Raw genomic sequence first — 72,089 nt, 5'->3', positions numbered from 1 at the left:
ATTGCAGAGATTACTACGGCCAGGCCAACCATGTGGTAAATACCGCAAAAGATACCGGAACGAGGGAAAGAATAAAGCGTGGAGTTCCCTGCCAAACGCTTCATATATGTTTTCAAAAATAAAATGCAATGTAAACGTATAAATCTGTAAAAAGGTTGGATCTCACCAAATCAGTTTTCATCTAGAGGATACATATTTCACAGATCCGGATCCGTGCGGCTTTAGTTGGCAGGAGCAGGGCCGGTGGTTTTTTGGCACTGGGTATTTTGGCAACCCAAACTTTTGAAGCCTCTTCTGACATATTTCCGTTGTTTAAAATATTCACGGGATTTTCCCAGCGCACTTCACAACAATATTCACTTAAATGTATTCGATGATCTATTAATCATTTTTATTCTATTTTCTTGCTTCTGGAAAAAAGTTTCACGAAGCACAAGTTTTGACGCCCTTACAAGGCAACGCCTGCTTGAACTCCCGTTGAAAAACCCCTACATTTAGGTACATTTACCCCCTAGAACTCAATTCAACCTTAAGACGGAAATTTTACTATTTTTTCTCAATTCATTCAAAAAATGCTATTTTGATTCTTGCGACGAATATTACTAAGTGGAATATATTTCGCAGAACAAGTTAAGCTGCGAGAGTTATCATCAATGAGTACTAAGAAACGATTTGGATAGATCGATATTAATTCCGTTTTGAAGAACGTTAAAAAATTTATGTTAAATATTTTTTTACCTTGGAAAATTAGTATTTAAAACCATGAGAAGATGAGGGGGGGGGGGTAAATATCAGCGTTACTTAATTTTCATAGGGGGGTACGTCGAAGCGCTACGATTTGTGACATACGGGGGGGAGGGGGTAAAAAAAGTGCAATATTTGCGTTACGTAATTTATGGATGCCGCCTAAGGCAAATATGATTTTAAAGGTCTTTACACCTCCAGCTTAGATTTTTTAGGAGTTTCAAATTTTCCATTTTTGCAGAGAAATTAGTTTCTTGCTATTAGGATATATTGACAGTTCTACACGAACACCACCAGAAGGCCTCAGCCCTAACCTCAAACCATGGGAGAACAGAATCGATTTTTGAGAAGGGCGCACAATAAACGCGATTTTCCGGTACTAAAATCGACAAATTCGCCCTGTGGAAAAGTGATACACAGATGTTCGTGTTTTGATTTTTTTGGGTGTTCAGGGCTGCCAAGTGCATTGATATTTGGAAAACGTTGATAATGCAATTAAAAGCATTGTTATTGAAAAACCTTTTCATGAGTACTGAGAATTTGCAACTTTCCCGGTAGATTTATATTCGAATGTGAAATTGAACGCATCATTTATCTGAACGAAAGAACAACTTACTGTATCGCACACTTAAGCGAAGAAGCGAATTATGTGGATTTGTTTTAAACAGTCAGAGCATGCAGGCGATTATTTTGGAATTCAACACAGACGGGGCTTTTACTTAAGCTTGTTTGTAACAATGAATGATTTTGCTTTCGTTTAGAAGTTAGAAACAACTCTTTTTTAATCTACCGAGCAGTACATGAAAATATCTTTCAGATGTTTTTAAATCACCTTGAACATTCATGAGCAAAAGATAGCTTATCTTCATCCATTTATGGAGGCCCTGTAATGAATTCAAACGTTTAGCTGTTGATAGTTCAAAAATTCAATCAATTCAGAAATATTATAATTAGTTTAAAACAAGCAAATACTGATTTTAGTAACGCACCTAGCATCACTGGTGAGGCCGCCAGCAAATCAAAATTTGAGGTTATGGCTGAGGCCAATTTTTCGTCAATACTATCGTCCGTATATACCCTTATATATTCTTAAAAGACTGAAATTTCATGGTTACAAGCTTTTGTCATAGACTGTACCTCAAACTTGAACGAATCAATAGCTAATATTTGCTGACACTTATCAGTGCCATCTCAAGATTCCAGGTTTGAAGATTTTATGAGGTTATGTTTGCGAGAAATTTCCGTAAACAATCTTAACTTTCTGTGGAGTCTACAGCTGATAAAAACGTTATCAGTTGTTTGAATTTTTGCTTTCGCCGTTGCACATTGATTGTGTACCTAACAACTGCATCAGTCAAATCTCAACTATGTGCTTTAAAGTGGGGAAGGTCTTAGATATAGTGAATGCTATCCACTTTTATATTTGAATATCTTCTGTTGAGTCTGTTATGAGATTTATGGCATCGAGAGTAATTTAATTCCGAATACATTCCAAGGTGATTCTTAAGGATGCGTCATAACAATAAAGTATCGATGGAATTATGCAAAAAAAAACAAAATTAATTTTCAAATAGTTCGAATTTTTTAAATGCGGTTGGAAATTAAATCAAAAATTTAAAAAATATATACATATATCTAAGGTTATCAATGTTTATTGAATTCTTGTAGCATTAAACTTGTGTGAAATCTTTTACAGCCTACTGAAAGAAAATGGAATAAATATGACAAAAAGATCGAGGACATACACAGATTTATTTATTTATTTCGTTTTTTCGTTTTTATTCAGATGAATGAGTGTTTTCAAGTTCATTTGTTTAGGCGGTGAATCGTAATCGCAAACACAAGGTAGGTATGTAGTTCTTAGTTTGCTTGTTGACTTTTGATCTTTTAATCATTTTCGCTTCTATTTAACAGTTTTCAATCCTCCCCCTGAAGCTGGGAAACGATTGAGCTCTTCCGGTATCTCATTTTCTCTTTCAACCCCTATCAACAGGCTGTACCCATATAGGTTAACTAAGCAGCTGAGTTCCTTTCTCTTTGCTGTTTTTTTTTTCAAGAACGTGTTTGTTACTATTGCTGAAATCGCTCTGTTCAGTTACATTTCCATCGATGTTATGCTTTATTTCGTACTCGTCGAAAAGTTTTTTTTTCTTAGGGAAAGATCTAGTTTTTCAACAGAGTGTTCGAATAAAAATTGAAATCACGATTTTCACGCTATTCGACCACGAATCTTTCACAGTTTTTCATTTTCATTTAAAATTTAAAAAATCCATCAATTAATATACAAAATTTAACATTTCTCGATGCCGTAAAAAACTTAACCAAGTATGACGGATTGACTAAGTGATATCACTTACAAACTTTTGACTGGTCTAATGATCCGGAAGGGTGATACGGTCAAAATTTGGTCAATATCAACTTTACGTATTTCTTTCAATTTTGCATTTAAAAAACCTGAACATCCCTTATTTTGAAGGTGTGTGTGAGTAGAATGTTGCTTCTATTTTGATTTTGGAATTCACTCTTCAGTTGTCAAAATGCGGTCCAAGGAAGAAGAGCAGCGTATCAAAATTTTGCTCGCACATCGCGAAAATCCGAGCTACTCGCACGCAAGGCTGGCAAAATCGCTAAAAGTTACCAAATCGACCGTTACAAATGTAATTCAAGTGTTTGGGGAACGTTTATCGACAGCCAGGAAGTCTGGATCGGGGGAATATCGAAAACCGGAAGCCGCTGAGACGACAAAGAGAGTGGCCGGTAGTTTCAAGCGAAATCCTAACCTCTCTCTCCGAGATGCCGCAAATAAGCTGGGTGTATCGTCTACAACCGTGCATCGAGCCAAAAAACGAACCGGACTATCGACTTACAAGAAGGTAGGGACTCCAAATCGCGATGATAAACAAAATACCACGGCCAAAGCGCGATCCCGGAGGCTATACACGACGATGCTGACGAAGTTTGACTGCGTGGTAATGGACGACGAAACCTACGTCAAAGCCGACTTCAAGCAGGACAGGAGTTTTATACGGCAAAAGGAAGGGGAAAGGTAGCAGATATTTTCAAGCACATGAAACTGTCAAAGTTCGCGAAGAAATATCTGGTTTGGCAAGCCATCTGTACCTGTGGCTTGAAAAGCAGCATTTTCATAGCTTCCGGGACTGTCAACCAAGAAATTTACGTGAATAGTGTTTGAATAAACGTCCGCTGTCTTTCTTGAAGAAACACGGTTTTTTTTTTTTTTTGTAGCGGCCCACCACACTCCCCCACACCAAGAGGCTCAATTGAGCCCCCTGGTAATGGACGCTACTGTTCTCAGCACGTCTGGCAGCAAAACAAAGAAATTTCAACGCGAACAAAATTTTAATCATGCTGAGAACACAAAAGTTTATTATTTACTGCGAGGAAATGTATGCTATAATTAAACAATATTACGATAAGGATCTCAATGGAAGAAAATTTCCTTTAAAGAGATCCATTTCTTTTTTTTTTTTTTTAATAATGTTAACTAATCAAATATTATGCTACATTTACTTAAGTTTACTTATTAATAGTTAAAAGTACGACAAAAGAAAACTACGATGCTACAAAAACAAACAAAATTTGATTTAAAAAAACTGGTTGTTGATCGACTTTTTTAACGATTCAATTTTTCTTTTAATAACTGTACTACTTTGACTTTAAACATGGAACGGTTGTTGATGGTCTTTATTTCAGTAGGTAAAGCGTTGTATATTGTAGGTCCTATAAAAGATATTCTTTTTTGCCCTAAAGATGTCATGGATCGGCATCGTTGCAAGTAATTATTTTGACGGGTATTGTGGGTTCTTAATCCCGTAGTAAAATTAAGGTTTTGGTTATTGCTACTCGAGTGTATATTATCATGAACATATATAACGGTTTGCAAATTACAGAGTTCGGTTATTGGAAGAATGTTGTGCGTTCCCAGAGAGTATAGCTGTTGGGTAGGAAAAAGCAGGGGTAGTCTGAAGATGTTTTTCAAACATCTATTCTGTAGGGTCTGAAGTTTTTGTAGATGTGACAAGGAGGCTCTTCCCCATATCAAAATAAGATAGTTTAGATGAGACTGAATAAATGCATAGTAAAACTTTAAAAGAACATGTTGGGGTACTAAGTTTCTTAATTTCCACAAAACACCGCAAAGAGGAGAAATTTTTTTTACTAGGTTCTCTGTGTGACAACTCCAAGAAAGTGTTTCATCCAAGAAAATTCCTAGGTACTTGAAGTAATGAACTCTCTCAATAACAATTCCATCCATAATTGGGTCATTATTTGACAGTATTTTTTTATGTGAAGAACGAAACAACATATATTTGGTTTTTGTATAGTTTAGAGAAAGCAAGTTGCATTTAAAATATTTCGATAGTAACTTCAAATCATTTTCAATTTGTTGAGTTATAACATTCGTTGATGCAGCTGAATAAAAAATAGCTGTATCATCAGCAAATAATCGAGCTGTGCCTTTCAGTGGTAAATTACAAAGATCGTTTACATACAAAAGAAAAAGTAACGGACCAATGTTGCTTCCTTGGGGTACACCAATATCAATGTTTCTCAAATCGCTTCTAGTATTTTCGATCGCTACGAATTGTTTCCTTTCCGATAAATAACTGCGAAGGATGTTGTTAGCAGCACCTCTTATTCCGTATTCATTCAATTTGGACAATAATATGTCGTGGTTTAGTGTGTCAAAGGCTTTTTTAAGATCCAAGAACAAAGCACCAACGATATTCTTTGAATCAATTTTTGAAATAATAGAATCAACTAACTCTGTGATAGCAATTAGCGTACTCGATCCAGGTCTGAAACCGTACTGCAATTTGTACAGTATATTTTCCTGATTTAAAAAATTTTCAATTCTATTCATTAGAAGTTTTTCAAAAACTTTACTAAAAACACTTAAGGTTGAAATTGGACGGTAATTATTTACGTCATGTGGATCACCTGCCTTAAAAATGGGAATAACTTTTGCAACTTTAAGACAATCCGGATAAACTCCTGTCTCTAACATGTGATTAAAATATTGCATGAGTATACCAGAGAAAATTTCGTTGTTATTTTTTAACGCATCTACAGGAAATCCATCAGGTCCACGACTCTTTTTATTTTTAAGAGATAGAATAACTAGTCGAACCTCGTTGACACTAGCTGGACGTAAAAATATTGTATTTTGTACACTATTAATATGCGACAAAGGATCACTGCCGGGATCAGATGGGATTTCATTAGCTAGTTTTTTCCCAATCGTAGAAAAATGTTTGTTAAATTTTTCACAAATCTCAGAATTGTTTGTTGTTACGCCTTCTTCATCAGAAAGATTTATTGGAGCGGTGATTTTATTTTTACCAAGGAGTGTATTTATGTTTCTCCAAAGCTTGGAATGTGGAGTGTTGTTTAACAATCGCTCGTAATATTGTTTTTTGCATTCTTGTTTTTTAAAGTTTAACTTTTTGTTTATATGATTCAACATTTCTTTGAGTTGGACATTATCGGGATGTCGTTTACAACGTTTCAAATGGTTATTTTTGATTCTAATCAGTGTCCAAAGGTCTAGAGACATCCATGGACAATAATTGCCTTTTAGTTTTACCTTTTTATTGAGTGTTTTAGTAGACATTGAGAGAAAACGGTTGTAAGTTGTTGTAATGTGCTGTAGGCCATCATTAACATTTTCTGGTAGTTGAATATTATTTAAATAATTTCGAAACAAATCGTTAAGTTTGGAATGATCAATAATTTCTTTCTTCAGAATTGTTTCCCTGTTATCACATAACAATTTTAGGGATGTAACAATTTGTAAATGGTCACTTACATCTGTAAAAATAGTATCGTTTTTAAGTCGGTCGATGTCAATCTGCTTCGAAATAACGTGGTCAAGGATATTTTTTGTTTTTGGTCTTGTTGGAAAAGTATTTGTGCAAGCATAACCGAAAGATTCTAAAATTGACTTATATTTCATCACAGTGTTTAAATTAACTAAATTCACGGGTATATTAAAGTCACCAACAATAAGACTCGAATGGTTAACAGGAACAGATGCTAATAAGGATTCAATTTCATCACAAAACAGGTTAAACGAGAACGCTGGTGGTCTATAAATACCATGAACACTGAAAATTTGACCACTCAGACATATTTCAACACTTATTCTGTGAAAACCCTCAACAACTTTGTTTTCAATTTCTTTAAATTTCAAATTCGTTTTAATATACATCACTAAGCCTCCATATGGTTGATCACGACATGAAAATATTGAGGTGTATCCTGGAATGTTATAAATATTACAATTATCTTTGACGAGCCAAGTTTCACAAATGACAATAACATCAAGACAATTATTTAATTGATGAATAGTTTGTAGCACAGAATCAAATTTACATAAACTATTCATACTGCAAATATTCCACTGCAAAATTCTTAAATTACCCAAATCATTAGCACAAGTACTTAAATTAAATTCATCTATATTTTCATAGTATTTATTAATTAAACTATCCATTAAATTATCTATTGATTTCGTCTTTGGTTAGATAACCGTACAGACTTTGACTTAAAACTAAGGAAAACTACTTAACACTAATTTAAATCTACGCTTACACATATCAAAATTAAAAACATGGTACACTGAATTAAAAAGTTCACAACATTTATCGATGGGATGGTTTCGGCCATATGCAGTACGGTGAAAAGGTATCCAAAGGAATTGACGTTGTCGAAGTGTCCTGGAGGATATGTAAATGTTGACACGTTCTAATATGTAAGGGGAGTCGATACGATTTGTTAAGACATCAAAAATAAAAACTTGTTGTAGTTCAGTCCGACGTTTTTCTAGTGAAGCCATATTTATCAAGGCACACCTTTGCTCGTAAGGCGGGAGTCGAAGTGGTTCGTTCCAAGGAAGGCGCCGTAGAGCGTACCTTACGAAGCTTCGCTGGACACGTTCAAGGCGGTAGCAGAGTGTGCTCTGTGAGGGAGCCCACACCTGGGCGGCGTATTCCATTATGCTACGAACAGAGGAGCAGTAAACCGCTTTGAGCGCATAAACGTCGTCGAAGTCCTTGGTGTTGCGACGCAAAAATTATCTTTATACTAAGGTTAAACACTTACAATTTTATTTTTGAATTTTATTTACTTGATCCTGAATCAGCATTGTTCCTTTTACGTTTTGGTGACGGAGTTTCTTTTGGAAGTGTGGAACTGCTCTTTCCCTGTTGAATAACGTGTTTGCTCATGAAACGACTCAAGTCTAGTTTTGTTTTTATAATCTCAGGTTTAGAAATGTCTGTTTGTTTAATAAGAATGGCACCACCCCTACCAGGCCAAATATATTTAACTCCCAGTAAATCTTGGTACTCGCGTAGTTCATTTAAGATTTCCATAGATAAAGGCGTAAGCTCATCTCTAACTGTGACGTTTAAAGGTTTTCCGTTTACTAAAAATGATGGATCCACTAAGGTAGAAGCAAGTTTTCCAAAACTTCGTTTCTTGCTAAAAATTTCTTCCTTAATAAGTGTATCTTTTAGAAATACTTTGATTGGTGGGAAATAATCGTTTGATTTATTAGAAGAAAACAATCTGACAGCGTTTTCAATGTGCTCAATTTTTAATTCATAGCCGAAAGACCCACAAATTTTACGGACCAAATCTAGGGTGTTCTCACAACTTTTAAAAGGCACCCCAAAAATCATCATGTTTTTCGAAATAGCTTCTTTGTTAAAACGGTCCAGGTTAATTTCTAACTTTTGAACTTGATCCGTAAGTTTAGAATGTTTAGATTTGAGACCAGATACTTCTGTTTCTAGAGCATCATTACGGGATTTTAAATCTTCGAAGCCTGTCTGAATTTCGTCAAATTTCGAAGATAAAAACTCCTGTGACGCCTCTATTGCAGACGTAACTGATCTCATATCCGTTTTAATAGAATTCATCTCATTGGAAACAACATTGTGAACAGTCTGCTCTATTTTCATGTTTATGCTTTCTATAATTGTTTCATGATCTTTACGCAACGATATTATTTTGGCATAAATGCACGCGCAATTCGAATCGCAAAAGTATTGTTGTGCCTTCATTTTTCGAGCGGCACTGCCAATCAAATTTTTACAACGCAAATGGACACTTTTAAAACAGTACGGTTGTTCCGTACTGTTTTGGCTGGATTTGGCATCTTGCCATTACGGTAAAAAGGCCATGGAGTGGTACGCCGCCAACAACGTGCAGGTGGTTCCCAAGGACAAGAACCCTCCCAACACGCCAGAGCTCCGCCCAATTGAGAAATACTGGGCTATTGTCAAGCGGAACCTAAAGAAGACCAAAAAAACTGCTAAGGACGAGCAGCAGTTCAAGGCAAACTGGCTTTCTGCGGCGAAGAAGGTGGACAAGGTGGCTGTGCAAAATTTGATGGCTGGGGTTAAGCGAAAGGCCCGCCAATTCGGATTTGGAAAAGCGGAAGCCTAACTGAATATTTTTCCTGAATTTGATACTAATTAAACTTGAAATAGAAATTTAAATTTTTTTTTAAATAAACGATTTTACCGATTTACACGCGTTTTCCCTTGACCAAATTTTGACTGTATCACCTTTTATTCCAACACTGTTGGTGTAAAAATATTTTTCGAACAATCACCAATTTTTTTCAAATAGGTAAATATTTTTATAATACAGTTACCTGCCTGGGGTAAGATGCTACAAAATGAAAATTAAAGGGACACCTTGTAAATTTCGTTTCCATATGCTCGAATTTGATTGTTTTGCATCACCCATTTGTCAACATTGAAATTTCATTCATCTTTATTTTTATGATTTCAGCTAGTAGCATTTTTTTTACCCCTAAATGTATGCAATATCCTTTTGTTCAGAATGTTCAGAAAAGTGTAAAAGTTAGTTTCAAAAGAACCAGAAATTACTCCAATTGATGTTTTGTTGCGTAATGGCTTTAATGGCAACAACAATTTATCAAAAACTATACATTTTCAAACGTTTTCATTTGAATCAAAGTTTGTTGCAAGTTACACCTTTTTCTAAATATAGTGAAAATCGCATGTTTTATTTTTTTTTAAACGAACTGAAGAAAACAATAATTTTTCCGGCTACGACAGTTTGATGTCCCACTAGCCTTAAAACTTTTGATGCATAAAGGATATGATTATCTGTGGAGGTGAACTTTATAGAAGCCATTAAAGTTGAATAGTTGTGCATGTTGCCCCAGATGACGGTACCTCTTTTTTTTAATATGTTTTTATTCGTACCAATTGTTCATTACATTTATATTACGTTACTAGCTGATCCCATACGAACTCCGTTTCGCTTTCAACTTGGGATATGTCATAAACAGTTTGTATGAAAGCCAATTGCCAAGCATTTTCCAGATGCACTTCTGAATTCATTGTTAAGTAATAATTGCAAAAATATTGGTCGATCACTTTGTCTGTCGTCTGCTACTAAATTTGAAATCAGAAATCCTTTGATCGTGCCAAAAAACCACGTGTATAAATTTTGATTCGACCATTGCATAACAACGCAATTATTGCCAAAAAGCTAAACCCTTTTCGGGGGCTCTTATACAATCTTTGATATCTGAAATCGATTGCCCTTCCCTCAAAACTCCCGTGTACAAATTTTCAAAGCAATCCATTGTATAATAACGTCAATATTGCTAAAAACAGTGAAGAATTAATTTATATGGACGACCCCTTTCGTCGACCCCTGGCAAAACATTTGACATCTGAAATCGGTTGCTCGTCCCTGAAAACTACCGTGTGCAAATTTTCATCCCAATCCGATATAAAATAACGACGATATTGCCAAAATATTGAAATGGACGACTATGATTATATGGACGACCCCCTTTGCCGGCCCTTACACTGCATTTTATACCTGAAATCCATTGCTCATCTCTCAAAACTCTCGTGTACCAATTTTCGTCTGAGTCCAATGTATAATAACGACAATATCGCATCAACAGTGAATAGTTAATATGGACGACCCTTTTTGCCGACCCCTGATTTTAGTTTTGATAAGTGAAATCAGTTGTTTGTCCCTAATAACTCCTATGTGCAAATTTTCACCCCAATCCGATGTATAAAAACGTCAATATCACTAAGATACTGAAAATTTAATATGGACGACCCCTTTTGCCGGCCCCTTACACTGAATTTGATACCTCAAATCGATTGCACGGCACTCAAAACGATCGTTTACCAATTTTCATCTGAATACGATGTATAATAACATCAATATCGCATCGCATATGGACGATCCCTTTGGCTGACCCCTTACACAAAATTTGACACCTGAAATCGATTGCTCGTCTTTCAAAACACTCATGTGCAAATTTTTAACACGATCCGACAAAAATTAACGTCAATATCGCGAAAACAATAATTGTGTTCTATGGACGACCCCCTTCAGAAGGGGTCATCCGAAAATCTAAAAACATTTTTCATCCTTTCTGGTCCTAATGAGCATCCATGCCAAATTTCAGCTCTCTAGCCCTTAAGACGGCTGAGTCTATAGAGGACAAACAAACAAACAAACAAACAAACAAACAAACATACAGAAATTGCTTTTTATATATATAGATTAAATTAACTAAGGTGAACAGCTCAATAATGAACTCTTCAGAGCCCTATAGTTAACTAGATAATAAAAATTTATTTATTTGACTTCAATTTGCTGAGCGCAATCAAGTATTTAATAAAGGAGAACATCCTGTAATATCAAAAATATTTTAAACTTAAAACTAAAAACTATGCTAAAATTAAACTGATTGTAGAGAGAACGATTCTCTGCGATGGAAGTATGCATCGATTTTCCTCTGAAGTTAGAGATGATTTTGTTGGCCATCTCTTCGATCAATTCAATGCCCGCAATCCGATGAAGATCTCCGGTGCTGTGCCAAGATGGAAGCTGCAAAATCATTTTCAGAACCTTGTTCTGAATCCTCTGGATGGCTTTCTTCCTCGTCGCGCAGCAGCTAGACCAAATCGGAACTGCATACATTATCGCTGGTCGGAACACCTGTTTGTAGATAAGCATCTTATTTCGCAGGCACAATTTTGATTTCCTGTTGATTAGAGAATAAAGAGATTTAGTGTATTTATTACATTTAGATTGGATATCTTCAATATGATTTTTAAAAGTAAGATTCCGATCAAGTGTGAGTCCCAAGTACTTCACGTGATCAGATCATTCTAATGAAACCCCATTAAAAGTTATGGATGATAGATGACGGTATCTAATTTTGGCATCATGTCCTGCTAGTAAAATGTGCTATCATTAAGCTTGAAGATATGTGGTACAATGCCAAATTTTGTTTTCAATTTTCATATGCGGATAACAAAGATAAACCAAGTGTTGGTTTCACTGAAACTTTGATTAGAAATAAGTTTTGACAGCATAACCAGGCAGCGCGATATTTGACATATTGAGCTATTGAACTTCTCTAGAAATGGCGGCATAACGAGGTATCAATTAATTTTTTCGTCAACCAAAAGTTGGCATAACTGTATTATCTGTACAAGCAAAATAAAGGGTGATACAGTCAAAATTTGGTCAAGGGAAAACGCGTGTAAATCGGTAAAATCGTTTATTTAAAAAATCAAATTAAATTTCTATTTCAAGTTTAATAAATAAACAAACAAACAAACAAATTCACGAAAAATATTCAGTTAGGCTTCCGCATTTCCAAATCCGAATTGCCGGGCTTTACGCTTAACCCCTGCTATTAGGTTTTGTATAGCCACCTTGTCCACCTTCTTCGCCGCAGAAAGCCAGTTTGCCTTGAACTGCTTCTCGTCCTTAGCAGTTTTTTTGGTCTTCTTAAGATTCCGCTTGACAATAGCCCAGTATTTCTCAATTGGGCGGAGCTCTAGCGTGTTGGGAGGGTTCTTGTCCTTGGGAACCACCTGCATGTTGTTGGCGGTGTACCATTCCATGGCCTTTTTACCGTAATGGCAAGATGCCAAATCCGGCCAAAACAGTACGGAACAACCGTGTTTCTTCAGGAAAGGCAGCGGACGTTTATTCAAACACTCTTTCACTTAAGTTTCTTGGTTGACAGTCCCGGAAGCTATGAAAAGCTGCTTTTAAAGCCACAAGTACAGATTGCTTGCCAAACCAGATATTTCTTCCCGAACTTTGACAGTTTCATGTGCTTGAAAATATCTGCTACCTTTCCCCTTCCTTTTGCCGTTTTTTTTTCTTTATTATAGAGACTTTCAGCCTCGGGCTGGTTCGTTGACTTTTGCCGTATAAAACTCCTGTCCCGGAAGCTGCTTGTAGTCGGCTTTGACGTAGGTTTCGTCGTCCATTACCACGCAGTCAAACTTCGTCAGCATCGTCGTGTACAGCCTCCGGGATCGCGCTTTGGCCGTCGTATTTTGTTTATCATCGCGATTTGGAGTCACTACCTTCTTGTAAGTCGATAGTCCGGCTCGTTTTTTGGCGCGATGCATGGTTGTAGACGATACACCCAGCTTATTTGCTGCATCTCGGAGAGAGAGGTTAGGGTTTTGCTTGAAACTACCGGCAACTCTCTTTGTCGTCTCAGCGGCTTCCGGTTTCCAGTTTCCCCCCGATCCAGACTTCCTGGCTGTCGACAAACGTTCCCCAAACACTTTAATTACATTTGTTACGGTTGATTTGGCAACCGTTAGCGATTTTGCCAGCTTTGCGTGCGAGTAGCTCGGATTTTCGTGATGCGCGAGCAAAATTTTGATACGCTGCTCTTCTTCCTTGGACAGCATTTTGACAACTGAAGAGTGAATTCCAAAATCAAAATAGGAGCAACATTCTACACACACACCTTCCAAATGAGGGGCGTTCAGGTTTTTTAAATGCAAAATTGAAAGAAATACGTCAAGTTGATATTGACCAAATTTTGACCGTAGCACCCTTTAAGAACAAAATTTTGGTATTAATCCACCTTTATTCGGAAGAAATGATACCATTTTTTTTAACAAATTGTGATAGCTCTACGATATCTCCATGATGCCTAGTTCTATTATGACAGAGAAATAAACACTAAATAAAGTGCGCACTTCGCTGGTAATGAATGAGTTTATTATTTTTTTTCAGTTTAATTCGAATTCAAAAACCTTAATAAACCTGATGAAAATAGGATACAAAATCATGGTATCATTTTCATCTAACTTGTCTAAATTATGAAATTAAATGAACCCTTAATGATGCCTTATTCAGCTTGTAGCAAAATCAACACCTTATCGTGCTACCGTTTAGATTAAGGTTGCCAGATTGCCCGATTTTATCCGAGTTTGTCCGGATATTTAATACAACATTTGGCAAAAGTCCGGCCCGGCCCGGTTGCCGGATTCCATTGAAAAAGCCCGGATCTTGCCCGGATTTATTCACTTTATTCGCCAAAAAAAAAAACAAAAAGTTCTGTCTCCTTTGATACAATCTCTTTTTTTGCCACAATTTGCTTGCTTTGAAGGTCGAGGTTCGAATCTCCTGTCTGTACTCCAAACTTTTCAAGAATTGTTCCAGTTAGAAATATAGTTGGTTTAATATCCGCTAGCTCACTAAAACTAAGCTAGAACATTAGTTAACTAAATGTCAGGTGACAAGCGTGTTTGTGCCAGGCACTGATATTTCCAATATTTCTGATTATGTTAGTCGACTGTCGTATATGGTCAGATCTCTATTGCTTATTTTCTAGCAAGCAAGCAACAACGGAAAAACAATGTAAATTTAGAAGATTTAGAAATAAAGACAACAGCAATATGACGATGGAATTTACGGACTTAATTTTTATTGATGGCATTCAATTTTATTAATTGCTCATTATTCATTGTTAGTGATTTCATATAGCAAATTGAAACTTTTCAAAGTTTATGAATCGTCAATAACGTGTTTTACATGCTAACAATACTTCCAGTGCATTTTTTTTATCGTAATACCGCGTTCAAAAATCACAACATTCTTTTTCGAGATTTTTATTCCATTGCATCGGATTCAGTCCAGCGATTTGAAAATCCAACAAAAACTATATTCCTTACTAAAAAATTGTCGTTCAGTGTCATCCAAGAAACACGTTGTATGAATGATAAGAAATTCTTAACATTACTTTTGGCTCACTCTTCGTAAACTTTCCAAGAGGAAGGTATGTTTTCCACCCTCTTTTGGGAGTCGCTCTCTCACAGAGAATTTCGAATTCTGTCTGAGGGATATGGCAATTTTCCACCGGAGCGTGAGTTCCCCCTGGTCAAAATGGAAAACTATACGGGGCCGCGGTTCTTGTTTTTCCGAAGATCTCTCGCTCATTCCGAATATTTTGCTCGGCCGTCGCGCAAGTAAATCAATTTTCACTCAGCCGAATTTTTCCGGAGCTCCAGATTTCCCCAGCAGAGGGAAGGGCCCAGGGCAGTATTTTTACTGAATGGTGCATAGTTTCTTTATTGTTTTCTCACTTTATGGTGTCGTATTGCATTGGATTTGGTGTAAACCATGAGGTGTTTTGAAAAGTGGCTGTCGGAATTCTAGAAAAACGCAGCAGAAAAGTTTTCCTGATTCCCTTGGTTATCTCCGGGAGTTTTTTTTTCTTCGCTTCGCCCATGGAGGGTGTTGTTGAGAAGCAAACGACCAGAAAAAAAGCAGCAGGAACAGCAGCTGGGAGGAAACAAACTACACAAGGTGTACTCTATTTGGGTAAACTCGTACAAGTGCACTTGATCCACAGGGTGGAATGTGAATAGTGGTGTCCAGGTCAGTGTTGTAAAGTGCTATCAATACAAGAGAGGGCCCCGAGGGGTAAAAAAATAGGGTAAGCGGCAACCGAGGGAAGGCGAGGATTAGTGATATCAAGGATAAATCATTCGAAAAAGGAATGTCATTCCAGTGAAAATCTAGCGCTGAGAGATTTTATGAAGCGCTACTCGTACATATGGATGCTGCTATTGATGCTGCTCTAAGCTTTGGAAGAAATGTGCTACAATCCCGAAGAGACAGATGAAAAATTGTCGAAATCAAGCATTCATAAAGGTGAACAAAATGAGTTTCATACTTGTATAATCTATCGTGATTCACAGTTTCCACACCGAATTTTTCGTCATCAACCTCGAGTATTGATCTGGATGATTTACAGCTTGATTTTGGTTTATTCCTTTCGGAAAACACACAATCGCAATAAATGTCTCTGACTTTATCTAACTTGTGCCTACCTTTATGATGGATATTTTTTTTCTGCTGGAAATCGGATTTTTTTTATTATCTTCATTATTTTTCTTCGCATTACATCGCCTTTAAAAAAATGTTACACTTGAATGAAACAAATTAAACAGTTTGCATTACCATTATCATTCGATGATCTGACGTAAGTTATCTTACAGCAGAAAAAATAACTAGGTAATATAGTCATTAGTTCTAGCCTAATTTCATAATCATTATCTCTGACCTGACGTCTGGCAGCCGTACATTAACCAATTTTCATCAGTAGCAATTTTTTTTTTATTCAAAACCTTCGACATAATCTTTCAGCACACTTTTCTCGCCACAAGATCTTCTTTTTGCAATATGATGTGGAAGGCTTTTATTGAAACCTCTTAATGATTCTGTTCAATGTTCAACGATGCTAAATGCACTAAATGTAAAAAAATAACCTTCTGTCTGATCATATGCAAAAAATGTCAACATGTGAACATGTCAACATTGTGAGTTTAGGAACATATGAACCTACCTCAAGTGTACTTCAAAATATCTTGATTTGCTGGTGGAAAAACAATAAAAAAAAAACAATTAATTTCTGTTTTTGTTTACTTAAGGTTTAGGCTAAAGTCTGCTTCATTTAATATTGGAACACAAACAGTTGCGTGTAGTTCAGTCATTTATTAACGAATTCATAATTTGTTTTTCATACAAATGTAGCATTTTCTTTACTCTTTCATAAAAAAAAATTAAAAAAAATATTCATTGCTGTTTCGAAGAAATTCTCGTACTTTTCCCGTAATACGGCACATTAGGCGGCGCACACCCTTTTCGTCCACCGTTTTGGCGATTTGATTCCACCAGTTCTTCATTTGAGTCATGTTCCTAACAAGTTTTCCCTTTGCCTTAAGCCTCCGCTTCGTGATTGCCCAGTATTTCTCTGTCGGCCGGAACTGGGGGCAGTTTGGGGGGTTGAGGTCCTTCGGTATTACGCTGACCCCGTTCGTTGCGTACCATTCCATAACCGTTTTGCTGTAATGGCAGCTTGCGAGGTCCGGCCAAAACATTACTGGACGGTCGTGGGCACGAATAAACGGCAGAATCCGTTTCTGTAGGCACTCTTTTTCGTAGACTTCTGATGTCATTGTCTTGTCAGTGAGAAAGACTTTGGTTTTCTGTCCACAACTGCATATCCCCTGCCAAATCATGTACTTGCGGGCGAATTTATCCGCAAACACGAACTTAAATTTTGCAGGTACATCCCAGCCGTCGCCAAATAAAATTAAAGACGAATTCGTCGCACCGTACTGTGAGCGGCCTGGAACTTATTGGCCAAATCGCGGTCTGAAAGATTGGGATTCCTCTTGACGGCCTTGATGACTTTCCCACGCAGTTTCCGGTCGACAGTTCCACTCCGACGCTTCGAATGCGGCTTCCGAGCCGTCGTCAATGTTTCCTTGTACTGCTTGATAACACGCCATACGGTATTTCTGGGCATTTTAAGCTGTTTAGCTAGCTTCGATGCCGACAACAATGGATTTTCAAGAAAACTGTGCACAATTTGATCTCTCCGTTCGGCTTCCATGGCGGTGGTTTACAAAATGCTATCGTTTGGTGTTATGACATAAATACATGGTGAAAGGTAATGAATTTCCCGACACGTGGGTGAAAAAAGTTTCCAAATCCGTCCACTAGGAGCGCCACAATGAGCAAAAGAATTTGTTCCAATATTAAATGAAGCAGACTTTATTTCATACTAAGAGACAGTGCGTCTCGAGACGGTCTCAGCGTCTCCCATTTTATTCGGGAGACACTGAGACTGTCTCAGGTTTCCAACAAATAAAAACAGACAATAAAATTCGTCTTATAACAAAAATCGCAGTTCAAGATGCCTAGTGTGGACTAGGCTTTAGAAATTAGTAAAAGTTGTTTTGAAGCAAATTTACTTTGGTAAACATATGTAACATACGTTCCCATACTTCTGTAAACAGGGCGTTCTATAAGTTCAATACACATTTTAAAGGGTGATACGTTCAAAATTTTGTCAAGGGAAAACGCGTGTAAATCGGTGAAATCGTTTATTTAAAAAATCAAATTAAATTTCTTTTTCAAGTTTAATTAGTATAAAATTCAGAAAAAATATTCAGTCAGGCTTCCGCTTTTCCAAATCCGAATTGCCGGGCCTTACGCTTAACCCCTGCCATCAGATTTTGTACAGCCACCTTTTCCACCTTCTTCGTCGCAGAAAGTCAGTTTGCCTTGACGAGCAGCAGGTCCTTAGCAGTTTTTATGGTTTTCTTTAGGTTCCGCTTGACAATAGCCCAGTATTTCTTAATTGGGCGGAGCTCTGGCGTGTTGGGAGGGTTCTTGTCCTTGGGAACCACCTGCACGTTGTTGGCGGCGTACCACTCCATGGCCTTTTTACCGTAATGGCAAGATGCCAAATCCAGCCAAAACAGTACGGAACAACCGTGTTTCTTCAGGAAAGGCAGCAGACGTTTATTCAAACACTCTTTCACGTAAATTTCTTGGTTGACAGTCCCGGTAGCTATGAAAATGCTGCTTTTCAAGCCACAGGTACAGATGGCTTGCCAAACCAGATATTTCTTCGCGAACTTTGACAGTTTCATGTGCTGGAAAATATCTGCTTCCTTTCCCCTTCCTATTGCCGTATAAAACTTCTGTTGCGGCATCTCGGAGAGGTTAGGGTTTCGCTTGAAACCACCGGCAACTCTCTTTGTCGTCTCAGCGGCTTCCGGTTTTCGATTTCTCCGCGATCCAGACTTACTGGCTGTCGACAAACGTTCCCCAAACACTTTAATTACATTTGTTACGGTTGATTTGGCAACTTTTAGCGATTTTGTCAGCTTTGCGTGCGAGTAGCTCGGATTTTCGCGATGCGCGAGCAAAATTTTGATACGCTGCTCTTCTTCCTTGGACGGCATTTTGACAACTGAAGAGTGAATTCCAAAATCAAAATAGGAGCAACATTCTACACACACATACACACACACCTTCAAAATGAGGGGTGTTCAGGTTTTTCAAATGCGAAATTGAAAGAAATACGTAAAGATGATATTGACCAAATTTTGAACATATCACCCTTTAACTCGTTATAGATCAAGTATGAACAAATACAAGAAACCTATTTTTGCTATATATAAAATAATTATCGTTTTTATGTGAAACGAAATGTTCATAGTAGAGGAACGTGCCACGTACGATGGATTTGAGAAATTTCTTAAGCTTGTCATAAAGTTTTTAGGTAAAAATTAAAATAAAAAATTGGTGTGATTGATAAATATTAAATAATCCCCACCAGAACTGATAGCTTGCTGTAATATATAACTTATATTTTTGAGGAGATTGACAGCATCGTATTTTTTGAACAAATTAATCAACATTAAAATTTGAAACCCATCAGTTAGTTGCAACGCAAACGTCAACAAGCAAATGAGAAACCAAAATTTGTGCCAAAAGTTCTTACAACTTTGTTTTATTCTGAACTGTAGAAACAAACCAACTGAGTCGTAAATTTTTCATTTGTACCTCTAAATTGACAAGTTGATTGACATTTTCCCAGCAGCGCTTCTTGAATAATGCCATCCGGCGTCAGTTCATCAATTAGACACGCACTCAAAGCATTGAAACCAGAAGAGTGTCAAAGCAATCCATCCAAATCATTGCTAGATATTTAATCGATTTGCTTTAGAGGGGGGATGGCTCATCGTTAGTTGTTGAAATAACAAGAACTATTGTTTGAAACAGTTGACGAAATATTCTCTGAATTTTTGCAAAAATGGTCTTGTTTATAGTAAGATATCCTTGAAGGAAATTCGGACAATTTTCACTCTAAAGCGTTTTCGACTCGATAAAAACACAACAAGTTTTAAGCATGAGATGCAACAACTGGATTGAATTAAAAAATAACTTTTATCTACTCTATGAAGCCACTTTAGAAAATCTCGTGTATGGAAGTTCATTTAGATGAAGGGACGAAGGAGATTTACTTCAAGTTGAAAAGTAGTTTCAATTTATAAATTCAGATTTCTTCTGACAACAATATACTATGATAAATTACAACGTACATGAATATGTCTTTCGGAATAAAATATTGTTATTTACTCTCTGGAGCCACTATAATTTTTTTTAAGTTACAGTAGAGCCCCGCTGATCCGAGCCATCCGTTATCCGAGCCACCATACATAAAAAATTCAAGCAAAGTTGTGATTTATCACCGCAATATATTGAAGTGTAAATATAGCGACGTTTTCGGCAAGATCAAATCCAAACTTGCGGAAAAATGTCGATTAAATAGCTTATAAAATCCATACATGAATTAATCGAGCTATACGCCTAGATGATATGCAAACCCAGAGCAAATGGAAACACTCTTCGCTCGAATACTCCTAGTGTTCGCAGGTCCTCCTCGAGCAATATCGATGTCTCGTGCCCGTAGAGGCCAACCGGTCTAATAAGCGCTGTGTAAAGGTTGTACTTTGTGCGAGGGCTAAGTCTTCTAGACTAGGATTACCATGTCTCACAATGCTGAAAAGATTTCAATTGAAAAAAATCCAAAAGAGTAAGGAAAACTCCATAAAGAAACAGAGTTATTTAAAATCATTCAAATACTGCCAATTTGTGGGGAGCAATAGGTACAAGCATTTCAGATTGCCTGCATTTTCAAGAAAAAAAATGTGAAAAAGTCCGGTCCAGCCCGGTTGCCCAGGTATCGAGGAAAAAATGCTCGGATTTATCCAAAATGTAAGCAAAATCCAAACCAAAACTACCTTCTTCTTTACATGATGTATGATTATTTGAACTTGTATCACCAAAATACACGTGCCAACATTTTATGGAAATTTGAATGGAACATCGCTGATGTAACTCAAAAAAAAAAAATTGTTTTCATGTGTACATTTTTCAATTTTTCTTTTGAATTTGCATGAGAAAAGCATGATTTTTTTTTCAGATTTTCCCGGATATTGCTTGGGTTTTTAATTGAAAATGTCCGGACTTTGCCAGGTTTTTGGGTAAAAATGCCCGGATTTGCTCGGCCCGAATAAGCTCAGAAAAAACTCTGGAAAGCTTTGGTATGACGTAAATGATAATTTTAAATTTTCTCATAATTTTTTTGAATAAAAGAAAGGCAAGGACTAAATATTCCTATTTTGAATATTCAAAAGAAAAGAATTATTTGAAGCTTTTCTAGCAAACCACACCAAACCCGATAAAATACTTGATTTCAAGAAGAGATTTTAGGCGCGTATATTTCCTTTGAACAAAGAATATGTTAGATTTGTGCACTACGAAACATTTCAGCCTATTGCTTTTGTGCTCTTTATTAACTATCCGGAGGCTTATTGCATACTCGAAGGCGTTTAGTGCGCTCACTGTAAATTACGTTTCAAAGATGCCTTCATGAATACGGGATATTTAGGTAAGGTTTTGAAAATGTTTGAACGTTGTATTTCTTTCGTATTTCTGGTACAAGATGTGGTAAACACACTTCATATACTGAAATAAACAAGTTCATTTTTCTTATTAAATTGCTCAAATAAAATAGAGTACATTCCGTAAAATTTAACAAAAAGGAGAGTTTTCCATTTTGCGATCGAAAAAGAGTACATGTACTCTTAAAAGAGTACGTATGGTAACCCTATTCTAGACAGCAATTGCTTGTTTAGTCCATAGTAGGCACGCCTTTCGCTGATCATTCACCGCGGGATCTTACGGCTAATCCGTCGTAGACCGTCCCTCCATGAAGCAGGCCTTTAGAACAGTGATCGCTCGATAGTTCTCACAGACCAATTTGTCGCCCTTCTTGTAGTCCATCATATAACCCCCTCCTTCCACTCCTCCGATAGCTGTTTTGTGTCCCAGATCCGGACAATCAGTCAGTGTAGGCAATCGGCCAACTTGTCCGGGCCCATTTTGTGTTACTGGCGAATGGCTTCCTTAACTTCACTTATCGTTGCGAGAGGCTCCTCTACGTCGTTGGCTACGTCGGCTTCTCCCGCCGTTTGGCCTCCTGCATGAGCGCCGTTCAGGTGTTCATCGAAGTGTTGTTTTTCACCATTTGATCACCTAAAGATTGTCCGTCAGGATACCTCCGTTTTTATCCCGGTACATTTCGGCTTGCGGCACGAAGCCTTTGCAGGATGCGTTGAACTTCTTTCGTGTTTCCTGGGAACGATGCAGCTGCTCCAGCTCCTCGAGCTCCTCCTCCTCCAGGTGACGCTTTTTCTCCTGGAAAATTCCTCATCACCCTCTTACACTCCACGTCGAACGAGTCATGTTGTCGTATTCGTCGTTGCCCGATGATGTTCTCTGCAACGCTGTTGAGTTAGAAGACTCTAACTTTAAGAGGATACATTTTTCTATAGCAATTATTTAGCTGAAATTTGTTTCAGTTCAATATTTATTCGGAGTAGAAATGAAAAAATACCGTTCTCTCCACTTCCATCGCTTTGCAACATTTAGAGAAGGTAGCTAGGAAACTTGTTTTCTTCCCGACGAATTACTGAACACAATATTGAGCACCTGTACTTTATATTAAGGACAATATGTAGTCGCGAGCAAGAAACAGAAACATTTTTTATTACGGTAGGAATATCTAGTTCTTGAAGGAAAAAATAAATTTAAGAAATTATTAAAGGATTTCTGGCATTTGTCCATCAAAATCAACGACTTCAGGAGGACACTTTGTGGCATAAGAAAACGGCATCTCAAAGGGTGATACGGTCAAAATTTGGTCAAGGGAAAACGCGTGTAAATTGGTGAAATCGTTTATTTAAAAAATCAAATTAAATTTCTTTTCAAGTTTAATTAGTATAAAATTCAGGAAAAATATTCAGTTAGGCTTCCGCTTTTCCAAATCCAAATTGCCGAGCCTTACGCTTAACCCCTGCCATCAGATTTTGTACAGTCACCTTGTCCACCTTCTTCGCCGCAGAAAGCCAGTTTGCCTTGAACTGCTGCTCGTCCTTAGCAGTTTTTTGGTCTTCTTTAGGTTCCGCTTGACAATAGCCCAGTATTTCTCAATTGGAGCTCTGGCGTGTTGGGAGGGTTCTTGTCCTTGGGAACCACCTGCACGTTGTTGGCGGCGTACCACTCCATGGCCTTTTTACCGTAATGGCAAGATGCCAAATCCAGCCAAAACAGTACGAAACAACCGTGTTTCTTCAGGAAAGGCAGCAGACGTTTATTCAAGCACTCTTTCACGTAAATTTCTTGGTTGACAGTCCCGGAAGCTATGAAAGTGCTGCTTTTCAAGCCACAGGTACAGATGGCTTGCCAAACCAGATATTTCTTCGCGAACTTTGACAGTTTCATGTGCTTGAAAATATCTGCTACCTTTCCCCTTCCTTTTGCCGTTTTTTTTTCTTTATTATAGAGAATTTCAGCCTCGGGCTGGTTCGTCGACTTTTGCCGTATAAAACTCCTGTCCCGGAAGCTGCTTGTAGTCGGCTTTGACGTAGGTTTCGTCGTCCATTACCACGCAGTCAAACTTCGTCAGCATCGTCGTGTACAGCCTTCGGGATCGCGCTTTGGCCATCGTATTTTGTTTTTCATCGAGAATTGGAGTCACTACCTTCTTGTAAGTCGATAGTCTGGTTCGTTTTTTGGCTCGATGCACGGTTGTAGACGATACACCCAGCTTATTTGCGGCATCTCGGAGAGAGAGGTTAGGGTTTCGCTTGAAACTACCGGCAACTCTCTTTGTCGTCTCAGCGACTTCCGGTTTTCGATTTACCCCCGATTCAGACTTCCTGGCTGTCGACAAACGTTCCCAAAACACTTGAATTACATTTGTAATGGTTGATTTGGCAACTTTCAACGATTTTGCCAGCTTTGCGTGGGAGTAGCTTGGATTTTCGCGATGCACGAGCAAAATTTTGATACGCTGCTCTTCTACCTTGGACGGCATTTTGACAACTGAAGAGTGAATTCCAAAATCAAAATAGGAGCAACAATCTATACACACACACACTCACACACACACACACTCACACTCACACACACACACACACACACACACACACACACACACACACACACACACACACACACACACACACACACACACACACACACACACACACACACACACACACACACACACACACACACACACACACACACACACACACACACACACACACACACACACACACACACACACACACACACACACACACACACACACACACACACACACACACACACACACACACACACACACACACACACACACACACACACGCAAGCTTCTATACATGACGAGCGAAGGATTTCAGGAAATGGATGTTACAGCTGGAGTGCCGCAAGGGTCGATACTGGGCCCGGTTCTGTGGAATATTACGTATGATGAGGTGCTGACATTGAGCCTGCCAGAGGGAGTAAAGTTGGTTGGTTTCGCGGACGATGTCGTGCTACTTACTAGCGACGGGTTACTCTACAGAAATCGTCCAGCTAAGAGCTTCAGAGGCTGTAGATGCGGTAGAGAGCTGGATGCACTCCAAAAGTTTGCAGTTGGCTCACCACAAAACCGAGATGGTCCTGATATCAAACCTGATTTCACCGCAAACAGGCAGGATTACAGTTGGATCATGCACTATCGAATCAAAGCGTGAGCTTAAATATTTGGGTATGATGATTGACGACCGGCTCAGCTTTAAAAACCACGTTGAGTATGTGTGCAAGAAGGCGGCAACAGCAACGGCCGCACTCACGTGGATATTGGCGAACAACTCGGGGATCCAAAGTAGTCAGCGAAGGATAATTTCGAGTGTAGTTTCGTCAATCCTTCGATATGGAGGGGCGGCCTGGAAATCTGGTCTTAACATCCAGTGTAACCAGCAGAAGCTGAACAGTGTACAGAGGCGAATGAATTTGCGGGTCATCAGTGCATACCGCACCGTTTCGTCGGAGGCTGCATGCGTTGTAGCGGGAGTCATGCCCATCTCGGTTTTGTTGGTGGAGGACTCATATTGCTACGAAAATAGAGGCATGCAAAACGTGGGAACACGAGCCAGAGATAGCTCCATGGCTTACTGGCAGCAGCTGTGGGACAGCTCGGAAAAAGGGAGGTGGACCCATCGTTTGATCCCAAACATCAAAGAGTGGATGGAGAGAAAGCATGGCGAAGTGGATTTCTACATGACGCAATTCCTGACTGGTCATGGATGCTTCATGAAGTATCACCACAGGTTCGGACATGCGGCCTCGCCGGTCTGCCTAACATGCGTTGACGTCGACGAGACACCCGAACACGTGGTATTCTATTGTCTAAGATTTGAAGAGGAACGTGCCAACATATTCGCCGCCTGCGGACCAGAAACGACAGCGGACAACATGTTGCAGAAGATGTGTGATGACATTAACACATGGCAGGCAGTCAGTGATGGGCTCGCCCGGATAATGGCTGCTTTGCAAAGGAGTTGGAGACTGACGCAAATTGCAATTGACGCAGGATAACGTAGGTTAACTTTACTAAGCTTAAATAGTCCGAAGCTATGAAATGAACTACGCAAAACAATCAGCGCTATGCGTGAATTAGACACCCCCTTACCGAAGTATTGCCTTAGGGCAGGTACCGGTTTGGGAATTAGTCTGACGCCCCAGGTGGAGTTTAGGGCATATGTATATACGGATGAGTATATAACGAGTTGACCCATTGTTCCCATGTAGACACGGCACTCGACGTGCATTGGGAACAATTCGTAAAATTCCTTCTTCGAATTTACCATCTGGGTAACCAAAAAAAAAAAAACACACACACACACACACACACACACACACACACACACACACACACACACACACACACACACACACACACACACACACACACACACCTTCAAAATGAGGAGTGTTCAGGTTTTTTTAAACGCAAAATTGAAAGAAATACGCCAAGTTGGTATTCACCAAATTTTGACCGTATCACCCTTTATTGAACGGTCCGATCAATTTTTCGTTTTTCGTGGAAAATGCCCTTTTTGTTGGGTGTATTTTAAGGTGGGGCTTCCAATGATATGTAGTAAGTGACATTTTCTGCACTATGATAATCATGAATATTGATAAACATGTACAGGTATTGATTATTGAAGTATTCAAATACTAGGCCTATTTACAGGCGAAGCAACGGATAACATACGGTTTGATCCCGAAAAAGTCTCTAATGAACGAATGAAAATAAAGGTGAATGATCCAGTTTCATCCATGTTTTCTTATAGTTTTACTTTTGTTTACTGGATATGTGTACAATGAACGTACCGTAAAACGGGGTAACTTTGATCACCGGGGTAAATTTGACCAACAATAAAATTTTCCACATTATCATCAATAACTTAGTCTCTATTTTGAATTTTCGAAAACTGTTTTCTACGTTTGAAAGCCTATAAATCGAGTATAAAATAGTCAAAATTTGGTTTGTATTTGAAATTGTTTTCTGTTAGTAAAAATCTTAAAATATCTATTTTCCATGGCTCGCAAACAAACAGCTCTTCTGTTGATACCATAAAGCATTTAGAAGCAAACGGGTTGTTTAATGTGAAAGAACAACTTTTTTTCTTTGTATATGAACAGTTATAGTGTTATTTTTATAGTCATTTAATGATAAATTTTTGACATTTAAAAAATAAGGACATTTTCCAAGAGTAAGCCCGTATTGGACAAATAGATAGGAACCCTATCAAATCGTTAACTTTGAAGAAAAAATGAAAATAGTAGGAGGGCCTATGGAAATGTGTGAAGGTAAGATTTCATTTGCATTTTGAAGCTCAAACTATTTAGCAATTATTATTATTTTTGCCCCTGAATGAAGGCAGCATCATAGTTCCTTTTTTCGATTATAAATATTTTTATTTTTTAAAACTCGCTGTGGTGTGGAACTTGAATACATCTCTGTGGTGTGCAAATTATTGGCCATAACTAGCGAAAAAGTTACTATATTACAAAAGTAGGTTTTGAATTCCCAGATGAATTTTCTCGTGCGTTGTTGATATCGTCCTAAAAGATATCATATTTTGAAATGTTGGAATTTAGCAGTATATCAGGTTCAATTTTTTTTTTCAAAACAATTTGTTAGTATAGTATTGATATATCCCTTAAACATTCATTTAAACACGACACAAACTTCGCACATCTAAAATGCGTTTTTCTAGGTTCCATACAGAGGTGTTGTTGAGTGATGATATGCCATCCGAATGAAGCCAAGAGTAGGTAGGTAGCCTCTCAAATGAGATGAAAATTTCGCCCCATACAGTGCAAAGTGTCAGTCACTGAGTTGAGGAAAAGCTGTGGGTAGACCAGAGACATGTTGCATCTAACTCAATTAAGCTAGCCACTTTGCCGTTGTCGGACACAGGGTCCTTGCCTTATATTTGGGGTTGGCCTACATTTAGCTATCAACCGAAATCAGATTTTTTTCAATAAAATTGGATTGCAAATGCTGAAAATAATTTAATATCAATATTTGCAGGGCGAAATGAAACATAAGCAGCCATTACCCTATTTCCCATTTGGTCTAAGTTGTCCTGTCACGGAAAGCCTTATTGCGGGCAATCATAATTGCAGAAAGGAGAACGTTGAGTGTAGAAGTCATCATCATCAGCTTGATAGAAGTGGTTGAATAATAAAATACTCCTATATTCCGTTATTATTAGGTTTTAAAAATGGTTTTACAATTTAGAGATCATAACCATCAGAATATAAAACTGAGTTAAGCTATAGATTATAGTTAGTTTGTTCAACTACGATTAATGTTACTATTGTTGTTAATGATACATTTTGCCGTTGGTATGGGAAACGTAAAACTTTCGATGGATATTCATTTCATGTGCCACTATCATAAACACGAGAAAACCTGCCATTCATAGGGCTTATTGGCACATTTTCGCCATGGTGAATTTCACTGGCAGACAACTCTATCTTAGTTCCTGGCGGGCATTTCTCGTGGGAGGAAAAGTCTAGTTTCTAGTTAACTTTTCTTCATCACTCCTCACACACATATATCTAAAGTGTGCAACTACAATATTCCGTACTGTTGGCTCATTCATCACCATCCTTCATTGAATCATATTACTCAAATCAGAAGCAGTCCACGGGGATGGGGAATGGTTGCCCACAGGGTCATCCACTGTTACCGCACGTTCGTTATGGTTAGTTTTAAATTTTTTCATTTTACCTTTTTCAGTTTCTACATAAATTACCGAAGTTAGAGATATGAATTTCCTGAATATCATACCAGCAAATATTCAAACTACTTAATCAATGTCTGATTTGGCAGTGTAACGTAGTTTTCACACAACCCCTGATGAGAATTCCCACAGCATTTAAGACAATAATAGCCAAAATGAGGAAGTGAGTATAGCACATCAGCTACTGCAACTGACAGTTTGACGAGTGTCCTGTTTCAACTGTATGATATCGAGCGGGTACAAAATTTATGGATTCAGCTGACCTAAATTGAGTGAAATGTGCGATTGGCGATCATCAATGAGATGATTGAATTCATGGATTGGCTAGTGAAGTAGACAATGTGCAACTCGAGACCCCATACACCCAACCTTCGGGTAGTGGTCATATCACCTCTTGTCTGCAACTCCGATTCTCTACCTCCCCGTGGTACTAGCTGGGGTGCGAGCAACCTTAGCGGAGATCGGGTACCCAACCCCGGTGGATGCTTTGGTCGCATGCAGAATGAGTTAGGGGGCTTCGTACGCGTCTGTTCTCCATGTTAGGGGCGGCGTGCGGAGTGCAACAACGTCCTGGTGGTGTTCGGGACCCAAAACAGCAACATCACGACGGTCCTCCTGCGAGATAGTGGGGTTAGCTGCGGGCCTTGCGAGCCTGTGACTACAAAAAACATAAGCAACGAACAACGAACAACAAATTTCGGATGGAAATCGGCAAAGACCCACGCGACGAAAAGGGACTAGCGATTGGAAACTTGGAACATGGAACTGCCGATCTCTAAATTTTGTGGGCAGTACCCACGTGCTCTCCAACGAATTGAAGAGCCGCAAATTCGACATCGTAGCGCTGCAGGAGGTATGCTGGAAGGGCTCCACGGTACGAACGTATCCAGATGGTCGTGCCATCTACCAGAGCTGCGGCAACACACACGAGCTTGGAACAGCTTTTATAGTGATGGGAAAGATGCAAAAGCGCGTGATCGGGTGGTGGCCGATCAACTCACGAATGTGCCGGTTGAGAATCAAGGGCCGGTTCTTCAACATCAGCATCATCAACGTGCACAGCCCTCACCTCGGAAGTACCGGTGACGACAAAGACGAATTTTACGCGCAGCTGGAGCGTGAATACGACCGTTGCCCAAAACATGATATCAAGATCGTCATCGGGGATTTCAATGCTCAGGTCGGCCAGGAGGAGGAATTTAAACCGACAATTGGAAGGTTCAGCGCGCACCAGCTGACCAACGAAAACGGCCTCAGACTCATTGATTTCGCCGCCTCCAAACGAATGGCCGTACGTAGTACCTTTTTTCAGCACCGCCTCCCACACAAGTACACCTGGAGATCACCGTACCAAACTCAATCACAGATCGACCACGTTTTGATCGACAGCCGGCACTTCTCGGACATCATCGACGTCAGATCCTGTCGGGGCGCCAACATCGAGTCGGACCATTATCTGGTGATGGTGAAGATGCGCCCAAAACTCTCCGTAGTGAACAACACGCGAAACCGGCGCCCGCCTCGGTTAAACATCGCGCGACTGAAGCAACCTGAGGTCGCGGCAGACTACGCGCAATCGGTCGAAGCAGCGCTGCCGGCAGAGGGCGAGCTTGACGAAGCCCCTCTCGAGGACTGTTGGTATACCATCAAAACAGCCATCAACAGTGCTGCGGAGAACGTCATCGGTTATGTGGAGCGATCTCGACGGAACGACTGGTTCGACGAGGAGTGTAGGAGGGTGATGGACGAAGAGAATGCCGCGCGGGCGGCAGTCGTGCAAAGAGGCACCCGTCGAAATGTGGAAAATCACCGACAGCGGAAGAGGCAGCGAGTCCGACTTTTCCAGGAGAAAAAGCGCCGCCTGGAGGAGGAGGAGCTCGAGGAGCTGGAGCAGCTGCATCGTTCCCAAGAAACACGAAAGTTCTATCAGAAACTCAACGCATCCCGCAAAGGCTTCGTGCCGCAAGCCGAAATGTGCCGGGATAAGGACGGGGGTATCCTGACGGACAATCGTGAGGTGATCAAAAGGTGGAAGCAGCACTTCGATGAACACCTGAACGGCGCACATGCAGGAGATCAAGACGGTGGGGGAAGGTACATCGCCGGCGTAGCCAACGACGAAGAGGAGCCACTCCCAACGATGAGTGAAGTTAAGGAAGCCATTTGCCAGCTGAATAGAAACAAGTCGGCTGGAAAGGATGGCATCGCAGCTGAACTCATCAAAATGGGCCCGGACAGGTTGGCCGATTGCCTACACCGGTTGATAGTCCGGATCTGGGACATAGAACAGCTACCGGAGGAGTGGAAGGAGGGGGTAATATGCCCCATCTACAAGAAGGGCGACAAATTGGACTGTGAGAACTACCGAGCGATCACTGTCCTCAATGCCGCCTACAAAGTGTTGTCCCGAATCCTACTCCGCCGCCTCACGCCACAAGCAAACAGATTCGTGGGAAGTCATCAGGCCGGCTTCATGGAGGGACGGTCTACGACGGACCAGATATTCACATTACGGCAAATCCTCCAAAAATGCCGTGAACACCAAGTCCCTACGCATCATCTATTCATCGACTTCAAAGCCGCATACGACACGATCGACCGTAACGAGCTATGGAAAATCATGGACGAGAACGGCTTTTCCGGGAAGCTAATCAGACTGATCAAGGCGACGATGGATGGAACGCAGTGCTGTGTGCGGATTTCGGGTGAATTGTCGAGTTCATTCGAATCGCGCAGGGGGCTTCGACAAGGTGATGGTCTATCCTGCATGATGTTCAACGTGGCGCTAGAAGGTGTTATTCGACGAGCGGTGGGCGAAATGCGGGGCACGATTTTCGACAGATCCAGTCAACTTATCTGCTTTGCCGATGACATTGATATAGTCGGCAGATCATCTGCGGCGGTGGAGGAGATCTACCGCAAACTGAAACGCGAAGCAGGAAGGATTGGGTTGATGATTAATACGTCCAAGACGAAGTACATGCTGGCCTGCGGATCCGTGACCGACCGAACCCGCTTGTCCAGTAATAACAAGGTTATGATCGACGGCGACGAGCTGGAGATAGTCGAAGACTTTGTCTATCTCGGCTCACTGGTGACCGCAGACAATGACACCAGCCGTGAGATCCGGAGGCGAATTATCAGCGGAAGTCGTGCCTACTATGGACTCCACAAGCAACTGCGGTCGAGAAGACTTTGCCCTCGTACGAAGTGTAACCTGTATATGACGCTTATTAGACCGGTTGTTCTCTACGGGCACGAGACATGGATATTGCTCGAGGAGGACCTGCTTACACTCGGAGTATTCGAGCGACGAGTGTTAAGAACCATCTTTGGCGGCGTACAGGAGAACGGAGTGTGGAGGCGAAGGATGAACCACGAGCTCGCGCGACTCTACGGCGAACCCAGTATCCAGAAGGTGGTGAAGGCTGGCCGGATACGCTGGGCTGGACATGTTGCGAGAATGCCGGACGACTGTCCTGCAAAACAGGTGTTCGCTACGAATCCGGTAGGAACAAGACGAGCGGGGGCGCAACGAGCGAGGTGGTTAGACCAAGTGGAGCGTGATCTGGCGAACGTGGGGTGCCCGAGAAATTGGAGAACGGTTGCTATGAACCGAGTGAATTTTAGGAATTATGTTCGTCAAGTTATGTCGTGAGACGGAATACTATGTAAATAAAAAATAAAAAAAATGAATTCATGGATGGGAAGTCATCCTCTTCATTCGAAAACTTTATCATAAAACTTTTTATTCTAAACAGAAACTTAAGTCAGTTTTTACTTTTATTTTTTTATTTGATCCTAGGGATTTTAACACCCGGATGTCTCCTATTTTGACTTGCAACACTAACAACAATTTTTTTTTTTAAATTTCAGATATCTATGCCGGAAATGTCAAAAGAATAACCTTTTCTGCAAGCATAACTCAACAACGGATGGTGAAAATGTGGGAAAGCGCTGGCTAAGGAAGTGATAAAAAAACTGCCCCGCCACGTGGCGGTTCACTATCACTATGTACGCTTTCAACATTCTTGTAGATGTATGAGAATACTATTAGCCAATATTTTAGCACGGGGCTCCAAATAGATGAATCGTAGAAAATGCACTTCACTGAACCATGAGTGATAAGTCCTGCGCCGTGTATGGTAACCGCCCTAACCTTAGTGGATAAACAATAGTCTTCAATTTTAAATCTCACCCGAAGCATCAGGCAGAACGGAACGGAACAAAACAAAAAATAATACCGGTCTTGAAAACTTTTCGAGGACACCGATAGGAGATGCATTTTTGGATTGATAAGCGCTCGCAGACGTGTGGTTTTGGCAGGGCGCGGGTGGCTGCGTCACTCTCAAGTGGGGGCGGTCTTGGTTTTGGGTATCCCAGACGTGTACCCAGAAAATCAATGGTTACCCCAATTCATCGGTTTCAAACGGTCGATTGTACCAGGCCACACCTCTATCGACATCAGCAGCAGCAACAACAGCAACAGCAACAACAGACCAATAGTAGTAATCATCAACAACATCAGCAACAGTACCATCATCAACAGCATCCGACGGCAGCAGGCAACAATCAACAATCGGCACACGTACAACAGCATCAGGCACAGCTACATAGCAATAGTCATTACAACAGCAGCGGAATACTTCCTGCCTCGACGCATCCGCATCCGCAAGACGCACGCAGCAGTCACGGTCAGCACCAACAGCAGAGCCAAACGCAACATGGCAACAGCTACCACGTGCCGGTTGCGGTCAATCATATTTATAAGTAAGTGAACGCTTTATTATCATAAATTATTCAATCTTACAGCACACAGTGGGGAAAATCGGTCGTAATTCCGGAATACCGGAGATGGTGAAAAGTGGTAGAAGCTGAACATCACAGTTCTTGTTTATGATATAACTAGCTGACCCAGTGGGCTTTGCCACACCTTTAAAAATTGTTAAAAATAGTGATCTTTTGGAATTTTTTAGAAGTTTTGTTATATTTGTATATGACTTTGAACAAAATTTAAAAAAAATGTCAAAATGAGAACTAAAACTTGATTTTAGATTAAAATACGAACATGAAATACAACGATTGTTTTAAATAAAATTTATTTGTGGAGAAGGGTCTCTAGCAACCAAAAAAACATTTTGTGTAAACTTATAAACTTTCAAATTCTACTCAACAACTTATTTTTATTTCATTTTCATAGAATTCCGTCTCACGACATAACTTGACGAAAATAATTCCTAAAATTCACTCGATCTATGGCAATTTCTCGAACATCCTATATTCGCCAGATCACGCTCAACTTGGTCTAATTACCTGCTCCTCTCGTTCCTACCGGATTCGAAGCGAACACGTGTTTTGCAGGACAGTCGTCCGGCATTCTCGCAACATGTCCTGCCCAGCGTATCCAGCCAGCCTTAATTACCTTCTGGATACTGATTCATTCTTAGCCTCCACATTTCGTTCTCCTGCACGCCGCCGAGAATAATTCTTAACACTCGTTGCTCGAATACTCCGAGTGTACGCAGGTCCTCCTCGAGCAATATCCACGTTTCGTGCCCGTAGATAACAACCGGTCTAATGAGCGTTATGTACAGGTTACACTTCGTGCGAGCGCTAAGTCTTTTCGACCGCAGGAAACCGGTGCATAGGGCTGTGGTAAAAGACCTCCACTGTTGACGATCCGGAGCCAGCGTCTTCACTTTGTCCCAGTCAAGACTATCGTCGACAGTTCGGATTTCGGCAGCTAGACTTCGCCGCCACGAGTTTCTGGGTCTGCCTCTTCTTCGATGTCCTTTTGGATTCCTTTCAAGCACCTCTCTGCAAATCTCGTTCTCATCTCTTCGCAGCGTGTGCCCAATCCATCTCCACTCACGTTTCCGAATCTCGATTTCTAGAGCCCTTTGATGACACCGGCGATGTAGTTCCTCATTCGAGGCCACCAAGCCAGGGCACCATGATATTCCGCAGGCAGCGGTTTACAAATACTTGCAGTTTTCGCGTCGTTTCCGCATATGTGCACCAAGTTTCGCACCCGTACAGCAATACGGATTTGACGTTTGAGTTGAAGATTCGAATTTTCGTTTGTAGAGATATCTGTCGTGAGCGCAAAATGTTGCGGAGACTCACAAATGCAAATCGGGCATTTCTGATCCGGGTTTCGATGTCTTTCTTGGTACAACCATCAGGCGTTATCTGGCTACCAAGATACTGGAAGCACTCCACTTTCTCAACCTGTTGCCCAGCTACCATGAAACTTGAGGGATTTCCTGTGTTGATCTCCATCGACTTGGTTTTTCCGACATTGATTTTGAGACCCGCTGCCTTGGAGCTTTCGGTGAGGTCGTCGAGTATTCGCTGCATATCCGGTTGAGTTTGGGCGAGCAAAACAATATCGTCTTCCATGTCAAGATCGTTCAGTTGCTCCATTGATGAAGGATACCACGCCAATCCTCGGTTCAGTGCACAATCGATCGATCCAGTCAGAATCTCATCCATTACGATAAGTAAAAGTAGCGGTGATAAGATACATCCCTAACTCACTCCAGCAGTTACCGGGATTGGATCGGACAAGACACCGTCGTGTAAGACCTTTCAAGAAAATGCCTTGTACTGTACTTCGATGAGATGGACTGGTTTCTCTGGGACTCCTCGTCGCCTTAGAGCAGCCCAGGTGTTTACGTGGTTCAGTCAGTCATATGCTTTTTCGAAATCACCAGCAGACGAGAGTCCTGGAATTCGTTGATTTGTTCCAGTATAATTCGTAGCGTTGTGATGTGGTCCACACAAGATAGTCTGGATCGGAATCCAGATTGTTGCCGTCGGAGTGTAGAGTCGATTTTCTCCTGGATCCAGTCCAGGATCACTTTGCAGAGTACTTTGAGTGTGTGCAGATCAACTTTATGCCTTGCTAGTGACCGTACTCTGTCAGGTCTCCTTTCTTAGGGACCTTTACGAGGATTCCCTACATCCAGTTGGCCGTGAATGTTGCAGTATCCCAGATGTCAGCGAAAAGATGGTGCAAAATTTGTGCTGACAAGGCAGGGTCGGCTTTCAGCATTTCAGCAGGGATGCAATCGATCCCAGGTGCTTTGTTGGATTTCATGTTTTTGATTGCCGCTTCTATTTTAGCCAGCGAGGGCGCTTCCGAGTTAACGCCATTTATGCGACTTACTATTGGTGCTTCAAGCTGCGGGTTCTGTTGGCCATCAGTATTCGTGACTCGGAAGAGTTGTTCGAGGTGCTCAGCCCATCGTTTGAGCTTCTGTTCGATCGGTCAATAACTGACCTGCTCGGTCTTTTAACCGCATTCTAGCATTAGTCCTTGCCCCACTAAGGAGGCGAGAAATGTCATAAAGTAATCGGATATCTCCATTTGCGGCGGCTCTTTCTCCCTCTTTGGCTTGGGAGTTTGTCCAGGCTTTCTTGTCATGTCTACAAGCTCGTTTAACTGCCTTTTCCAGCTACGCATATAGTAAGCGGGCGGCTGCTTTGGCTGACCCGGTACATGCCTGCTCAATTCCGCCTTTCGCCTTTTTCCGAACTTCGACCATCGTCCAAGTTTCATCCGACATCCATTCACTTCTTCTTCCACAAACTTATCCGAGAGTACCATGGCTCGTCGTGATAAAGGCATTTTTGATTCCACACAACTGTTCTTCGACTGTTCCGTCTGTCGGTAGCTCCGAGGCTCGAGATTCAAGTTGTTCAACGTATGCCCTTTTCACCTCTGGATTCTCCAACCGGCGGACGTCGTATCAACACCCGACTTTCTTCTCGCGCTGTTTGACACGCGCAACTCTCAGCCATATCTCGCCAAGGACGAGGTGATGGTTGGATGTAATGTCTGCGTTTCATTTGTTGCGGGCATCAAGAAAGCTCCTTCTCCATTTCGGGCTGATGCAGATGTGGTCAATTTGATTTACTGTTCGGCCATCTCGGGATACCCAAGTGACCTTATGTGCTGGTCGCTGAAGGTTCTGATTGTCGAAGCCTATCTCTGCGTCACCTAAGTGGATTTGAATGTTACCCTTATTAACTCAACCACGCTGTTCAGTTGACTGTCAAACTGCTCTTTGTCCTGCAAATCGGCAACGTCAGTTGGCGCATAACACTGGACCATTGTAATATAATAACGCCATCACTAAATTTTACTTCGGAAAGACTTCCGAAAGACTTCCGACAAAGAAAAGTGAAGTACTAGTTTGTCGGAAGTCTGTGTTTTGTTGCCAGTTTCCAGCGATGTTTCCAAAAATGTTATTTAAACTCACAATATTTCACATTAACCCGTGTTCTAAATCTGGCAACGATTATTCTTTTGTTTAACAGTTCCCATCTAACGAGGGCCGCATGGGCCTACGGACTTAACTAGAAATCAACTCCTCGTTCCCAGTAGCGTGCTTCCCTCGTATGCCAGAGTAAAGCAGTACTTGCCCGGATTGTGTTTTGGGTTCTCCAGTGTTAGGCCAACGGACTTCGCTCAGTCCCAGAATTTCTAGGTTGAGGCAGCTAACTTCTCTAGCAAGTTCAGCCAGATTGACTTGTTGTGCAAGGGTTAAAACGTACCAAGTTTAAATTCGTATCCGTGTTTGCATGCTAAAAATCGTCGCCAAAGTTTCAGGTCGGTTATTTCTTCCGGACTCCGTAACAATTTAATAAATCGGGAGCAGTAGGTTGTTGGCTCAAGAACCCTATCCCGCGATGGGGCTGCCATCTTGTACTTAGCTGGCGGGAGCCGCATTTCATAAATTCAACCACTCGCTTCGAGACGGATGCTGTTTGAGCCGCCCCTCACCTGGAGAACAGACGATCGGTTGTTGTTGCACGCCGCCCCTGACCTGGGGAACAGACATTCTGGCAACCTTAATCGATTCGATACTCCAATTATACAGGTGGATCGATCTTTCGACCGTTTTACTAAATCAATCTTGCAGAGGCAAGCTGCTGATGATTATTTTCAGCCAACGAATTCTTCTCTGGCAAAGGTGGGGACGATGGAAGGCGACACGTATCAACGAGAAATCGTCTACAACGAATTTTATTATTTGGTTAGAAGATACTCTCTTGTCAACTGGCAGTGCTCAACTCGAATATCCCAAAGGTAAGCCTTAAACCCAGTTTTAATAAATTGGACCTGAGTCGGGATGTTATTCGTATATTTTCCCGTCTCATGTCCTTAGACGTGGTATCCTATCGTTTTGACATTGCTGGCAGCAATTTGCATGGTTGCGGTCAAGGGTACCATGACATCGAGCATATTGTTTGGTCGGGTGAGGTCCATCTTGTCGCTAGAACGAATTTCATAGACTCCCTTCGGGCCCGAGGAAAACCACCCTATGTTCCAGTGAGAGATGCGTTGGCCTTTATAGACTTGGACTACATGTTCGAAATACATCATTTCCTAAAAGCTATTGGTCTTCGTCTATAATTCTTTTTATTCTCATACTTCCCTATCTAGTTTATTTTCTATTCTTATAAAAAGTGATGAACTAGATTTAAGCAGCAAAACAAAAAAAAAATATGCATTCCATCCCAGTAGCTTGGCAAGTGCGGATGTATTTTTGTTTCGCTATTTATCGGGTGCTTTACATAAAAGTGAACCAAAAGTTGGAAGTTTCCACAAGCAGTTATCCTGCATCATTCGGTCGTCAATTGCCGAATCAATTAAGCAACAGAAGTGACAAGCTGTGTTTCCCCCGGCAGCGCTGGTGCGCAATCCCCACATCTGGCTGGAACATCAGGCTGTCTTGTCGTCACCATCAGCACCAGGACCATCAGCAGAGGAGTGCAAATTGTTTCCTCCCAATTATTCCGGGTTTGATTACTGTTTGGGTGGTTGTCCGATAGATCCGGTATTAATGGCCGTGACCGGATAACGGAAGCATTGCACGAGTCTGAATCCGATTGGTCATTCTCTCCCGGTGAATCGAGCCATCATCTATCAGCCGAGGAAAAATCATTGCCGTCGTCATCGCCAGGGCCGGCTGCGATCAACGAAAGGAAACGTGGTTGTGTACCGAAGAAAAAAACACTCAAGAAAATTAGCTCGTTAAGAAGTGCTTGGAAAAAATTGTAAGTTCTTCTTTATTTTTCTCTTTTCTTTTTACTATCTTTTTCTCTATAATTCGAACATTGTTTGCTTCGTTCATATTTGAAGAAATATGAACGAAGGCGGGGGGTCAATCCCCTCAACTGAGGATGAGGAGGATAGCGTCTATGAGGGTGAGGAGCATTTAGAGGATTCGGTTGTTGCGGGTCCTTCTAATGAATTTCATTCTCCAATGGATGTTAATTCTGAGTCATCCTCAGTTGAAAGTAAAGCTACCCGACTCCGAGTCTACACTGAGAGCTCTACTTTCACTGGTCCTTGGGTGGTTTTTATCCGGCCCAAAAAAAATGGAAAGCAATTGAATGTGGTTCAGATCACAAGAGATCTGGCGAGATGGTCCTCCGTAACCTGCATTAAAAAGGTGCGACCTAACAAATTGCGAGTCGAAGTAGCTAACCGGAAATCCGCAAATGAAATTGCTGCCAGCAATTTCATAAACTTAGAGTACCACGTGTACATTCCGTCTCGAGACGTAGAGATCGAGGGCGTGATTACTGAAATGAGTCTGAAGGCAGAGTACGTGAAATCCAACGGCGTTGGTAAGTTCAAGAGCCTCGATTCGGCTTCGGTCGAAATCTTGGATTGCCGCCAACTCAGAACTGCCACCGTCGTAAATGGAGTCAAAGGGTACTCACCTTCAGGTTCATTTCGTGTGACCTTTGCGGGTACCGCCCTCCCTCATTATGTCTTGATTGACGGAATATTGAGGCTGCCTGTGCGACTCTTTGTTCCTCGCCCAATGGATTGCAAAAATTGCAATAAGTTGGGACACACTGCGTCGCACTGTTGTAACAAGCCACGGTGTCCCAAATGCGGGGAGAATCATGGGGCTGGAGCGTGCTCAGCAATAGAGCAGAAATGTGTTTATTGCGGGGGCTCACCCCATGATATCTCCTCGTGCGAGGAATATAAGAGTCGCTGGGATAGCCAAAAGCGCTCTTTGAAGGAACGGTCAAAACGGTCGTATGCCGCTATATTGAAGAGCGCGGCGCCCCCGATCCAATCTCATTCGAGTAACATTTTTTCTGCGCTGTCAGTTGACAATGGAGAATCAGATGCTACCGACGAAGATCATCCTGTCATTTTTGTAGCTAATTCGCGAAAACGCTCAAGACCAGCACCAAAGAGCCCCAAAATCCCAACAAAAATTCCAACATTTTGTCCCTCAATTGGTGTTAAGCCAAAACTGACATCTATAGTGAAAGAAAAACAAGTCCCTCCCGGGTTCCGTGTTAATATGACCCCACAGAATACACCAGATATTGCGAGAGCTTCTAAGTCTGCCTCTCCTAACGTAATCTTATCAGAATCAACTTCTCAATCTGGAATTTTCAAATTATCTGACATTTTAAATGGGATCTTCACCTTTTTAAACGTTTCGGAATCAATAAAAAACATTGTTACCTCTATGCTTCCGGTATTAAAGACATTTTTAATGCAATTGATGCAAACTTGGCCCCTTCTTTCAGTGTTTATCTCTCTCGATGGCTAATTTACGCCCAGAGGTCGGAGATATCACTGTTTTACAGTGGAATTGTCGTAGTCTCATTCCTAAACTGGATCCGTTCAAATTTCTTCTTCATGAAACTAGTTGCGATATTTTTGCCCTTTCAGAAACATGGCTTTCTTCTCAATCAAACATCTCATTCCACGATTTTAACATTCTCCGTTTGGATCGCAACGATTCTTATGGAGGGGTGCTTTTGGGGATCAATAAGCGCCACTCTTTTTATAGAATCCACCTCCCTTTATCAGGAGGAATTGAAGCTGTTGCATGCCATACAACTATAAGAGGTAAGGATTTATGTGTTGTCAGTTTGTACTGGCCTCATAGAGTTGCAGTGGATCGAAGTGACCTAGAGGACCTGTGCTCAGTGCTCCCTGAGCCAAGGTTGATCCTGGGTGACTTCAATTCACATGGAACTTTTTGGGGGGAGCAAATTGATGATAGACGTTCTTATCTTATTTATGGCATTTGTGACAGTTTCAATTTAACAGTTTTGAACACGGGTGAAAAAACACGGGTGCCTAAACCTCCTGCAAGACAAAGTGCAATTGACCTCTCACTCTGCTCAAATTCACTATCATTGGATTGCCAGTGGAAGGTTATCCTTGATCCCAATGGTAGTGACCATTTATCTATCAAAATTACCATCACCAATGGGGTCAATACTTCAAATTCAACAAATATGGAATATGATCTCACAAGACACATCGACTGGAAAAAGTTTTCGGACACAATTATTTCAGCTATCAATTCCATGGAGGTTTTACCTCCGTTGGAGGAATATAACTTTATTTCTCGTTTGATTTTCGACTGTGCGGTTGGTGCTCAAACGAAACCCATCCTAGATCCATCTGTTCGTCGAAGGCCTCCCAACCCATGGTGGGACAGTCAGTGTACCAAACTTTACGTGGACAAATCGAACGCCTTTAAAGTTTTTCGAAAATACGGAACCCTGGATAACTTTAACACGTATTTTTCCCTTGAGCAGCAATTTAAAAACCTGATCAAGGGGAAAAAACGTGCGCATTGGCGTAATTTTGTGGGTGGTTTGTCGCGGGAAACATCCTTAAGCACTTTATGGAATGTAGCACGGAGCATGCGTAATCGTTCTTCCACGAACGAAAGTGAAGAATATTCGCATAAATGGATATTCAATTTCGCTCGGAAAATTTGTCCAGATTCCACACCTGTGCAAAAAATCATAAGAAGTGTGCCACCGAATAGATGCGATCTAGATTGCGGCTTTTCGATGGTAGAATTCTCACTTGCTCTCCTTTCTTGTAACAACACAGCTCCGGGAATTGATAAAATAAAATTCAACTTGTTGAAAAACCTTCCGGATGCCGCCAAATTTCGCTTGTTGAATTTATTTTATCAATTCTTGGAGCATAACATTGTTCCCGAAGATTGGAGACAAGTGAGAGTTATTGCTATCCGAAAACCTGGGAAACCTGCGTCCGATTTTAATTCATACCGTCCAATAGCGATGTTGTCTTGCATTCGGAAATTGATGGAGAAAATGATTTTGTTTCGTTTGGATAAATGGGTAGAAACAAATGGCCTCCTTTCAGATACTCAATTTGGATTTCGAAGGGGCAAGGGAACAAACGATTGTCTTGCTTTGCTGTCTTCAGAGATACAAATGGCGTACGCAAAACGTGAGCAAATGGCTTCAGTGTTTCTAGACATAAAGGGAGCTTTTGATGCAGTCTCAATAGAGGTGTTGTCAGACAAGTTGCACTCCCGAGGTCTGCCTCCTCTATTGAACAACATCTTATACAGCTTGTTTTGTGAGAAACATCTGAATTTTGCTCACGGTGATATTGCAGTTAGAAGAACCTCTTACATGGGCCTCCCGCAGGGTTCATGTTTGAGTCCACTTTTGTACAACTTTTACGTAAGTGACATCGACAGTTGTCTCTCTGAAGGCTGCACTCTAAGACAACTTGCAGATGACGGCGTGGTATCTGTAACAGGATCTACTGAGTCTCATCTGCACAGACCTTTACAAGATACTTTAGACAGATTGTCAACCTGGGCTTTGGGGCTTGGGATTGAGTTTTCTCCACAGAAAACGGAGATGGTTGTTTTCTCTAAGAAACGTAGACCTGCTCAGCCTAAGCTTCAACTCCTAGGCAGGACGATCATTCAATCGAGGTGTTTTAAGTATCTTGGGGTTTGGTTTGATTCCAAGTGCACCTGGAGAGCCCAAATTGAGTATCTGAAAGGAAAATGCCAACAAAGAATCAATTTTCTCCGATCAATCACTGGCACCTGGTGGGGAGCTCACCAAGAAGATCTTTTAAAATTGTATCGAACAACTATTCTCTCAGTGATGGAATATGGTAGTTTCTGTTTCCAGTCGGCTGCCAAAACTCATCTCATAAAACTCCAGCGTATCCAATACCGTTGTCTTCGCATCGCTTTGGGTTGTATGCCCTCAACGCACAACATGAGTCTTGAAGTTTTGGCAGGAATACTCCCACTAAAAGATCGATTTAATTTATTATCACTCCGATTCCTCATCAGGTGTGAGGTCTTGAACCCATTGGTGATTGTAAATTTCGAAAGACTACTTGAGCAAAATTTTCAAACCAGATTTATGTCTATATACCATGTCTTCATGTCCATGCAGGTAAATCCTTCTTCGTATTCTCCAACTCGTGTTTACATCCCAGACTACGACAACTCTTCTGTCCAGTTTGATTTGTCTATTCAGCAAGAAATTCGTGGAATACCGGACTCCCACCGCCCACTTCTGATTCCCAGAATTTTCGATGCTAAATATAGACACGTCGATGCTGATAAAATGTACTTTACCGATGGTTCACTTATAGAGGAATCAACAGGATTTGGAGTGTTTAACGAAATGTTCAGCGCATCTTATAATCTCCAGTCACCATGCTCTGTGTATATAGCAGAGTTAGCAGCAATTTTTTAGGCTTTGGACACCATCGCTTCACGGCCTGCGGGACACTACTATATCGTAACAGATAGTCTCAGCTCTGTTGAAGCAATCCGCTCAATAAGACCGGGAAAGCACTCACCATACTTCCTTGAGAAGATACGGGATATTTTGAGTGCTTTAACAAGACGTCGCTTTTCCATCACCTTTGTTTGGGTTCCCTCTCATTGCTCGATAGTGGGTAATGAGAAGGCAGACTCTCTGGCAAAGGTGGGGGCGAAGGAAGGCGACACGTATCAGCGTGAGATTGTCTTCAACGAGTTTTTCTTTTTAGTTAGGAGAAATTCTCTTGTCAACTGGCAGCGCAAATGGGACGAGGATGAATTGGGTCGGTGGCTCCACTCGATTATCCCAAAGGTAAGCCTTAAACCCTGGTTTAATAGATTGAACTTGAGTCGGGATTTTATTTGTATATTTTCCCGTCTCATGTCCAATCATTATTCCTTAGACGCGGTACTCTATCGTTTTGACATTGCTGGCAGCAATTTGTGTAGTTGCGGCCAAGGTTACCATGACATCGAGCATATTGTCTGGTCGTGTGAGGTCCATCTTGTCGCCAGAACGAATTTATTAGACTCCCTTCGGGCCCGAGGAAAACCACCTAACGTTCCAGTGAGAGACGTGCTAGCAGTGCTAGACTTGGACTACATGTTCGAAATTTACCTTTTTCTAAAAGCTATCGATCTCCGTCTATAATTCTTTTTATTTTCATATTTCCCTTTCTATCATCTTTTTCTTTAAACTCAAAGTGCTAAGCTAAGCAAACAATTGTAAAAACAAAAACGAGTTTGGCTCCTTAAAACCTGAAGGTATGAGCCGTTTCAAATAAAGAATTATATAAAAATAATAAAAAAAATAAATAAAAAAAATAATAAAAAAAAGAACACAATTGTAAACAAACAAAACGAGTTTGGCTCCTTAAAGCTTGAGCCGTTTCAAATAAAGATGATACAAAAAAAACGAATTCTTGCTACAAAGGAAGAGGCTACATTGGCAAACGATAGACTTTCAGCGAGAGCTAGTTGAACACAAAGTGGTGGAAAGAGGGGTGATGAGAAAGAAAAACGTTTCAAAGGCAGTAGTGAAGTTTTTCCATTGTAACCATAGTTACCATGTCAAAAGTGACGTCACTATAGTGATGTTATTGTATATATACAATTAGGTACGCATCTTGCCTAGGATAAATGTAGTTCCGGAACAGTCTATATGGTTGAACTTCTTGCCGTCTTTCAACACAAAATTGAGGAGAAAAGATCGATTGGCCATCCACGAAGCCTCCATCTGACAATCCGGCAATTCGGGTGATGAACCCATCTAATCTCAATAGTATTGCGAAAAACAATGATCATTTAACAAGGACCCCTTTGGCATCACCTGAATCTAAATTTGAAACCTGAAATGAGTAGCCCGTCCCTCAAAACCCTCATTGGCAAATTTCTATCTTAATGCTATGCATAAATAATCTCGATAGAAGTGCAAAACCCAGAACAATTATTTTTAATGTTTCAGTGTCTGGCAATTCTCTAATTAGTGCAGCTATTTTTTTATGGAATATTTATTTTTTTACTCATTTTAATGATAATAACAGATGAAAAGCTCCAACATCTGGTGAAATAAGCATATATCAGCACTCTCGCTTGAATTATTGCACTTGGTGGAGTTTTTTCATCCGTTAGTTCAGCAAAAATGTAGTGAGAAAACATAGGTCATACACTGGAAAATAAGACATCAGCACACTTGCACGACTTTTATCCTTCAATGGAGTTTGTCTATCCCTCTATTCAAAGATTTGAGTACGAAAATGAAGTTATAAAATAATTTTTTTCTAACAAGAACTAAGTAGACTTGTTAGCTGTTAGCGTTTCAATGCCAGACACTGTTATGTACGACTCCGTATGACATGTGCAAATTTTCATCTCAACTGGATCTATAACAATGTTTATAACAAAAAAGTAAACATTTGTTATGAATGACTTCTAGCTCAAAATTTGATTTCTGAAACGAAAAAATTGCGCGTCTCTCAAAACTACATTTTTTTCCAGGATTTTCATCCTTTTGGATGATTCATCCCTTTTTAAAATTCCATATGAAATTTAATCTTGTATTGCTCCTGTATTTTACGAGTATGCACATATTTATTGATGTATCAATTTACAACCTCCCTTCGACAGTAACTCATCCTCGCAGCAGAATGCTATCGAAATCGACCACAGTTCCGGATCCTTGGCTGGAACCGGTACATTCAGCCAGCACCACCACGTGGGACATGACGCTCAGCTCCTTCCGGCTCACCTCAAGTGTGGCATGTGGGCAAGTTTGGCGCTGGCTACAGTTTTTGTGGCCGGTGCTAAGTTTTACTTCGACCATCAGGTTAGAGCACGCTCAGAGTATGACGAAAGAAGGAATAACAGACTAATGTTTTCTTGTCACCATTTTCAGGGAACTGGTTTAGAAGTTCTCATATTTTGTGCATTCTCGGCAACGTTTTTTCTGGCGGCATGTACGGTGTCGCTGTGTCGTCGACCCCGGGACCTGCAGATGCCTGTCAACAACGTGATATCGGAAACGATTTCCAATGGAGAGCAGAGCTCATTACCGGTAAGTCGATATGTACAGAAATTTAATTGAGATTTCGCGTTTACACTTTACATTTTAGAACAATCCGGACATAGTTACCAGCAATCCGTCTCCATTGTTGAACGGTAGTCTAGGAGGGACTCAGCAAAATTCGATGGCCGTAATGGCTCCTCCACCACCGTATCATATTGCCATTCTCCTGCCGGAAAGCACGAAGGATACCGATGAATCACCGCCACCGTCGTACGATAAGATAGTAATTTAATGATAATTGAAAACTTGACTAGATATCGCACGAGTTACAAACTTCACTCTTGTCCAGCATCTCATCCGATAGGTATATGTACATAGATACATTGTCATAAGTATTACTTTCTAGCATTGTTGCTGCCAACAGATGCGAGTATGTATGTACTCGCTGCTAGATGACCTGTTGTGAGGGGAAAGTCAAATGCCAAAATACGAAAACTCTATGAGGTGCACAGCACACATTAGTAATACCTACATACCTACCCATCATGATGCTGCATCTGACGAACGAATCATTGTCCCACATGTCAGACGGGTAGACAGGGCGTACGATAGATTTTAAATATTAAAGCTCTCTAGGATAAGCTATACTTATACATATATCAATGCTTTATTCTATTTAGTAGATGGATCAGAACTCTCGCTCGATGTGTTATACGTAGTTATGTAAGTACATTTCTCTAGGGCAAGCTATTTATTGAGCTCCACTTTGCGAGTCGGCAAAACGCTGTTAATGAAATGCTCATACAAATCCTTAAGGATGTGGTTAATTGGCGCGGGAGTATAAATGAGTTATTCGATATTTGTTTAGCATAGCTAAAGTACGAAAGACGCACACGGTGTGGATAAAAAAAAGTATTGTATTCATTAAGGCTAAATTATTTGCGCTCTTACAATCCGACGAGACGTGTCGCGTTCAACCGTTTGAGAAGTCGTTCGGTAGGTGAATAAACGGTAGTTTGAATGCATGAAAATATAGATTATGTGAAACCTACTGCTCTTTTTTTCGTTTCAAATCTGAAATCCTAAATACACTGGATGATTTTTCTATAATTTAATTACGTAGCGATTGAAGATTTCATAATTTCAAATATTGACAACGGTCCCCTACCACTCGTTTTACGACCGTCTATTTTCGCGGTTTAAAAAAAAAAAAAATCTTTCCTAAAATGTTAAATCTTCGCACACAATAGTCATATAGAAATGAAAAAATACTTGTTGTACCTATATAGTTTAAATTTTTTTTTTCAGACTTTTTAAATAATCTTAAAAATATAGCGTTTAAAACGTCAAATCGCAACTCCTGAATTAAATCGTTGGTTTTTTCAAGGAAAGAATAGTATTATTTACATTTAATATTTTGTATTTTATTCACCGTTATTTTGTTTTGTTAATTAAATTTTTACGGCATTATCGGCGAAAATTATGTTCTATTAGTAAAAACATTTCAAGATTTAGATAAGTGTTGAAAATGAGCGGGTAAAAATTTAAAGAAGCATTGTCATAATGTCATTACATACCGTCAAACGGGGCAACAGCAGGGTTAGATGCAACATTTGTGTACCACAACACTTATTCAATTTTTATTTTAATATAATGTAATAAAGTTATAATTTAATGATAACAAAATCACCTCGTGAGATAGTTTTTTAAAGCTTTTGATTCCCTTAGGAAATTAAAAAAAATCGAGGAATAGATGTACCACTGGAGGAATAGATGTACAAATTTATACATTTTTTGATACCGCAAAAAACTTTACCCAATATGACGGATTGGTTCAATGATATCACCTACATGTTTTATATTGCTTTTATCATCTCATACCAACACTGTTGATGTTAAAATATTTTTCGGGCATTAGCCATTTTTTTTAAAATAAGTTTTTTTTATAATTCAGGTACCAGTCTGGGTTAAAATGCAACAAAATTCATATCAAAGATTCACCTTTTAAATCTCGTTTCCATATGCTGGAATATGATTGTTTTGCATCATGTTGTTCGTTGTTCGTTGCTTAGGTTTTTTTGTAGTCACAGGCTCGCAAGGCCCGCAGCTAACCCCACTATCTCGCAGGAGGACCGTCGTGATGTTGCTGTTTTGGGTCCCGAACACCACCAGGACGTTGTTGCACTCCGCACGCCGCCCCTGACATGGAGAACAGACGCGTACGAAGCCCCCTGACTCAGTCTGCATGCGACCAAAGCATCCACCAGGGTTGGGTACCCGATCTCCGCTAAGGTTGCTCGCACCCCAGCTAGCACCACGGGGAGGTAGAAAATCGGAGTTGCAGACAAGAGGTGATATGACCACTACCCGAAGGTTGGGTGTATGGGGTCTCGAGTTGCACATTGTCTACCATTCACTAGTTTGCATCATGCGTTGGTTAATTTCAAAATTTCATATACCCAAACAATAGTTATTATGATTTCAGCTAGTTTTTTTTTTTTTTTTTTTTTTTCTCAAGGGATTTTAAGCTAATGATTTCAGCTAGTAGAATTTGTTGTAGTATTTTTCACCCCTAAATGTATGCAGAACCCTTATGCTTTTTCAATTAAATCACTATTTGACAGAAAACATGTTAAATTTAATTCGATCAAAACTAAAAATTGATGCAAACGGTTCTTTATGACATTACAAATATATCAAAAACTACAAATTTTCAAACTTTTTCATTCATTTTTCATGAAAACAAAGTTAACTGAAATTCACCCCTTTCTCTTAGTAGGGTGAAAATCGCATGTTTTTGGAAATTTAAAAATAACTGGTGAAAAGAATCATTTTCTGACTACACAAATTTGATGTCCTATCAACCTTAAAACTTTTGATGTACTAGCCGTAAGCCATTGAAGTTGAAAAATGTTGCATGTTGTCCCAGTTGATGGTACTTAGCTTTAGTTCACTTACCGTTTTGATGTATGAATTAAAGGTTGCTCCAGAGAGCTAGTCTTGCATTTAGACACTATCAGTTTCTTTAGACTGGCAAAAACTATGACGGGAGCCAATCTACCATGTCACTTGCTAAAGCCGAACGAGCATTGTTTGATAATGTACAAACCTTTGCATGACTTTCTCAATTGCAAAATGTAATTATTTAAAATTATTTCTTAGTCTAGTAAACTACAAGATATTATAACCTCTTTTTTATAAAATCTTTTGTGAAAAAAAAAATCCTTGAAATGTATAGTGGGGCAGAACATAGCAAAAATTCTGTTAAATAACTACATAAGTAATAGCCAAGCAGTCTTTATAATCCGAACATAGAAATTTATTATTTGTCCAACGTTTCGGTGCTTGTTGGTGCCAACAAGCACCGAAACGTTGAACAAATAATAAATTTCTATGTTCGGATTATAAAGACTGCTTGTCTATTACTTAAAATAAACAACGTACAGTCGAAAAATTCCAATTAACTACATAAGTTTTAACTAAAAAGCCGTTTTGATTAACAATACTTCTACCGTGATTCTCTAATATTTGCTCGATTGGCTCCCGCAAGTCGTATTGGTTTCCGTCTTTGTTTCTGCTAGACTTTGGGAATTTATGGGAAAGTTCAAACAACGTCCCATAAGGCTTATATGCGCCCCTCTTGGATTCAAGGAACTGCAATATTTAAAACTTGTTAAACACTACCTATTTGTTTTACTTGCTTGTATTTTTTATTTCCTTGTTTTCTTTTAGGTGATTTCAATCAGGTGTCACCAAACAAAGAAAAAAACCCGATTTAATACACTTGACAGTGGGTTGTAGTCTTTCTCACAACCTGTAAATTATACTTTGACACATATTTTTGCCTGCAGCGCATAACTTTTTTTTTAAAGTCGGATCATTTAGGGCACTGTAGTGGACATTAAGTTTTTAGAAGCCATAAAAGATGATAAGTGTTGCATGATGCTCCAGTTGATGGTACTTCCGACAGAGAAAAATGATGTCAGAAGTCTACACAGCAAAAAACAAATCATGTAATTTAGCATTGAAAGCGATGCAAATAATTGGACCATCGCTTTAGACATAAGTTTATGGCTTGATTTGAAATTACATCATGGTTTGTAAAATCACAAGCGAAAGAAATGCTTACTTATTGTAAATTCACATCATTCGATGTATAACACAGGTTCTAATTTTACATCTTATTCAATGTAATGTTAATCGTTCTAAAAGTAGCACCATTAAGATTGTTTACGAAATTTTGAATTTCAAAAATGATTAGTATACGAAGTCAAAGTCTCGTTCAAGTTACATTAAATGCATTTTAAGGTTTTCTTAGAATGGATTGCGGATTTTATTAAAAATGTAGCGGGTACGATATTTATGAACATGATATTTATTTTCTCTAATTTATCACGAATTGAATTTCAATGACAATAGCAACAGAGAAACGAAGCTATTGTACCATCTGCGAGCATCGTTATCGGTGTATATGGTTGCACAATCTCCTGTGGATAAAAAAAAAACAAAAACGAAAACATGTCAGTTGAGAAGCTGTGTATTGATATGATACAACAAAATGAATTACAACAATTTTTTCCTTTGTTGCTGACGGCTGCTTTTGCCAAATGATTAATTTAGGAATAAATTGTGTTCACAATAAATTAACATGAACATAAAATAAATTCATCATTGAATAGACAAGAAGTCTCTCGTTTTCTCTGAAACTTAATCACAATAAATAAAAATTTCATAACTATTGGAGGGAATAATGAAATTAACGACATGACACCTATTATCGGTTTCAAATTAATCAGACTACCTACCACTTTTTATCCTACAGTTGAAAATTAATTTAATACAGCTTCGAAAGACTTCCGTTTTTGCGTTAATCCCTATTTCTGAAGCTCTTTCTGCGCCGAGCATATGCATCCTTGTGTCGAGTGAAAATCGCCAGATTTTGGGATGGTCTCTTGGTGAATACTGACAAGACGTGATCGAATACCTACATCTCCGTGCATATTGTACAGCTTTTCCTCAGCTTTCTTGAAGGATTTTTCCGGATACTTATTTCGTCAGGCAATTTGGGACATTTGAAAAGCTCGTTCCTATCAGCAGGTTCCAGTTTCATCGCGAAGCTTGCGTCATGTACACTCAGCCGAAAAGAAAACGTTAAATTCACCTGGATTTTCACGTAGGCGCTCATTACGTGAATTTTGGCTTGGTTTACGTGAAGCACTTAGTAGCTAATACAAAATAACTTGATCCTTACGTGAAATTCACATAGATGTAAGCTGTCAAAACAAATACACATCTGATTTACGTGAAAATTCAGTGATCCGCTAGGTATAAACGAATTTGATGCATTCTATGTGATGTTCACGTAGTTCAGAATATTTCATTCACGTAAAATCGATGTGAAAGAGATCAGTACTCAATATGGCGCGGACCCAACAGTTCGTGCTATCAGAAAAAGAAATTATATAAAGTGATGGAAAAGCTGATTATTCGTAAATAGCAACAATTTTGTTGTGTGCTGATTATTTACGTATTTTGCGATTTTCAGAGAACTCGGAATTGGAGCGCTAGGACGGCCAGGCAACCAGTATGGAGGCAACCCAGTTACCCAATTGAGAAAAGTGAAGTGAAGTGTAAAAAAGTATATATTCAGATATAAAAATTAAAAAGTGCAGTGCGTATTTAAATTAATAAAATATCCTCCAAAATCAATACATTTTTTTTTATTTAACAGGTAGAAAAACAAACTCCCTACGTAAATATTACAATAAAATCTACGTGAATAACATGTAGCAGAACGAATCCCTTTCCACATTCGATCTACGTTGTTTTTACATACAACTCACATGAAAATTACGTGAATTCTGCTTGCTGCGCGAGCCCTGTTTGCTACTTGAAATTCACGTAAGTTTCACGTGATTTTCATGGTGGCAAAAATCCATGTACATTTTCACGTAGCGATCATGTGAGGAATTTTTTCGGTGTATAGTCTCCGGTTTCCCTGATAGGAGTCGTAGGTTATCGGAGCAACGAAAACCTAAGGTATTCATAGTTTTCAACAAATACTTTTCATACTTTTACATTTAAATAGCGACAATCACTCGACACATAACAACAAAGACACCAAACAAGCAATTTCGGTTTTGTTTACGTTTGAGACAAAATTGGCCCATATGGTAAATACAACCTGTATACAAATCTCAGGTGGCGATGGAAATCCCGTGCGAAGTGTTAGTAAAAGTTCTGTTTTTGTAAACATTGTAACCAAGACAATTCGTGACGTCATTTGCATTTTCAAACAATTTGCATTTTCAAACAATTTGCATTTTACCTTTTTACTTTTTGAATAACTAACGAGCTTATACTAAACATGCAGTCTCTTTATGAATAACGAGTTCTGAAATAGTGTGCTTGTTTGTTCATCACCTTCGTTGTACCACATTGGTCCAAATAATCCAACCACCAACCAGAGCAGGGGTGCCAGGTGGTTTTGACAACAATCAGGACACCGCGATGAATAGGAAAAAAAAATCAGGATTTTTCAGGACACCACTGAATTAATGGAAATAACATGCAGCTCTACCTTCATTGCATAATAAAAGAGAAATACAAGTACTGAAGACGCTTAAACTATGCAACTGAAGTGAGCAGAACCTTAGTTGGCTTGCAGTTTATATCGAAAAACTTAAATATCAACGGAACCAAAGATTATCATAGGTTAAGTATTTTATAATTAATTTGTTTGTTGTTCTTATCAATAAACTATATAGTTATAATTTAGATATTTTTTAAGAAAATTAGGACACATCTAAACATTTTCAGACCTTTTTTAAAAAATCAGGACAGTTCCAGCGTTTCAGGACACCTGGCACCTCTGAACCAGGGTAAACAAAACCAAAAAATCAATACCAAGTTTTCAAATCGTTTGCCAGTTCCTTGTGGATAGTGTGCGAGGTGATCGTTCGGCCAGATTATATTTTTTCCGGGAGCATCACTGACTGCAGGAAGCATATTTCGAGAAAAGACCGGATCCAATTTTTTGGAACTAGCTGAAGTAGTCTGCCAAAATAAGCATCTCGTGAAATCCAGCATACAGAGAAAACGACGATGCCGTTTAAAAACCTGATGACTTGCTACCGTTGGCAGGAATGCAGGATTATCCACTTAAATTCAGAGTGCTTGATTTAGGAGGATGGACACCAACTATGCGGATGTGCGCAGCACAGGGTCAGGCTTGCCAAAAGGTTCCGTGAGTGATACCGTTGTTATGATTCAACCAAAGTAAGCAGTATTTACCTGTTTTAACAACTGATTCCCTAATCCTTTTGATTTATATTACAGGAGGTCAATTACTAGCGTTGGTATACGACAGAAACGTCGTAAAACTTGTTCAAGGCAATCTTAGTGAAAATTCGATATGACTGGATTTGAAAGGAACATTATGCAGGTTAAGGTTAAGATAGTTGATGATGGTCTGGCAACTCTGCTAGAAATAAGTATTCCTGCTTTACAGTGAAACAATTTTGTTTATTTAATCAGTCAAGTTACCTTTTAAAGTTTTAATTTTGCTATGATTTTAGTGTTAAAAGTGCTTTGAAGCGATAGAAAATGGAGGTTTTTGTTTAAAATGGTGATAAAGTGGAAGAAATTGCATTTGAAAATGCAAACAAATTGTTCCAATTTCATCTTGTTCCTGAATCGTGAAGTGTTGTTGGGTTAAGAATAATTTAGCAAATACTCAAACCCCTCGTGATGTTCCTTATTGCGATGATAACGGAACGTAACGCCTCATCAACTGGAGTGAGCGAAACAAAAAAATCAAAACAACCAAACCCAATGACATCTTATGGAATGCAAATTATGTTCATATTTAACTTGGATTTCCTAAACTGTCCGTAAGTTTTGCCCCGGAAATTAGCCCAAACGATAAGGTAGGTTTTCTCCTCTGGTTTGGGATTGGAAGACGATTAACTTTAATCTGAGGGTTGGTATCGAACTACCTTTTGATCACGTAAGTAAGCGACCATAAATTTATGCTTCTGATAGAATCCAGACCTCATTTTTTTTATTAGTACGCTAAATCTGCTCATCTAAATTGTTCGAACCAGGTTATTGATGAATGCGAAAGCATCTATTATAAGATCGAATCAAGTTGTTTTAACACGAAATACTACTGACACACGACTTGAGATGAAAGGATAATATTTTTATTATAATCATTATTATTACCGGAAAATTAATCGTCAACAAATCGTTCTTCGCTCCGTTGTTCACACTTTTCCACGTAAACGTATTTGTACTGTTGGTTCGAACTGGCTTATTTTAGTTGTACTTTTCAAGTTTTGATAATAATTGTTTTTATCATTCTGCTTACAATTATCCATTATGTTATTTATCCATGAACTCATGGACAATTCAATTAAACATTATTTTTCATTTATTCAGGTTGTGATTTTTGAACTACAATTAACTTTTAAATATTATATTTTAAACAGTCAGCATCACAACTTTAAACAGTTATAGGTAAAGTAAGATGTAGTGAAAATAATACATATTAAATTGGAATAATTCATTAATTTTTCATTTTAAACTATTATCAACAAATATATCATAAGTACACTAACAATATTTGTATTCCAGCTTCTTCGGTAAGAATGATATTTTCTTTATAATTGTATTTTACTTTATTCATAATAGGAAAAATAAACCAAATGTATTAAACTATATACACGTCCATCTTTAATTGGACCTGCTAGGATACTAGTTTTATATAATTAGACAATTATATTGAATAAGTACCCGGGTATGTCAACAATAAAAGATGGAAAGTTTGATCATAATCGCATGACCCATTTGGTCATGTGGCTATGATTGGGCGGGGCTTATTGATAAGGAAAGTTACCTCGGGATGTGCAGCTAGGTCTCTGTCATTCTGAAATGGGTTTCTGGAATTTCAATAGAGCTAACACCACCAGCATCCGCGATTGAACAATTTTAATCAAATGGATTAAAATTGACTCCTTTGCATAACATACCTGCCAGTTCAGGGGGTCGTTGGTTGGAACACACACACACACACACACACACACACACACACAACATTATGCAGGTTAAGATAGTCGACATAAATATTTTAGAGAAAAACGAAATCAACTAGGGTAGAAGCACTAGTTGTTGAACAGGTACCAGATATTGAACACTAGTAAAACATTAACCGATTAAAACAGTAATATACAGTAGAAAAATGAATCAAAATTCGTTGTGCCACTGTTGAAGCATTTCCTACCTCTGTTCAAATTTTTATCAAGAATCTCGGACTCTTAAAGCCACAATCTCCGAAACTTGAATATGTGTTCAAATTTTGACATGGTTTTTCGACTGGATGAAGAAAACAGCTTATTTTTGATTGGAGGAAAAATTGGATAAAAGACAAATAAACGTCTAAGATAAAGATATGAGTGGTTTCAACTAAGTCTTTTTAAATGATTTCTGGAAGAGTTGCAGCCTTTATAATCCTAAATTTCTTAAAATTTAACAAATTAAAGCGTTCAATCATTGGATAACAGAAAACGCCAATGTTTCAATTATTGAACGTTCAATCTTGCTGTACTCGTTTCGTAAAGAAATGCATGTACCAGTTATTGAACAAACATCGGTTGGTGTTTGGAAATGTAAACAAACTATTTCTCGGTTGCTAGCTCAACCAAAATCGCCCCTGCAAGGCATACTACCAAGCGAAATACCCCTAAATATATGCAATGATTTTCAATGTTTACGTGTTCAATAATTAGAACATTGCCTGTTCAATATTTGAATCATTGTGTTTAATCATTGGAACAAAAGTTATTTTGAATAAAAAGGCTTAAATAATAATTTCAAAACATATTTCCGCGAAAAAAATACATCGATTCGAAGCAGAGAAATAAGCTTAAGCTACGCTATCAAAATTTTATCAGAAAAATCTTGCGTTATTATTTATTGGCCACAAATGTGTTGAATCCCAAAGATGGTGTTCAATATATAGTGTTCTTACCCTACCTATCACCAACTGAGCAAGCAGAACATCAATTATTAAGTGTTAATGTTTCTCCAATGATTGGAAAGTTTATAACAGGAACAGAGAAATCGATTAGCTTAGAGATTTTTTTATGTCATGCATGTTGAAAACGAGCAATGGAAAGAAGTGGAATAGAAAATAGAAAGTGTAGTAATTTAAAAAAAAATCAATTATGCAATTAATAAATTTACTTGACATGATTTTAGTTTGTTTTTGGATCATTACTGTGTATGAGTTCCTAATGTATTTAAAAACAGAAAAGAACCTCCAAAAATAAACAGGTACTTTCAGAGTTCAATGCTACGTGAAAACACAATCTTAAACATCTAAGTATAACCGAATTTCTTTTCTTACCCGTGTGTAGTCATGCAATCGTGTCGGGATGATTCGTTTCCGAAGAAATCGTCTCTGCGATGCTGAATTCCAAGGTCACGTACGTAATATGACATCATATTACTTCCGGAAATTGTGACGCACTGTCAATATTGTTGAATATAAAAAAAAAATATATTTGCTTGTGTTTCATCTTATTTCAGTCCAACTTACCGTGATTTAAAATGCGTGTTCGAGGCACACTGATACCAGCACATAAGAATTCCGTATTATTAACGGCATTGTACTTAAAATCCGACTCAAAATTCGCGAAAACGGTTCCCGCGTTTGTTTTTGTAAACATTGTGACCTCTATTGAAATTTACATCCCGGCAATGTGATTTCACACCCAGCTTAACAAGGATATCGCGTCGCGAGCCTCAAAAATCAGTATGAAAACATTTAAAATAGCATGTTAGGAAAATTCTTAAAAATTGAATGTTTTTCGATGTAATTTTGAGTATGACTTCAATTCACATTGCGAATTTTTACATCGTTTTCAGAATTAGGTTTAGTGTGATTATAATTTTTTTTTGCTGTGTATGTTTTACTGTCAGTTCACCAACGACTGTTCTATTCTTAATTAAATGCACAGTAGTGGCTTACAAGTAGCTGATTGATTGATCTGAAGAAGATATTTTATATTATCCAGATTAGGCGAAAAGAGTTTGGCATTGGAGTACGTTTTTCCAAATGGCTTGACATACATATTTGAACTTAGGAATTTGAAAGTGTTCTCGGGATACGGTAATCACTTCGTGGCATAAAGCCGTGATGAATAACGATTTAGAGGTCCAGTTATACCTACTCAGGAATAGGAAGGAACCCTCCTAACCCGCCAGAACAACGATCGTTACACTAATGGCGTTTTTTTTTTTGATTCCGGATTCGGCTCTGGAACCGTCAGAATAAAAAAATGACTCTCGGGTTTCGAGTTATTCCATACGTAGATGAGGGCATAACGAGCACCCGAGGCATAATGAGAACTACGCTTTTCTACGAAAGTGCGTATTTTCTTAAATAAATTTTCATGAGGATTTGTTTCGTACTTCCTATAGTATTAATTTTTCACAAAAAAAGGAATCTCCTTATCATCTTTACAGAGATATTTAAAAAAAACTAGCTTGTTTCTCAAGTTACGAAAATATTATAATTTTAGAGCACCACGAAATAAGCTCTTATGATCTTAAAATAACCTTGATCTATAATGTACGCACTGCAACATGATGTACACATTGTTTCTCAATTTTTACCATCATAAAATTTTTGATTTTTCACTTTTATCATTTTTAAAACACGTTTTTACTTAAATTTGTTGACTAGGGGCATATAGAGCACCATATTATCGAGGCATAATGAGCATTTTCTTCCGTAGAATCTAGCAGCGAATTAAAATTGATTTATAGCGCCACACCTTGACTAGTTTTCATCCAACGATTTAGCCTATTGGTAAGGTGTCGGAGAGGTAATCAAAAGACTAGAGTTAGATTTCTGTTCGAGGTGATTTTTTTCCATTCACAATTCATGATCGATTTTTTTATTGTTACATTATACGGCTAGTAGCATCATCCTCCGAACAAAGTACTTAATGTATGAGCGTGCGTGAATTGTTTGTATTCTACAAACAGACCTAGATTATTTTGTTATTGCTTTGTTTGATGAATCTACGACTCACCTGACTTCATCGAATTGAATTCGCTGCTAGATTCCCCGGCAAAAACGCACATCTTGCTCTGATTAATGGTGCTCATACTGCCTCAGGGGGGGTTCTCATTATGCCTCCACAGTGGCTGGTTTTCAGCTTTTGGCAAAATTTTTTAAAATGCATTTTTTAACGTTTTCATCTAGTTTTTCACGTTTCAGCCCGTTAGGGAATAGGCTTTTCAAGTGTCTGAACACGAAACAATAATGTAACCTCCATATTATAGCTATTTTCTATGGTTAAATAACCGTTTTCCTTAAGGTGGCCATTATGCCCCCATCTCCCCTAGGTGTGTGTGAGAACGAGCGCAATGTTTACATGAGGCTGTCATTTTGTTCTCCCTTCTGGATTTCTTCATTCGGTTCTTCCCATCCGGATTGCCTTTTTTCGTGTCCGGATTGCACTGTACAGCAGATAGTACGATTTTGATTGGTTGAGAGGTTCAAAATCGCGGCAATAATCATTTTCCCGTTCATTATTTCAAGTGTTTTGCTTTCAGCCAAAAACAGCTGTTTAATGTTTTGACAACAACGTTGAGAGTATTGGTGAACTTCTCGCAAAACTGACTTTCTTCTCAGGGCGACTCCGTCCGTTTTTCGAGCGAACCTAGGTTGCCTCTCGAGCAATAAATGAGCACGATGACAGCAGTTAGAGCGAACCTAGGTTGCCTCTAGTTTGCCACCAGGTGAAAAAAAATACGGTATAAGATAAGCCTACACAGTAATCGAATATTACCGAACTTAGTATTTTTTATTGAAAGCCGAACAAGTGGAAATAACTGCGTTGAGTAATGTTTATCGAACGTTCGGATTTTTTTCCTTAATACCTGTAATAATTACCGCAATGCCGGTAAACGTAACCAACATGAAAGAAATTATTACCGAATAACTATAAAGTTTTCGGTAATTTTATGAAGAGATTAATCACCGTAATTTTTATTTGTTAATTTGATTTATCGGTCTAGCGGTGAAAAGTGATGTCCTTTTTAGTAGGGACATCTAAAGGTTATGATTTTTTTTTATATAGATGGATAGAAGGTTAGAAGAAATGAAAGATGGTGAAAATGAGCGGGTAGAATTTGTTTAGAAGCATTACCATCACATATCATGTTCGTCCGCACTACAAGTTTCCAGCCTGTGGGTCGGACCACGCTAAGCCTACTAATGTGTGGTGGTAAATGCAACTCTATCTGTATCTACCACTTCATAGTAGTAGGCTCGTGAGGAACAAAAATTTGATATGTGATGGTAATGCTTCTAAACAAATTCTACCCGCTCATTTTCACCATCTTTCATTTCTTCTAACCTTCTATCCATCTATATAAAAAAAAATTCATAATCTTTAGATGTCCCTACTAAAAAGGACATCACTTTTCACCGCTAGGCCGATAAATCAAAGTAACAAATTTTCGGTAATTTTCACCGAAAACCGGTTGTTACTATAGAAAAGTCGTTACTTTTACCTAAATTAATGCATTCCGAAAGGATTGCCCGAATAGACTTGCACCTTGAAAAAACCATAAAGTTCATAATCACAATACCATAAATTTGCTGGTTTTCACCATGACTTTTACGATCCACGATATCGTGAATACACATTGAAGTTCATAGTTTACGACCATACATTTCATCGTTTTGACGAAAATTACCATGAAAAAGGGGTATTGTTATGCAGCGTGACCATGAAAAAATTGGCGATTTCCCATACATTGGAAAGCTGAAAAATATAAAGTTCATTGTTTTTACAGCTTCCATTTTTTCACAATAAAACCATGAAATACCATTGTTTTTCATAATATTTTGATTATTGCTTGGATGATGAAAGTCATCGTTATGAATATTTTGCGATCATGGAATAAAATTTTATTTAAATTATGTTTTGATTTTTTTATTTATTCCAAAAATACATTAATTTACATCACATCACAATCCCATATCACTTTGTAAAATAACAAATCATAAAAAAAACATGTTGAACATAACACATTTTCTGGAACAACCGCAGACCATAAGATGTGGGATCTCCGAGTGACATTTTGTCCGCAGATCACGAGCCGGGCTGATCTGGGGTCACTATATGTAGTTCCAGTTTGGGGGTTCCTGGCCATTCCTCCCGATGGCATTTTGATGCTTTTTCCAAGCCCTGCGGAAGCCATCGGATTGGGTCTCGCACTTCAGGACTTGCATCGCTAGAATCGAGGAAAAAGTTTAAAATATGTTTTTCGCGTAATTTCGATACAACTCACCTGTGGTCTACTTCAAAAACTTCGATAATTTTACAGTTCTTTTCAAACTTAACTGAATTGCGAACCAAAACAAATCGTCCGAAAAAGTTCACTTTTGGCGCGCCAAAATTTCAAGCTACACGAAAAAGTGGAAATGTGTAAGTATCAAAAATATTCAACCAAGTATGCTGTTTCTACCATGAAGTATCCCTTTGACGGAAAAGAGTAGTAGGACCACTAGAAAGATTAGTAGGAACTCTACTTGCCGCCTACTAGCCGTCCCATTGTTTTCTAGTGGAAAATGGCCCAACCGATACAGTAGAAATGACATTCCCGATTCAGAATGACAGCTCTCGTTGACATCTGCTATGGTTTGATTGTATTGGTGTGTTATAGCTCAGTGCTTATGTGTGAGTGTGTTGACATTGAATGCATATGTGTGCGTGCTTACTAGGTATGGCTAGGATGTTTCGAATTTCAAAATACTATTAAAATTTGTGGAAAATAAATTTTATTATTCCTATTAACATCAGCTTAAAATTATACACTTTTAATAATAGACTTTTCATCATACACTTTTCACCATCGGCTGCACTCGCGAGGATAGCGTACGTTCTCGACCATCGAACTCATAGCACAATTTAATTTCTCCAGCGTTTCGAGCGGCCTCGACTTTTTCTCACTGGTAATAGAAATCTGGAATTAGTAAAATAAAACCTCATTAAAACTTTCAGTGAAAGGAACACCGGTCGCATTCGTAAGGTATGCTGCTGAAATTCTTACCGTAGTTGATGATCCGATGCTTCTGGTGTAAGGCACCCAATGCCTTTTGCTCATAGATGCCGATTGCACCAAATTTTGTTGGCAAGTTTTTTTCAAGTGCTGCTGAAATGAATCGCTAATTAATATTAAACAAATAACCAAAAATCCAAAAACTTACCATTTCACGAAGCTGCAGCTAACAAGGATTGAAACGTAATGGCCGTTGAAAACCCAGATTTTTTCCAGGCCTACTTAGAGCACTAATACTCACAAGCAAAAAGTCGTTAAAACGACCATTCGATATTGTGCAGGCGAGTTGTTTATTTTTTTTCGTATAATATACACATGTTGGTAATTGTATATGTGCAATCGGTGCAATCAGCTGACTGGACTGATGCACGTTAAGAGTTAAAACCCCTAATTTATGACATTGAACGCAGCCCTACGCGCGAAATTTTTCTCTCAACAATGATCCGCATTGACTGGGATATGGTAAACATTGAATTTCATTGTAAAAATCACGTTTTACCATGGTTCTGGTCTATTCGGGTGGCTTCTTTTAGAGAATTTCTTAGAATTTCTATCAATAATACATTTGTAGCATTATAATTAAGTTTGGGTAGCTGTTTTGTTTTGTGCGTGTAGTCCGACTATGCACAGCAAAAAAATTCTAAAAGTATACGGAATCTAAAACATGAGGGATCACACAAGTGTAATAAAAAAGATGTAATTTTCCACTCCTTTTGATGTAATTTTAGTCTTTTTTAAAAAAAACGGATAAAATAAACTGCTATAATTTTACATTCCGTGATGTAAAAATCAACCAGTCAATGACATTTATATCTCAAACAGTGTAAAATTATATCTGTTTGATTTAAATTTGAATCAAACAATTTGTCTGAGCCATTTGCCAGTCAAGTCAGAAATCGGAAACCGAGTACCTTGGTTTCAAGACGCAGCTCCAGCATTTCAATACTTTTCTCAAAATGGTAGGTTTCTAAAGTGAAAAACAAACGAATGTTGTTATTGAAACTAATAGGTTGTGTCGCTGTAATCAACGACGGCTGATTTTGTAGTGGCAGAGATCTGGGGAAAAAATTGTCTGGAGAGAAAATGGCCTGGACATTTTGACGTAGAATTACGTCTTACGGCTACACTATAGGGGGACAAATTGAAATTGGCGAACGAATCTCGCGTCACGAAAAACGCCTCTTTACCAGACATCACATCTAAATGATTATGACGTCATCACCAACGCCTGCTTTGATGGGATTTTTTCCCTACCTACGAAAGGTATAAAACAAAGGGCTCTTCGGTCGACTCGGTTTCACTTTCGTTTTGCCCGTTGAGTTGAACAGAATTCGCTGCTCTTCGATCGGTGTTTGGACCCCACCAGTGGTAATCCTACATCCTACACCGATATCGACTAGCAGTTCTGTTCACTAGCTAGTGCTGCTGCATGGATCAGCCGGAGGCAGCAAGCAGCAGAGACGACCAGCGGCGGCTGAGCCCACCAGTTGCGGACATTCCAGTGGAGGAGGGCCTCAGTGGCAGAGCGAGAGACATTGAAGCAAATGTTATTCCTGCCATCTTTGTGTATATAATGTGCGTGTGGTGTGTGATGCATATGATTTGTGAAGTGTGGAGCGTGTGATGATTATTTTGTGTCATAATCAGCACACGCCATACTTCTCCCACACGCACAATATTTACCCAACACAGCGATATTACGGGGTTGCTAGCGAACCGGAAATACTTTGGAATTTCAATTTTTTGCGATCCTTAATATGTCAAGAACCTTTTATGGTATCTAGATTACAACAGCTAGTTTAAGTTTTTGGCGTCAAATTATTTCATGTTTGATTTACATGTTTCTGTCTTATGCAAAATGTAAATATTTTGGCTGTGTGAGTGTTTGAAACTTTTGCTTAAAGATTCCTGAGAAGTAAAGTCTGTTCCATATAAAAATGGTGTCGAAAACAAGCTCCTGACAAAATAACATTTTCAATTTTAACGGTTAAAGTTCAGCCCTGTTTTTTATACGACTCTCTATATTTTCAAAACTCTGGTTCAAATGACTGGGGCATTAATAAAGTTATTGATTTTTTTTGGATGTAAAAAAACTTTTTTCCCAAAACATGCCTATAGATTTTTACAAAAAAATATAACTTCACTTATAAAATAACTAAACTAAAATAAACTTAATAACTAAGTTTTGTAAAACGAAAACGAATCCCAATTCAAGGTTGACAATCTGATTGGTATATTTCTATACAAACGATACAATAATTTCCTACAACTTTGTAAACATTCGAGAAAAAACTGAAATTTTCATAGCGGCAAAACCTATACCATTGAAGTATCAATATCAATCTTACCGGACTTGTTTTTGTAAAATTTTAGAGAAAAACCATGAATAGATTATGTTGGGTTCGTCCCAAATAAATTATAAAATTCTTTCAATTTTATGCGAAAAGATAACGTGTTAAAAGACGATGTAGTATTTTTCATAATTTCATACCGATTCACCATAATTTAATTTAAAAAAATCAGTAGGTAGAATAAAAACAAGAAAAATCATAATTTTTGCCGAGAAATACTTTGGAATTTCAAATCGAAAAATCACTAGCAACCCTGATATTAACATATTCGTTCTTTAAGCCAAGTCCACACTAGGCAACATGGAATGCGATTTCGGTTGCTGAGACTTGTTTATGTTTACATCTTGGTTGCTCAAGGTCTCCCATACTTGTCGGGAGACTTGAGACGAGACGAGATGCATATGTAAACATAAACAAGTCTCAGCAACCGAGATCGCAGTCCAAGTTGCCTGTGTGGACTAGGCTTTACGAACATCAATAGGTACAGATTTGAAACTGATTCTTAAGAGAAGCGTGAGAAGGAGTTTTCTTCAGAGAGCATTTTCTCTCTTCTGTATTGATTCAAGCGTGGGAAGTGTAAAAATGTCAGCACACTAGTTAACTCGTAAGCGTTTGATTTGTATGTTAAAAAATCGTTGCCTATTCATGGGCGTATAATATGATGCGTTTTTTTTGCTACGGATAATTTGACTAATTCCATCAATATTTAAAGAATATTGTGTATTCTGAATTAGAAATACGTATTACTAGAACGACCTTTGGACTGACACTGAAATAATGTCCAAACGAAAATTTGGCATGAGACAACATCTGAAAGGCAGCGGAATCAAGTGTCGATTTATTATAATTTGTATTGGATTTTTATATAAACAACTGTTGTATGACTTTTTGCATTTTTATGTATCGAGTTTTTTTTTAATCAATTACAAGCAAACGTTGGCTAAAAGAAAATTTGTAGATTTTAAATTCCTAATTTGAAGAAAATTAGTTTATTAACCACCAGAACTATCTTCTCGCTTAATTACAGAACATCTCTAAGACATGGACCGTTTAGTTATGCAACTGCATAGTGTTTTAGCGCCCATTTAAGACTACTTAAATTGGATAGACGAACTTTATTGCAAAATGCCAATTCAATACGAAAATAACATCGAGAAGGTACACGATAGGCTGTCGTAATTCTACGTTAACTTCGCGGTCGTGTGCTATATACAACCACTTCAACTTTTTTGTTTTGAAAATAAATGTTTAATAATAGTTAAATAGTGTTTTTGGTCATAAGACTTGAATATTTCTTAAAAACTGAAAATATCCAGGATCCAGGAAAATTTTACATCTTTTCGTGCATCGTTTTTGGTATAAATTTACACGCTTCAATGTAAGTAACGATGATGTAAATTTAGATTGAAAACAATGTTCCGTTCTCGTGCATCGTTTTCAATCTAAAATTACACGATTTTTTCTTGCTGTGTGTGAGTCAAAATGAATGAGTGTTTATAATTAAGAGTGTATCTGTCAAATACACACGTGGTAAAGAAAACAAACAACAAATCAAAATAACAACAACCAAAGTAGATCAACTCATAGTTCGGCTCGCCATCGCTGTGGAAATAGTTTGTGTGCGAAATCGCGTCTTTGCTCGCATTGAAGACGGAGATATCTGTATCATTCGGTCAATAAGGTGAGATCAAGTCAGTCATTTCTTCGACTCACTGTGTTGTATAGTTCAAAGACCGAATCCGAGTTGTGCCTTTGCAGATTAGCCGGAAGAATACACGACCAAGACTCAGGTAAAGCAACACTTTTCCTTCAACGATTACCTCCTTATACAACCAGAATTTTGCCGTAGATTGCTAAGGATTCAGATGTAGAAATTCAAAGAGGAAAAGAAGAAGAAAGAAAGTTTCGTGCCTCGAGATCAGGCAAAGGATTAAAGAGTTATTAAAGTAACTGCTCGATATGTGCATCGTATAAAACACGCAGCGAACGGTAGCCTTTAGATCCAGGAGTAAACAACGGCTCCATACACAGAAAATTTTTTGACTATTACGTGTCACTGAAAACTGCAACCTTCAAAATAAATCAACCTGTAATGACGAAACCTGTAATTTTAAATTATTTTCCTTGAAAGTTAACGAATTTTTTTTTTGTTTGTTTTGCTAGGATTTTAAAAGAAAGTTAACGAAAATTCATTTATTATTAAAGCAAATGTCCTGTAAAAAAGTTGTACACTAAAAATTAAATGTCACGTAATTTGTTTTTCGACCTGTAAAATTATGGTAAATGTCCTGCTCCTTTTTGTTACAGGACATTTGCGTTATTTTACAGGAAACAATGTTTGCTGTTTATGATGAGTTGTTTATTGGATATGTTTAATCTGCCAAATTAAAGCTGTGATAATTTGTCAATAGAGTCGTTTGGGGAAGCTGAGCCGTTGCTTAAGTGCCGATTGCTTTTCGGCACTCGATGATCGCCATTTGGGTTTGTCGAATCCCGATTTGCGAAAGTAAGGTGGGACGTGTAGAGAACCAGCCAATTCGAGCCGGAAGTCGTCGGAGATGCTCCGGGCAGTTGCGGTACGCCCGTCCAAGCAGTGCAGCCAGGAAGGGTTGCCAGTATGGAGAATATCCCCGACCTGAATTCTGTGATATTCTGCTGTGATACACCTGTGCCGTCCGAGCTGTGATATGATTGTTGTCCTTTTTCATGTTATAGTAGGAAAAACGGGCCCGTAAGTGATAATGTAAGCATAAGTTTTATAAATGTCGTGTGTTAGTAAATAATTGTTATTGCTTCAACCAAGTAGGCTCACAACACAGATTAGAATAAGTAATACAAAAAATGGCGCCTCTTTGGATTTGCTGCGGTGTCTTCTCCAGATTTGATGCAACATCATTTTAAACGACATGGTCATTCTTCCTCTTGAAATAAGGAATTACTTACACGTAATGACATTGACGATGACATTTAGGATAATTTGGGATTCACACCCGAATATTTAGAATAACATTTTTATGGTTTGGAAGACAATTCCAATCATCAACGCTTCCGAGCCGCTTTATTTTCCAGTAGACGTTTTTCACGCGAAGGAGAAAGAAATATTTCAACAATAAGAAGAAAACATGTGTCCTCCTCACTCAACGTCAGAGAAAATTTTGACGTTTATGATGTCAACAAATACTTTACAGTTTTTTTTGGTTTCGATCGATGAATGGAATGATCAGTTTCTTTTTTATTCCTGTAAAAAACGTAATAAATCAGGAATGTAAACACGTTTTATTATATTACGGTCTTCATAGAACAACTAAATATCGTCTTAAACGAAGCTCTATCAGCATCTCACTAACTGCTCCAAGTTACACTGAGCGAAGGTACTGTCAAACAACAATCCTTTGGGACATTCACGCTCCGTTGCGACTCCCTTGAAGCATTGGATGAATTTCCGGCAAGCTCCTGCCACGGCCAAGTTCACGAAACCTTCCCGCGGACACTTGACGCAACCGGCCGTGGTTGGATAGTCGCATGCCTGTCGTTGGGCGTTGAAGTGAAATCCGCTAGGGCAGCTTAGCGAAACCGCTATTCCGTTGTTGCATGAATAGTAGTAGTTGCATCGTTTGCTGTCGGCCAGAAATGTTCCATTAGGGCGACCAACACAGGACTGGGCCACTGCGGCGCTCAGAATGCCCAGGAAGGTAATAAGTGCTAACACTAGATGAAAACTTTTATTAATACGCTAATTACACGTGTGTGCAATTTCTAAGTAGAAAAAACTTCACAAAAAACTTCAACAATATCAGCTCTTTTAGTTAGTTATTCCTTTTGGAAATATAAAAAAAAAAAAACTAAATTTCTATTATTTTTAGGAAATATACGCAACAATTTAAAATGTCTAAGCTGCAAATATGCAGTTTAGGTCTTTCGTGTTATTATATTTTCATAAGGAATGTTAAAATTTGATAAAATAAAGAGTTTTAGGAAAGGAGTTATTTTTTGAGTAATTTAACACAATTTTTCTAGAAGTAAATGTTGAATTCTCTTAAAGTATTTTTTACTGATTTGCAACTTAATTTTTTGGAATCATAAAGTTTCATTTTATTTTCTTACCTTTCATCCTTAACTTTCCCTTATTTCACAAATTTCGGCTATCAAATGACGGTCAACTGTCAACCTGGGAGGTATTTAATTACTTCCCAAATGCCGGAAGCATGTCCGGTGCTTGTTTTTCAAACTTTAACAATGACATATCATTGGGGGATGACTGATTGTTAAGGAATTTTTTCTATTCCTACAAGGCGTCTAGCTTGGAATTGTATGTTTTGTTGTGCTGCAGGTTATTTTTTTTATCAGTCAACCATTTGAGATAGGCGCACAATAACGTCATCGATCACACTTGAACGATAATGCGCAGCTTGATTTTTTTTGTGGGAATTCACGTTTACGCACCGCTTAAAATCGCGTGTGACGCCATCCAGATTTGGTGCGTTGTATACAAATGGCGATAACTTTTTAGTAATGCTCTCAAATATTGAACCGATTTTAACCTTCTTTCTGGGTAGATTAAATGTAAGAACTTCACGACCATGTTGACCTTTTTCGAATAATCGATTTCTACTATATCCACACGGAAAATAAAAAAAAGGTAAAATTTACCTTTTTGCGAGGTGAATTTTTTCCACCCCTCTTTCGAGGTAAATTGTATCTTTTTTTCATTCACCTAGCAAAAAGGTAAATTTTACCTTTTTTCAATTTACCTAGCAAAAAGGTAAATTTTACCTTTTTCGCATTCACCTAGCAAAATAGTAAATAATACGGTTTTCCCATTTACTGATTTAAAAGGTAAATGCTGGTTGGTTTGATTGTTTTCTTCAATAAGAATTAAAAAAATACAAAATTCTTTTAAAAATGATATTTATTGGAGATAAATAGGGACTGGTAATTCGGCTTCGCGTTCTTCTGAGCCGCTATGGCCGCTGAATCCACCTGCGTTGCGTACATTCATGGCCTCCTCCGTTCGACTAATCCGGTCAGGTTCGGCTTTTCCGGCTGGAGTATGACGTGGAATACACCTCAAAGCTCTATGGGCCGATCTGAAACAAAATCAATAGTATTATGACGAGAACCAGCAGAACTAAATGATATTTAAGAACACTTACCATTCTATTCCGATTTTCACATATTAGGCACAAAGCAAAACTTGTTCCTAGAATGACAAAACAGCTTAACCTCAATGAACGGGTTCGGCGAATAGTTACTTTTTTTTAGAAGAATTGTACCGTTTTGTTTGGCTCAATCCAGGTCAATTACACCTCGCTACGAGGTAAGTTTTACCTTATTTGGATTTACCTTTTTTTCTAGGTGAATTATACTTTTTTATCGAGCTCAATTCACCTCGCTACGAGGTAAGATTAACCTTTTTTGGATTCACCTTTTTTTCTCGGTGAATTGTACCTTTTTTCAAACCTCGATTCAGGTAAATTTTACCTCACTGTGAGGTGAGTTTCACCTCGAAGAGGTAGAAGTTACCTTTTTGGCTTTCACGAGCGTTCACCTTTGCTAACTCGGTAAATTTTACCTTTTTATTATTTTCCGTGCATTAGATCAAAATCTAATTGATTTTGATGTTGATAATACAACACGCAGCGAAAAGATTTTTTATTTCAAAGGAAAGTGCCGCAAAAACAAAGGATTTTTTCCTTTGATTTTGGGATAAATAAAAATTCCTTTGATTCAAAGGCATTTTCCTTTGTTTCAAAGAATTTTTCTTTTGAAAAATCTTTGAATCAAAATATTAATGCTTTGAAACAAAAAACAGTTTCATTTGATGCAAAGTTGTTCTCGTTTGCTACAATGTAATTTAGATTTAGATTTAAAAGGATTGGTTCATTGAACCATTTTCCTTTTATTCCAATTGGAAGAAATATTTTCTGTTTTCCCAAAGTTCCTATAAGGAATTTTGAATAATAAAAAGAACGAGTTTACATTTTCAATACATTTTTATTCACAAAATTAACACTAACACTGGTTCACTATAATTTTGATCCTAATTTTGGCCTGAGGGCATACTTCTTGGGCCGCTCAATAGACTTCCGGAAGCAGCTCCGGTTGCTAGCTTTAGTGGTCATCCAACTGGTGATTACCGCTGAAGATCGGGCCGAAGATAATCAGACCGCTGGATTTGGGGCGGAATCTACCGTGGTCCTGTAATGCAAGAGTTTATATAAAATCTTAAACATTCACTTTTTGATAAATGGATTAACACACACTTACCATTGTTCATCCTGAATCCTCCTAAAGCTATCTCTGATTCACTAGTTTTGATTTTCAACACAACCGGACAAACTTTATTCGAAATTCGATTCTTGCTGAATCCAAAATATCTTCTAAGTTTAAAATTTTAATTTAAAGAAATTATTCCTTTCTGTTGAAAACAATTTTCTTTGGTTGAAAGAAAATTTACTTTGTTTTTAACGAAATGTGCAATTGAACAAATTTCTTTTGAATCAAAGAATTTGTTTAAAATCAAAGTCCAAAATTATTCAGTTCAAAAACTTAATTCTTTCTTTCAAAAATTATTCGTTTGAATCAGAACGATAATTCATTGATTCAAAGAAAACAGGAGTTTGATTCAAAAAACTGAATGTTTTGAATCAAAGTCAGTTTTGTTTTGTATCAAAATCCAAGTTTTCTCTGCGTGAATAATTTATTGATAGAAAATTTAACCATAGTTTGTGCGAAAATATCCACTTATATGTGGTACTTCGACTAAGGGTTCAATGTTTTAAGTCGACTTGAAACATATTCCTTAAGACACTTAAATTAGCAGACAATAATCCAATTACATCCTTATTACAAAGGCTCCAGACGGGCGTCCCTCAACAGCTTTGTTAGTGTTATGGACAGCCGAAAGTCAGTCTACCTCAAGAAGATGTTAATCGATCACATTGTTTTGATTTATTGCGGGATTTCCGGAACGTTCGTCGGTTGTTTATTGTGTATTTTTGTTTTACCGTTCGTGCATTGAGGCTGAATAAAGATTAAATGACATATGTACGCGGGCATCTGTATCAGTTAATCTGTGAAGTAGCGTAAATTTTATCTTATCTGATGTTTGAAATTTTTTTATTGCAAATTCGAGAAGTCTCTTAATCATACTTCTAGTATGTTCTGAGGAATAAGAAGAAGGACAAAATAGGCACTAAAAAAATCATAAATCTGTCATTTTGTATTTTTAGAACTTATTATGAAAAATTCGGATTCAGAATTTTCCGGTTCTCTAGAGCTTAATCAATTTTAAAACCTTGTTGTTTTGAAAAGAAAAAAAACATTACCAAGAATTATTCTAGGAGGGTGAAAAACTCTTGTTTTATCAATAACTCAAAAAAGTGACTCAACTAGTGTTTGTTACATTGTGGAATCGATGGGGAATGATTGTATAATAAGATGAAAACTCAACTGGTCTTGTTGTTTAAAACCTCCTAGAACTATTTTTATTCCGATTCACCCGATTTTTACCGCGGAATTTTCAACATGAAAGGGAATCGGAATTAAAAAATAATTTTAGGAGATTTAAAAAACAAGACCAGTAGGATTTGTATCTTTTAACCATTCCTCATCGATTCCACCGTGCTACGAAATCTAGCATCTGATGAAACTGACTTTTAATGCTTTTTTTTAATATGTCTTTATTTGTACCAATTCATCATTACATTTATATTACATTATTGTATTGAATTAGGCGTTCAGCTCAATAATGAACTGTTCAGGCCCCTATAGTTGACTAAATACTAAAAATTTATTTATTATTTTTTTTATTTATTTACATAGTATTCCGTCTCACGACATAACTTGACGAACATAATTCCTAAAATTCACTCGGTTCATAGCAACCGTTCTCCAGTTTCTCGGGCACCCCACGTTCGCCAGATCACGCTCCACTTGGTCTAACCACCTCGCTCGTTGCGCCCCCGCTCGTCTTGTTCCTACCGGATTCGTAGCGAACACCTGTTTTGCAGGACAGTCGTCCGGCATTCTCGCAACATGTCCCGCCCAGCGTATCCGGCCAGCCTTCACCACCTTCTGGATACTGGGTTCGCCGTAGAGGCGCGCGAGCTCGTGGTTCATCCTTCGCCTCCACACTCCGTTCTCCTGTACGCCGCCAAAGATGGTTCTTAACACTCGTCGCTCTAAAACTCCGAGTGTACGCAGGTCCTCCTCGAGCAATATCCATGTCTCGTGCCCGTAGAGAACAACCGGTCTAATGAGCGTCATATACAGGTTACACAAAATTTATTTACAAGACTTACATTTGATGAGCGCAATCAATTATTTCAATGCAGGAGAACATCTTGTAATGTCAAAAATATTTTAAACTTAAACTGAAACTAAAACTATCCTAAAATAAAATAATACAGAGAATGAATCTCTGCTATGAAAGACTGCATCGATTTGCCTCTGAAGATAGAGATGATTTTGTTGGCCATCTCTTCGATCGATTCAATGCCCGCAATCCGATGAAGATCTTCGGTGCTTTGCCAAGGTGGAAGCCGCAAAATCATTTTCAGAACCTTGTTCTGAATCCTCTGGATGGCTCTTTTCCTCATCGCGCAGCAGCTAGACCAAATCGGAACTGCATACATTATCGCTAGTCGGAACACTTGTTCGTAGATCAGCATCTTATTCCTCAGGCACAGTCTGGATTTTCTGTTGATGAGAGAATAAAGAGATTTAGTGTACATTTAGATTGAATATCTTCAATGTAATTTTTAAAAGTAAGATTCCGATCAAGTGTGAGTCTCAAGTACTTCACGTGATCAGACCATTCTAATGAAACCCCATTAAAAGTTATAACATGATTTTCATAAGGTTTTAAAAATTGAGCTCTTGGCTTAAGGTAGGGTTGCCATCCGTCCCGCAAAAGCAAGACATGTCCCGCTTTTTTGTTGAATGTCCCGCTGTCCCGCTTTTCCCTCAAAATGTCCCGCTTTTTTTCTTGAAAAAAAGTTAACTGAATAACACTGGAAAAAATCAAACTTTAGTCTCAATTTCAATTCTGTGATGAACAGAAAACTTTTCAAATACATCTTTCCCAAGTAACACTGATTGGTTTATGAGAATCTTCAGGTCACATATGAAACTTAAACTTGGTCTTTTAACCTGTTATAAAACCTGAAAATGTTGCTTTTTTCTCTAAATAAGTAGTATTTATCATAGTTTATTTAAGGCAATACTGAATAACTCTAAAGCTCTAGCATTACAGTAAGATTCTGATTAAGTTAAGTGTTCTTGGAGCACGTTCGACCAATGTATGAAGAAAATATTGTTTAGGTTGCCTCTAAATAAT

General features: G+C 38.7%; 2 protein-coding genes and 1 long non-coding RNA gene across 3 annotated transcripts; 2 read left to right on the top strand and 1 right to left on the bottom strand.

Annotated features, from left to right (window-relative positions):
* Positions 1-15,058: 15,058 nt before the first annotated feature.
* On the top strand, positions 15,059-46,401 carry LOC129746505 (uncharacterized). Its single transcript, XM_055740179.1, has 5 exons — positions 15,059-15,762; positions 32,004-32,897; positions 44,876-45,074; positions 45,144-45,302; positions 45,361-46,401. Exons 2-5 carry the CDS (start codon positions 32,407-32,409, stop codon positions 45,544-45,546), a joined length of 1,035 nt encoding a protein of 344 aa, XP_055596154.1. The 5' UTR covers positions 15,059-15,762; positions 32,004-32,406; the 3' UTR covers positions 45,547-46,401.
* A 5,734-nt stretch (positions 46,402-52,135) lies between these two features.
* LOC129746883 (uncharacterized) lies at positions 52,136-55,508 on the top strand. The gene is made up of 3 exons (XR_008737396.1): positions 52,136-52,532; positions 52,593-52,704; positions 54,367-55,508. It is a non-coding gene; the product is annotated as an uncharacterized LOC129746883 (long non-coding RNA).
* Positions 55,509-66,006: 10,498 nt separating this feature from the next.
* Positions 66,007-66,967, bottom strand: LOC129750149 (probable endochitinase). Its single transcript, XM_055745391.1, has 2 exons — positions 66,854-66,967; positions 66,007-66,457 (listed from the first exon to the last, which is right to left on the bottom strand). The coding sequence occupies exons 1-2, from the start codon at positions 66,858-66,860 to the stop codon at positions 66,081-66,083; spliced, it is 384 nt and encodes a 127-aa protein (XP_055601366.1). The 5' UTR covers positions 66,861-66,967; the 3' UTR covers positions 66,007-66,080.
* Between the last annotated feature and the right edge of the window lie 5,122 nt (positions 66,968-72,089).

Source organism: Uranotaenia lowii, chromosome 2, assembly GCF_029784155.1.
Source record: "Uranotaenia lowii strain MFRU-FL chromosome 2, ASM2978415v1, whole genome shotgun sequence".
Classification (NCBI taxonomy): Eukaryota; Metazoa; Arthropoda; class Insecta; order Diptera; family Culicidae; genus Uranotaenia; species Uranotaenia lowii.
The sequence above is the reverse complement of the archived record's forward strand: the minus strand, read 5'-3'. Positions and strand labels throughout refer to the sequence as shown.

What these genes read in the sequence shown, in the direction of transcription:
- LOC129746505 (XM_055740179.1), top strand. Translation starts at nt 32,407, where the DNA reads ATGCATTTTTGGATTGATAAGCGCTCGCAGACGTGTGGTTTTGGCAGG. An exon ending in GCGGTCAATCATATTTATAA is followed by an intron (nt 32,898 to 44,875) that starts GTAAGTGAACGC and finishes TCCCTTCGACAG; the next exon opens with TAACTCATCCTCGCAGCAGA. An exon ending in GAGAGCAGAGCTCATTACCG is followed by an intron (nt 45,303 to 45,360) that starts GTAAGTCGATAT and finishes TTTACATTTTAG; the next exon opens with AACAATCCGGACATAGTTAC.